Below are 72,089 nucleotides of genomic sequence, written 5' to 3' on the forward strand. Positions count from 1 at the left end.
ATTTTGCCATTTGCAGCAACATGGATGGTCTTGAAGGGCATTATGTTAAGTGAAATAAGTCAGACAGAGAAAGACAAGTACTGTATGATATCACTTATATGTGGAATCTAAAAAATACAAGAACTAGTGAATATACAAAAAAGAATCAGACTCACAGGTATAGAGAACAGACTAGTGGCTACCAGCGGGGGAGGAGGGGCAATAAAGGGTTGGGGGATTAAGAGGTACAAAGTATTATGTATAAAGTAAGCTGCAAGGATATATTGTACAACACCGGGAATATAGGCAATATTTTACAATAAATATAGAGTATAACCTTTAAATATTGCGAATCACTATGTTGTGCACCTGTAACTTATATAATATTAATATTGTACAGCAACTATACTTCAATTAAGAAAATAGAAGCAATCCCAGGAATGTATTGAAAACAGGGTGATGAGGGCTCTCGTAAAGGCGTCCACTGTCCTACCTGGTGAGGAGGGAAGGGAGCCTTTCTGCAGGGAGGGACACAACCTACAGAAGAAAGCCGGGGACTCAAGAGGGACAAGGGTGGCAAAGACGAGTTTTTCAGGTTCCAAGAATACTGTGTGAGATCAAATCTGCCAACAGACTCAGGAAAACCTCAGAGCTCCTGGGGGCGAGGGAGGTTTCTAACAGCCGATGTGGGTCAGGGAACATCTCCCTCGAACATCTCCTTTCTTTTTTAACTGCCCCAACTGCCTGCCCTCCACTCCAGGGCCCAGGAAGAATGGCCAATGGGCACACGTGTGGTGCTTTCCTTGCCCCTCAGTACCTGGATCCGCAGGTGAGAGAGAAAAACCAACGCTCCAGTAGCTGGATGTGATGTTTTTAACTGTTTTCATGAATTCTTTTGATTCTTTTTTGGAGTTGTGGATTATGATTCATACTGTGTGAAATGAAGTGGTATAGGTACCTTGAAATAGAGCGTGAACTTGGAGGGGTGGTGGCGATGGGGTACCCAGGGACGAGGGTGGAGCACAGGGCAGCCCAAGGCCTGGGAGCAGAACAATCCAGGGCTAGTGCTCTTTTTTTTTTTTAACACCTTTATTGGAGTATAATTGCTTTACAATGGTGTGTTAGTTTCTGCTTTATAACAAAGTGAATCAGTTATACATATACATATGTTCCCATATCTCTTCCCTCTTGCGTCTCCCTCCCTCCTACCCTCCCTATCCCACCCCTCTAGGTGGTCACAAAACACCGAGCTGATCTCCCTGTGCTATGTGGCTGCTTCCCACTAGCTACCTATTTTACATTTGGTAGTGTATATATGTCCATGCCAATCTCTCACTTTGTCACAGCTTACCCTTCCCCCTCCCCGTATCCTCAAGTCCATTCTCTAGTAGGTTTGTGTCTTTATTCCCGTCTTGCCACTAGGTTCTTTATGACCTTTTTTTTTTTTCTTAGATTCCACATATATGTGTTAACATACTGTATTTGTTTTTCTCTTACTGACTTACTTCACTCTGTATGACAGACTCTAACTCCATCCACCTCACTACAAATAGCTCCATTTCGTTTCTTTTTATGGCTGAGTAATATTCCATTGTATATATGTGCCACATCTTCTTTATCCATTCATCCGATGATGGACACTTAGGTTGCTTCCATGTCCTGGCTATTGTAAATAGAGCTGCAATGAACATTGTGGTACATGACTCTTTTTGAATTATGGTTTTCTCAGGATACATGCCCAGTAGTGGGATTGCTGGGTCGTATGGTAGTTCTGTTTTTAGTTTTTTAAGGAACCTCCATACTGTTCTCCATAGTGGCTGTATCAATTTATATTCCCACCAACAGTGCAAGGGCTAGTGCTCTTGACCTGCTCACCTTTGGCATCTTCCCACAAAGAAACCGGGCCAGTGTGGCCTTGGCTTGGCCTTTTCCAGGAGTTGTTCAATGAGGCTGCAAATCTGCCATTGCAGAATCGGAAACACAAACCATTTTACCCAGAAATGTGTTTAACTGAAGTAGCCATCAAACGCCCCAGGGAGTGTCTCTTGGCTAAAATTCCGTGTCTTCATTTGTTTCTCCCTATTTGAACAACCCCTCTGCTTTCCCCACCTTTGCAAAGACCTTTCAAACGTGGCATGGCGTGGATTCTCACCTAGGCACTTCCTGGCTGGCAGGATGAAACTTTGTCCCCATTTTCCAGGTGAGGAAGCCGAGGTAGGTCATGTGACTTTCAGCCCAGATTCACAATGAGACTTCCACCTCCACACCTGGGGATCTTTCACCTGTGTTGCTGAAGTCTCCTCAAGGAATCAACCTCCACTTCCCACCCTCCTTTCACCTAATCTGGCCGCCCAGCTTCGACTGATCCTCACGAACTCTGCTCTGGGTGGAGATAGCTCAGCAAGGCTTCTCTAGATTAGAGTTAGCACGTAGCCTGGGTGAATCACAGGCTCTGGAGCCAGGCGGCCTGGATGGGGCCCACTCTGCCTCTCCCTGGCTCTGTGATCACAGCCAAGTTCCCTAATCTCTCCATGTTTCTGTTTCTCCATCTATAAGGGGGACTAATACCACCCACCTCTAGGATTATTATGAGGATTACATTAGTTAATCTACATAGATTTCTTGGGGGTGATTCCTGGCACCTAGGAAGTCCCATATAATGTTTGTTAAATTTTTTTAAAGTCGCTAATGTAATGAAGAACTTTGAAGATCCAACAGTGGCAAGTCTGATGACGGCCCATAACCACTCTTCTCTGACTTAGTAGGAAGCTAGCAGGTAACTAGGTTGCCCTTTGATGAGTTTTTCATTGTGAACACTTCATGGTCTTGGGTCTAGAGGCAGGAGATCTGGATTCTAAAGCCCTTATCTCGTGGTGCTAGAGCTATTGACCTTCTCACAAGACTGTTTGCCTGGCTAGAATGTGTGCTTCCCCAGGGTAGGGCCATGTTTTATTCTTTTCTGAATTTTTAGCAACTGATCCAAGGCCTGGAAGGCAGGAGTGCCCATTCTATACTTTTTTTTTTTTTTTAATGTGTCTGTGTGTGTGTGTGTGTGTGTGGTGTGTGTGTTTTATTTGGCTGTGCCTCATGGCTTGTGGGATCTTAGTTCTGCAACCAGGGATTGAACCCGGGCCCTCAGCTGTGAAAGCTCAGAGTTCTAACCACTGGACCCCCAGGGAATTCCCTATACAAATTTTTTTTTTAAGCATTTTCTTTTATTTCTTTGATTTACAATGTTGTGTTTAATTTCTGCTGTACAGTAAAGTGATTCAGTTATACATATACATACATTCTTTTTCATATTCTTTTCCATCATGGTTTATCACAGGATATCGAATATAGTTCCCTGTGCTATACAGTAGGACCTTGTTGTTTATCCATCCTATGTATAATAGTTTGCATCTGCTAATCCCAAACTCCCAATCCCCCCCGCCCCCAGTTCTATACATTTTGGGTGGAAACTTCTGGATTCTAGTCCCTGTTCTGGGCCTCAATTCCCCAATCCGTCCTCTAAGTCATGAGCCTATAGCTAAGGTCTGTAGCTCTGTCAGCCTACACTTCTGAGAACTTGACCTCCTTACAAGGCGTTTCTGGAGTGGCTATTTGGAACCAGGCCCTAGAATATTCAGCAGAATGCTGTCAGAAACACTGTAATGTGACTCTATTGAGTCTGTCTTCTTTGGAACCACAGGCTAATGAACCCCATGGTCAGTTTCGAGAAGAAGGGGAGCCTGGGGCTGAAACCTCACAACCAGATCAGCGTGGTCCCTGGCAGAGGGTAGGGACAGGAAAGGGCTTGGTGGATGCAGTTTGTGGGCCCTGAAACTTACGCAATTGGGGGATCCTCTTTACAAAACCATAAAAACAAAATCAGATATGAAAGGAAATATTTACTCAGGATAAAAGAACTTTAAAAAATCCCATATGAAAACACTGAGCCCCGCAATCATCACAAACCCCAGAAAACCCATGACAGTTTTATTAATGAACCACCTGGGATACCTCTGGAATACTGCTTCCTACATATTTTGGGTTGTCTCTCCATCTGACAACAATTTTTTAGCAGCATTCTCTATAGAGAGAATGGAAAGATAATCCAGTCTTTTCTCTAGCATGGAATGGCTAATCATTTTTAAAAAATTATTTGTACTTTAGAAAAGCATCTATTTCATAATTGTTAATTTTGAAAAGACCTCTATCAAGTATCTTTCACAGAAGAGCTGTAAGATTTCAAGGTAGTCCTATGCAGGAATGAATCTTAAATATTCTTTGAATTGACAAGTTTCATGAACAAGTTTCTCATCAACAACCTCGTGTGATGTTGTGTGGTAAGTTTTAGGCTATATTTGTGAAGTCAGTATTTCATACCAGTTTCCCCTTAGCTGGATGGCAAAAATGCCCGTGACGACTGCACTGCCACCAGAATCAAAGATAACCCAGGGGAAGTTGGAGTGAGAGAGACAGGGTTCTAAATCACTCACCTCTAAAAGAGCTTACTTTTGCAAGTTCTATAAAACCGGGTGAGTCCATTGCTAAGGTTCTGGAAGAAGTCAGTGGGTTGAGGGTCCTGAAGCTTCAGTTTCATTAACTTTACAGAAAATCTGCTTCTGTTTGAGGAAGAGAGGGACCAACGGCCAATCAGTGACTTTCTTTCCCACCCTTGCTGTTCCACTTTGTGGGACAAAGGAGAGGACAGAAGGCTGTCTTTCTATTCTCACTCTAACTCTAACCTTGAAATCTTTCCCTCTCCCTTTCCCCTTGCTCTTTCCTTCAGGTTTCTCCCTCGTTGTTTCCACTGAGTCTTTTCAAGGTTCTCGGCCCTATTCCAGGTCCCATCCAGCTCTGCCACATCTCAGCACATCTCAGGGAACAGATGCTCTCGCCCTGCGACCTTCTCTTTAACCTTCGTTGGACCAAGTTTAATCTAAGTTCAAGGTTTCCCTCCAACGCTGATTCCTTCAGTCCAAATGATTATTTCTCCTGTTGGTGTCCTTTCAATAATAACTCACTTGTGTTCCTCTAACTACACTCATCTTCTGTGTTCCCTTCTCCACTCTGAGCTCATAGCAGGAGCGGGGATCATCCATCAGCCATCCTCCATCCCATGACTGCCATCCTCCCTACAAACATGTGTGGAACACGCATCGTGAGTGCTTCAAAGAACATCACTACATCATGACTCAGCCAAAATGATTTTTACTTCACTTCCCAGGAACCAATTAGGATTTGCCAGACAAATATTTACAAGACAATTACTTTCAAGTGCATCAGCGTGGATTATAATATTACCTGTCCCTAAATAAACACAGTGAAGGGATCGGAGTCTTTTAAAATGTCCACTTCAACTTAAAATGAGATCAGAAATAATTCTAAAAGCCCTGCAACTTTATGACAAAACACTGGACGAGCTATGAGGAATGAGGAAGGAAACGAAATAAAACCCAAGCCTGGGATGAAAGCGCACCCGAGACATCCTTCGTGACCTTTCCCTGCACAATTAGAAACTGATACAGCAGGAAAGACACGGTCACTTAGGAGCTTCCAGATTCCTTTAAGCCTGTTCCTCTGATGAGGAGAGAGGAGAGGAAACACGACCCTGTGTGCTGAGGACCCCACCGCAGAAGGGGCTGCAGGAGGGCTCAGGACCCGGCAGGGTCAAGGGGCAAGCAGGATTCCCTGTCCAGAGCCCTCCAGTTGCAGGAAAGACCAGACCTGGCTTCTGAATGGCCACCCTCTGTTCTCTGGGCAGAAGCTGCTCAGTTGCTGCCTTGGGCTGGGAGTCAGATCTGTAGGTCTTAATCCGAATTCTGGCAGATTCACCTTCTGAGGCCAAACAGATGATCAAGCCTCTTGATCTCACTGTCCTCAGCATCCCGTGGGGGGCCTGTTCCATGCCGACCCCTGCGCCAGGAGTGGGGATGCAGACATGAGTCCAGTGGGATCCTTACCCTGAAAACCTGGGTGTCTGGACCTGGAGGAAGCAGCACTTATCTTACAGATAAGAAGGAGATCCTCAGGGAAAAACAATACTGAAGGAAGACATTCCAGAAAGCAAGAAAAGAACAAACAGAGGTTTGGAGATACTAAGCAACTCAGTTTGTATGGAAACTGCAGGTTATATGAAGGCAGAGAAGGATGGGAAGCGGAACTAATTTGGGGTTGAGCTTTAAAAAAAAAAAAAAAGAAATATTAGAAGTCCCATGGATATCAATGGATTTTATGGAACACATCATAGAATGGATATGAAGATGCTTTAAAATTTCTGAAATACCATGTAGATGCAATTCATGATTGCCAACACAGACATACACACACAAACACCCACAAAACTGTGGTCTACTGGTGGTGTTAGCAGAACGTTGTTATTCTTGGAAATTCCTTTATTTGTTTATTTCCCCATACTTTTTCTGGGTTAATTTTGGGAATATACTGTTTTTCAGCGAGTGCGTAGCATCTGCCATCATAGCCCCGAGTCAGGGCTGAGGTCTCATGTTATTTTCCCAACATCAAGTCAAGGATGTCCGGGAAACGAGAGTGAAGGGTAAGTGTTTGTTTCCTGGAGGAACCCTTGTGATGCTCTGACTGAACGTAATCATGCCTTTGAAAGATCAGCTAATGCAGAGACACCAGGGGCGGTTCCCACCAGCGGTAAAGAGGGAAACACTTACCTCTGCCTCTTCCTGTGGCTGAGAGAAGAGTGTGGAGGTGGGACTTGTGTCTCTGTCTTGCCGGCGATTTGCTGAGTCACCTCCTATCGCTGAGCCTCAGTTTCCACACCTTCAAAATAACTGGTTGATATGGTCTCCAGGGTCCCCTAGAAATATAATCAAAACTTTACAGTAGCCCTTTCTTGCTGAGACTGATGAATTCGTGCCTTCCTGAGGCCCCGAGTCTCGCCTGTACCTGCCCTTACTCAGTTACTGAGTGTTCCCTGTCACAAGTGGTGGCAGAATAAGGCCGGGCGTGGCAGAGTGAAGCTGACATTTCTTCTGCTCAGTTCATAGGCGATTCATCTGCGTTCTGGTTGCTGGTCTATCTACTAACTCTCTCTACATCATCTTAGGAGAAACTAGAATTCCTCTGAGACTCAGTTTCCACATTTAGCAAGTGGCGGTAATAAGAATAGAAGATTTCTCTCCGTGGATCTGCACCCTGAATCTTCCTGCCACCTGGGTACAATCCAGATCGTGTTTCTGGGTTTGTATTCTTCTTGCTTTGCATGGCCTGAATGTTCCTCACCCTCGCACATCTGAGAAGGAAGCTCTAAGAAGCAGACAGCTCATGGAATGGAAGCCCCCTCTGGGGGCTTAGAACAGAGACTTTACGGCCACCCCCCTGAAGATTCAGTGAGGCAATACAACTTTGACCCAAGTCTCTTATTTTTTTCTACCGTTAAGTCACATCTTATAAGATGTCCTGATTTTTGACATTTTGCCTATTTTGGTCTGAATTTGGTTGTTTTGTAAACAATATAATTTCAAAGACTCCCACTTTCTCTACCCCTTCCCACTTTTTGTGTTCCTACAACCTTCTAGATGTTGGGCGGGGTACTTCACCTAAAGACCTGCAAGATTGCTATGAATTTCTCTGTTGGACAGATGAGGAAACCACATTTTTGATAAGTTCGCTTTCCTGAGGAAGATATCATGGACTTGAAGACCTGAGTTCTTTCCACTTCTTCTTGCTATTTCCATCAATCTGGAAAAAAACAGACCTAAACCTGCGTTTTAGCCCCTAAAACGAGCAATGCTTCTCAAGGGGGGCTTTGCTTCGTGCTGTCAACATGAACCTGGAAAACTTGTAAGTGCATTTTTTTAGCAAAGCAAATCCTATTTTCAGCCCCTTAAGGGAGCACATTCTATAAAGGAAGTCTCCAGTGAATCCTTTTGTGAAGCGAGGACGTCTTTCTGCAGCTTTAACAATTTCTGTCTAATTCATCTGCTTTCTAGACCAGAACTTTTAGACATAGTATTTTTTCTCAAGTGGAGTCCTGCAGGTATTTGTCCAGCTTTTGATCCTGATTCTTTATAAAATAATAGCAAGAAGGACGATTGGAGGGATTTGAAGATGTACATAATATTGCAATTGTACAAATCAAAAGAGTTCACTGTGAAATCATTCCAAATTTTTAGCCTGGTATCCGGGACCATTCATGCTCTGGCTCTCTTTCTAGTCTTATTTTTTGCCTCTCTTATCTTACCATATGCTCCAGCCACCAGCACCTTCCTCTTTTCCAAAAGCTTTTATCTTCACCTCTCTCTGAGCTCCGTGCTCACCGAGATTCCGTCCCTTTGAATACTCCTCATTATAATACTACTTCTCCAACTCGGTGTGTTCGAAAACATGTGTGAACCCACACATAGCACCTCACTCACACATACTCCCTCCCGTATCCACAGACACGCCCAAATCCGTCAGATATGCTGTGTCCAACCTAGAAGCCACCAGCTACACGTGGCTACCTCAATTTAGTCGCATAAAATATCAACAGATGAGAGGCTAAACAAAATGTGTTGTATACATCAATAGAATATTATTCAACCCTAAAAAGGAAGGGAATTCTGACACAGGTTACAACGTGGATGAATCTTGAAAACATTCTGAGTGAAAGAAGCCAGACACAAAAGGACATATATTGGAGGATTTCATTTATCTGAGGTACCTAAGATAGGCAATTCGTATAGAGACAGAAAGTAGAATAGAGGTTCCCAGGGGCTCCGGGTGGGGACGGAGAATGGGGAGTTATTGTTTCATGGGTACCAAGTTTCATTTGGAGTTGATGAATAATTTCTGGAAATGGGTGGTGGTGACGGTTACACAGCCATGTGAATATACTTAAAGTCACTGATTTGTACCCTTAAAAATGGTGAAAGTGGTCAATTTTATGTTATCTGTATTTTGCCACAATAAAAACACAAAGATATTTTTTAAATTAAAAAAAATTAGAGATAAAATGCAGTTCTTCAGTCACACTAGCCACATTTCAAATAACGGCCACATGAGCCTCGTAGCTACTGTATTTTTCAGAGCAGACAGAGGACATGTCCATCACTGCAGAAGGTTCTAGTGGGCCGTGCGGCTTCAGGTCCTTCTAGGCCCACTTATTTTTTTTAAAACATTCCTTGAAGCTCCAAGCATCTGTGATTACTCCCTCCTTGGAATTCTTGTAGTTATTTGTCTTGACCTCTTTCAAGGTTTTATCAAATTCTTCACTGTATTTCAGGCAAATACGTAGCAGTTGATTTCTTGACAAAATTGCAAGCCGGTGGAGGGCAGGGTTGAAGTTTTGGTGGAAGGATCATGGATCTGGGTGTGCTGGTCCCTCCCTACCCTCCACGGGTCTCCCTCGGAGCTTTGCAAACTAATCAGCCCTAACCAAATAGGTGTCTTTGAATGAATGGATGAGACAGGAAGACAGACGGCCTTCTGTGTTATGGTCCTCGCTGGGAATGTAATTCTATTGTATATATTTCAGGAGCCATTAGAAGATGACATATTTGTCTTCCATGAATAAATTTGTATCACAACTCTTGGGCCATAAATTAGATGTCTTCTGTGTCTTCCTCTGGGAATGAAGGCAGTGTTCTCTGGGAAGTTTTGTAAATGAGACCGAAATTTGTCCTATGGACGTGTGAGGTCACTTCTCAGCTAGCCATTGAAGGGAGCTGCCGAGTCTTTCTTCCTAAAACAAATGGCAAAGTCACTTTGTTTTCTGTAACACAAATCCTTTCACAGCAAATAGAGTCGTCTTCTGCTCATTATCTTGTCATTAAAACCTCTGGCTTGATGTATTTCTCTATAAAATAAACCTGAGACCTTATTCATAAAGGGGAAAATGCAAACACGGGCTTTAACCACGTATGAAAAGGACCCCGTGTAAAAAGAGCTTTCTTTTGCCTCTTGAGTTCAATGATGAGATCTCGTGGACAGACAACATTTTTTGACTGGTAAGAGCAGAAACGACCCTCTTGAGTTACTGTTTAGTGAATGAGGGCCTTTATTTCCCACCGAAGAATTAAAAACCTACGGGCCTCCCCCATGCAAACAGGAATACGTTTCACACAGCACACAGCGGTGTTGGGATTAAATGACTGCATCATGAAAAAAGCCAGAACAATGCCCACTCACGTTTTAATCATTTACCTGGCATTCCAGTTGAGACCGTTTCACCGAAAACTAGAAGATTAGGGAAAGACTTTCGTTTCCTCCAAGTCCCCTTTCTCTGCATCTCTGTTCCTTTCTGTGTCACTTCAAGGTGGAGAGTCAAGGAAAATTGCACATTTTCTACTAGCCAGTTCTGAATTTAGGAACATAGACTCTGGAACCTGCGAGGGGCCTCCAAAGTGTGCGGTCCAACCCCATCATTTTGCAGTGAAGAAAGCGAGGTTTGGTGGGAAGGGGCTTGCCCAGGGTCACACACGGAGTAACGAGCAAAACTGAGAATGTCCACTCATGACTCTTGGTCACCATTTTTCCCTCCTGTGACAGTTGGCTGATTTGACATCTCTGAAGCTCAAAAGATCTTCTCCTTCTTTAAAGTGATTCACAATACACATTTAAGGAAAACACAGTTCATGGCAAGAAAGGAATGTATTTGGTAATGTTGAGTGAAAGCGTGTAGAGCTGGAAACTAACTAGGTTCTGTCCTCATCGTGCCATCCATTCCTGGGTGACCTGGAAGCAGACGCTCATTTTCCTGTGCCCCGTTATCTGCATCTGTGCATAGGGAGAAAGTTGTCCGTCTCATGGGTTTATTAGGATAAAACAGGATAATAGATGGGAAAGTGCTGTGGGGAGCTGAAAGTGCTAAGCGAATGCAAAGTGTAATTATCCATGTGAAAACTGCTGTTTGGTTCAAAGTAAAACAGGGAAGAATGGTGGAAAGTGTGAAGAAGTGCCTCTGAAGGAAGAATTCCATTTATAGACAGAGCAGTTTCTTCGAGATGGAACTCATCCTGGAGATAGAAGGATTGTCCGAGAGTAGACACCCTGGAACTGAGATGCTTGGCCAAAGGGAACAGCAATGACAAGGAGGATGGGATCAGAGGTGAGCTGTGTGCATGGGGTGAGCCAGAGAGGGTGCTGGATGGGCGGGGTGCAGTGAGAAGAGTGTTGAATCCCAGTTCTACTGTGTGCTGCCTGCGCATCAGTGGCCAGGGCACTTCACCTCTGTCTGTACCTTGGTTTACTCCTTTGTGAAGTGAGTCCAGTGATACCTGCTCTGGGGCAGATCAGAATGATCTACTTAAAAGCCCATTGCAAACTGTGGAGCAGCTCACGGAGGTGACCGAGGTCAGGGAGGATGGGAACCGGGTTTCTCTGCGGCTCTGCCAGTGACTAGTTGTATATGGTGTGGGGCAAGGTACCAGGCCTCAGTTTCCTAATCTTTAAGTGAAGGTGCATGAAAAGATGATGTTGAGAGAGAGAAACGAAAACTTCCTAACTATTTTTGACCCCTTCCTTATTAAAGCGCAAGGCTACATCGCAAGGTCCAGAGCCTCTGAGTGATAGGCAGTGTTATCCCAGGAGGGTTATGGGATGCCCTGGAGGACCCCTCTGGCAGGATGTGTCAGGGAGCATCTCAGCCACTGTACTTTTACTTCTCTTTCCATGGCTTGGGGAACACTGGGAGAAGACACCTCTGCATGTGACAGAAGGAACACTGCAGAATTTCAGGGCTTAGAAGGGATCTCAGAGGTCATCTAGTCCAATCACCAGTGTGCTCGGTGGTGTCCCTGTCAATCAAAACATGGATGCACGTTCCCGAGATGGTCCATTTCATCTTTGAACAACAAGGACTACAAGGAAAGCTTGTTTTTATTTTTGAAATCTGTCCGGATGCCAAGAATTAACAGAATTTTCTTCATCTAAAACGGTTTCCTTATAACCCTACCTCAGAGTCCCTATTTATCTACTTAAACTGTTCATTCAATAATAATAACAACACTTAAGGTACTTATTACATATCCTGCACTATCTCAGGTGTTTTGTTTTACTAGTTCAAGTGAATGTCACAACAACCCTAAGAAGGGATATTGCATTGTTATAATCCCTATGTTACAGAGCGGGAACCAGAGCACAGAGAGGTGAGGTACTTGGCTAAAAGTCACACAGCAATTATGCTTTGGAGTCAGGATTCCAACAAGGCAAGCCAGGGGTTTGGGGCCCTATGGGATATAGCCTCTCTTCCTCCTGGGACTTCAAGATGCTTTTTCCCTGGCACTTTGTGTGTCATTTGCAAATGGCCCTTAGCACTTTCCATTTCGTATTATGCTTTGGTATTTGGGATTTAGCCTCCTTGGGGTCAACTAGCCAGAAACCCCACAGAAAGCCAGGCCGCGCGGACCGGAGCAGAGGTGAAGATAGTGGTCAGAACGGTGCAGAGCCCAGCCCACCGCGCGATATTTGCGTCTCAAAGAAGCTTTGTGGTTTTCTACCAGTTTCAAAACTGTCACTACAGGGAAGGGCCCCATGGTATTTGCAATTTTGAGGGCTTGCAAATGACTCGAGGCTGACCCCTGGGAATCCTGCACATCCGAGCTCCTTGCCTTTCACACACCTTTCAGTTTGAGAGATCAGTTTAGTCCAGTTCAGGTTTTTGGTTTATTTATTTATTTTGGGGGGCTTATGTGTGCAAGACTACAGATGTTTGATGACTTCGTGAGAGCAAATTTCATTTCTGAGGAAATCCAATGTTGAGTCTTGTTGGTTCCAAAGGATAGGAGGGATGTCCAGTTTCTTTTTTTTTTTGCAGCCTTACGCCCCATGAATCTTGCGGCTCTAACAGTGGACAGATCTTAGCATGTCGTTTCCTTTCCTGCCTCCACTCCTGTCTTTCTCCCTGGGAAGCGCTCTCACTCCAGTTTCTGGGAAGAAAATCCTACCTTACCAGACCCCTCAGAACAAACCACCGCCCTCACCATCCAATCCCTCCTGGTGGACCTGAGCCCCGTGGTTTTTCCTCTTCGTATCCCTCCCCGGGGCCTCGCCCAGTGCACAGCTCACAGCCGGTGTTCATTTGGGTGGAACAGAATCAAATTAAACCCAATTGAAATAAATCTAATTTAACCTTTGTTCCCCAGTTTACTCGGCTGTACAACTGCAGGATGGGAAGAGAGATCACTTCCTCCACCAAAATTCGAGGCAAATATCTTCTTCCATTCCCAAATGGCCCCTCACTTGTCCCAGAGGCAGAAAAGAGAGCCGCTCACCCACTTGGGCCAGTGGCTGGGTTTCAGAATTCCACGTTCTCCTTCCACCTGGTTCTAGGAAGCCTTTTATGAGAGTTGACACCAGAGAATCTCTGTTCCCCACAAGCCATTTCTCTTCTGTGCCTACAAAGGATAAAGATCTATTTGTCTCTGTGTGTATGTTACAAAAAATGAATGAGGATTTAATTACAGCAGCTCATTTCCTAAAAGGAAGTCCTATTTACGATGTACCATATGTTTTGCCAGCGGCCATACCCCTGAGGGCCGGAGTCTTGTCAGATCTCCTTAGATAAGCGGGGGTTAGCTTGCCCGGCCTCACTGGGTCTTGACGGGAGGACAAGCTGAGGGTCCCAGGAAGTGGGGAGGGAGATGTAGGTGGGCTCCCGGCTGGTGGGAAAACTCAGACCACCACTGACCCAGGAGCATCACTGAGTGACCAGGGGACGCTGCCCTGGTTTCAGAGGATGGAATCAGAGGCTCACACAATTTGTGATGATTAAAAATCGCCTGGCTTTTTTCATCTATTAAAGTGGCTCATGAGGGGGAGAGCGTCTCTCTCTGATCCTTCCTTTCGTGGTTTTAATTCCCCCTCCACCACTTCTGAGCCAGCGCAGATGGCTTTCTAGAGCTCCCAGAACCTTCCTGCGAGGGGAGGGGGCAGTGGGGAGCCAGGAGGGGGTCTGGCTTGGCCCTAGTACTCACTCCCTCCTTTGACTGTTTGCTGCATTTTCTCTTCGGTGGTGCCTATAGTTTTAGATGCCGGAAGCCGAGGGTGGGTCCTTCAGGATTTCTCAGCTGGGCTTTAAAGCAGTTACTGGAACCTGCTAGAACCTGACTCCACTGATGAGATTTATGACTGGGAGGCACCTCTTCCCACCCAGGCTTCCCTTTTCTTTCCAAGCTCCCTTCCCCCTTTCCAAGGTGTTCTGTTTCTCTTGCCTCCTCAATCCATATCACTTTTTAAACTGTGTCCTCAGAGGAGAGGTCACGGCCTTATCCCCCTTTCTCCTGTGCCCCTCCCCAGACTCTGTTGCTCTCCCTGCACTGCTGGCATATCTGAAGGGATGAGTGTCCCCTCCCAGCTCTAGCATTCACTTGCTGTCATCTTTAAAGTGTGTCCTTTCTGACTTGAGCTTGGTGGGGGACCCCATCCTATAAAATGTCCCTTTCAGCTCTCACACTTGATCATACCAACTAGCAAGTGGTCCTGTCATTTTTTTTTAAAATAGGGATCTAGCAGGTCCCCATCTGCTCAGAATCAGGCAAAGCCACCAGAAATCAAGTGGCCTCCTGGGAGGTCAGGACCTTGATGGAATTGCCAGTCCTTGGGCAGTGGTCCAGGAAGGCTCAGATACTCCCAGTCCTGGCTTTTCATTGTAGAAACAGGATGGGGGTTGAAGGAGGTTCTAGTGGCCGGTTGGTGAGCGGGGAGGGTGTGTACACAGGGAAGTGCGCTCTCGGTGCAAAAGATGGAGATGACTCACTGTGGACCCCTGCTGTCTTCCCCAGGGGTCCCAGGAGCTCTTGGAAGACAGGGGTTGACTGGTTCACTCCTCTTCACCTGTGTGTTCCAAAGAGGTGCCCAGGGACACCCCGTGAGCACTGCAGCCAGAGCCTTCCCTGCTCCCCTGCTGCACCGGCTCCCATGTCTTCCCGTGTCCCCCTGCATCCCCTCGCGACCCTCAGGCCTCTGGACGCAGCTTCCCTCTGCCTTCCTGAGGAACTAGACAGGAACTTTCTCGGGTTCCCCTTTCCGGACTGTGGCCAAACCTTTTGGCTTCCCCTTCACGTTATCTCAAGGAGAAATTACATGGGATTTAGGTCCACTGAAGAAAGCACACTTCTAATTTCCTGGGACTTACAGCTGCATCGGGATCTCAGCGAGCCGTCTCTAAGTCTAAGGTGATTTGGTTCCAGATGCCTTTGGCTAATTAGAAACCCCCTTTAGTTAGTTCTGTTACACAAGAATCCAGCGCACCCCATGACCCTCTGAAAAACTGGCTAGTTTTGTAAAATGTATTTTTAGCTGGAATCAAAGGGTGAGACCATTGCTCAACTTTGCAGCCATGGAGCTGTTTTCCTCTTCACCTCTGCCGTTGGCTCCTCCTCGCCTTCCTCCCTCCGTGTCCTCACTTTCGGCTGCTTCTCCAGCTGGGAGGCCTAGGCCGCGTGTATGAGTGCATAGGCGTGTGTGTGTGTGTGTGTGTGTGTGTGTGTGTGTCGGTGTCAAGGCCGGGTGGGAGCGTGGGGCTCCCGTGCAAGGCGGCCATGCTGCATTTCTGTGTGCTCGTTGTTCAGTCCCCGTCTCCATGGCGACGGGAGCAGCTGCTCCATTCTGGGCCTTGGCTTGGCTGAGCGGGGCGGCCCGCCTGCCTGTCTGCCCGCCCGTCCTCCTGCCCAGCCGTGGGAGCTGCCAGCTCTTCGCCCTCCCGCTGCCCACAGGCCCTGCCAGCCTGGGCGCAAGAAAGCGTGTTTACTAACACCATCCACACGGCTCCCTGGGTACCGCGGCTCTGCCCAGAAGATGTCAGGCCGAGGGTACTGGGAGGTGGGCCTGGAGCCAGGCTGTCTGCAGTCGAGGGAAAACTCTCCCTGGCCGGCGGCTGCCCTGGCCTGCCAGCACCCAGGCGAGGGCTCCCGGCCTCACTGCACAGCCGCAGGCAGGCACTTGAGGGGAAGAGGCCCCGGCAAGGCCCCCTCTGAAGTCTCTCATGCCTGGCCTACAGTGCCTTCCCAGAACCTCCAGAATATTCCTGGCCTTTGTGCCCCCTCAATCCCAAGTTTTCCAGAAGGCTTCCCTGACCGCTCTGCTCTTAGAGGGCTTGTCACCGCCTTGACTCTTGGAGCCATGAACGACCAAAGCAGTCAAGGACATCAAGAACTATGGAGCTGGAGGTGACCTCGGAGACGCCTTAGTGCAGTGGTCCCAATGTACAGATGGAGAAAAAGAGGGCGGGGGTGGGAGCTGGGGGCGGCGGGAAGACTTGCTAAAATCACAGAGCGAATCATGGGGGTACAAGGACGTCCTCCTGCCCAGGCCGTGCCCTGGCAGCATGCTTTTCTCTTTGGCCCTTCTCAAGATTGGCCTTGGCCTTGGCCCGAGTTCCCTGAAGCTGTGGGCCCTTTCCTCCTCCCCTCCCCTTCACCCTTCTTTTCCTCCTTACTCTCTCCCTCTCGTCATCTCTCTGTCTCCCTCTTGGCCTCTTGCTGGTTCTCTAGAGAGGCCTGGGCTCTGTGTGCCATGAGCGTGTCTGTGGGTGTGTATGTATGTGTGTGGCCTTTGGGGAGTGAAGGATGTTTCTCCTCTCATCTTCCCCTCAGCAACCAGCCCAGGGTGAGGCCGCTGATTAACAAGTTACCAAAAACTGAGTCTGAAACATCAGAGCCAAGGGCCAGAAGGCCTTGACCTTCAGCCGGCTTCTCTCCCACACCACATCCCCAGGCTCCTCTACCAGCCAGGATTCCTCACACAATTTGGAGGAGACCTCTGTCCCTAAGTGCTTCCCCGAGAGCCCACAGCCCTCCAGCTAAACACATCTCCCCTCAGTGCGCTGGCCACACTGCCTGGTCTCTCACCATTATTTCCTTAGGAATGCCTGGTGAATGCAAATCTGAGTTATGGGTCAACTCACTTCTGGTCCCCTATTCACTCAACAGGCATCTATGTCATACCTGTTCCAGGGCAGGTAACAGGAATCCGGATATAGGCTGTGAGGGCCCAGCCTGGCCAAGACTTCTTTGCCTACAGTTCAGCCTGTTTCCTGGCCGAGTTCTGCCCCCTGCCCCTGTCTGTGCTGAACTCTGGCTTTTTCCTTCAGGCTCTTAAGGTGCACATTCCACCCCCTCTTCCCCCTCAGTTAGGAAAAGATCTGAACTTGCAGGCCGCAGTGAAAGAATTAAAGGAACTGTGCCCTCTCTCTCTTGGAGGTTTGTACCCCAAATCTGATCTCGACTGTGGAATTAGAGGTTGCCTGTGTTCTGAGGAAAAGGATCTCGGGCCTCAGCAAACATACAGGCAAATTTTCTTTGGAGGATTTGCAGGTTCCTGCCTGGCTGCCCACACTCTGCTTGAGGCCGGCCTTGACGCAGACCTGGGCTCGGCTCTGTTCTGTTGGCGGGTGCAGATGGGTCCCTACTATGGGCATCACTGGCTGGGGTGTGGGAGATGGAGAAGGGGTCCAGGTGGAGAGGAACCGGCTACTTTGGGCCGGGCAGCAGTGCTTGTGTGTTCACCATTCGCTCACTGTCTACTACACACTAGGCCTGGGATTCAGTGCCTTCCACACACGCCCTTTCTTTTAATCCTCACACAGATCCTATGCAGTAGAAATGATCACCCCAGTTTTGTGTGTGTGTGTGTGTGTGTGTGTGTGTGTGTGTGTTTGGCTGTGCCACACTGCTTGCGGGATCTTAGTTCCCCGACCAGGGATCGAACCCTTGCCCCCTGCACTGGAAGCATGGCGTCCTAACCACTGGACCGCCAGAGAATTCCCCCCCCCCCACCAACCCCCGTTTTGTAGAAAGGAAAATGAAGCTCAGATAGTTTAAGTGAAACTCGCCCAGGAAACCCAGCTGTGGATCAGAGCCCAGCTTTACTCCACTGAAAAACTCAGCTCTCTTTCCTGAATCATCCTGCTTCACAAGATTGGTGGGCGTCTCTTCTAAACCAGCATCCCCAGGACAAGTTTGCCACTGTAGAACCCAATGAGGTGCCCTCAGTAGCTCTACCCTACAGCCACTCCCTTAGTCAGGGCTCCCCATCTTTCTCCTGGAACCCAATAGCAGCCTCCTGTCTCCAAGTCTCCATGTTTGCCTGCCTCTAGCTTATTTCTTATGTAACTGCCAGAAGGAAAATTCTAAAATGCAAATTCTTAAAAAAAAAAAAAAGAAAGAAGAAAACATTAAAAATAATAACAACCCAGCATGTTTACTATGACCCACACTTATGTGAAATTATCTATGTAAGTACATTAATGTCCAAAGAAAGAGAGAGAGAGAGAGAGAGATTTAGTTCTATGTGTATTGTCATGGAATGCCATGATAATTCAGTTAGGTAAACTAAGTTGCTAATATGCATAACATGATTCTTTTTCAACTGAAAAAGTCGACCATCCCCCATGTGTGTGTGTTTATGTTGTAAATGTTGATGGTAAAAAGGAAAAGCATGGAAGGCTGTATATACCAGTCCATTAACGGCAGTTATCTGAAGTTGGGGAGGAATGGAGGGAGGGTTGGAGACAAAAAATAGGCTTTTTCTTAATTTATTTTTCTACTGTTTCACTTGTTACAACACACACACTCACACATACATTACTTTAGCAAGTTAAGAAATGCTAAATAATTTTTAGAAGACCGAAATCTGATTAGGTCCTTGTTACATAAAATCCTTCAATCGCTCCCCATTGCTCCCGGGATACCGTCCAAACTTGACATGTTTGCAAGGCTTTTCATAATGTGTCTCCCTTCCTGCTGTCTTCTCCCTTCCTGCTCCCTTCCTGTCTGCTTCTCCTGCTTCCCGTCTCACCATGACTGGACACAGTCTGTGCTTCAGCCAAATGGACCTCCGTTTACTGTCTTTGCTTGGCCTTCAGGTTTATATCACTGTTTTCTGTATGAGAACCCTCCTTTCCACCTTGCTCCCCTTGTCGTGCCTTTCACAAAAAGGCATCATGGCAGTGGTTGTGTTCACAGAAGGGGGGCTTTACAAGGGTGGGGTGGAGGAGAGGTAGTTTGGGAGGGTGTCTGATAAGAAGTGACAACTAAAGTGAGTCTGTTCAGTTTCTTGCTAGAAGTACTGACCAACTTGCCTCACGGTTATGAAGGACACTTACAAATTGAAACGTGTGGTATACCAGATGTCCCTAACCAAGAGGCTGTGGTTTTTGTTCCGTTTCAAGTGCCAAGGACCATTTCTGTCCCCAAGATTGGGCAAAGCAAGGGTCAGAGCAGGAAGTCTTTGGCTTTCGACACTGGTGACTTCAATGAAACACACAACTCTTAAGGTCTGGAAACAGGAGGCAATGATAATTTGAAAAAGGCTTCAAATATTCACTTAAGGAAGAAAGGCTTTGTAAGGACTTGGGCAAATGGTCTCTTGAGAGAAGAGTCATAGGGTATTTGGTATTTTTTGATTAAAAATTTGAGAAGGCTTCTGTAGAAGAAATAGCATTCCCGTGGAAGATAGGATATCAGAGTTGTCTAGTCTACCTTTGTCACCATTTGGCTGGTGACCTCAGACAAACCACTTACCTCTCAGTTTCCTCTTCTGACTGGTCTAGGTCTTCTCTAAAAGCCCTTCTGTATGTAAAAGTGTTAGCATCTCTCTCTTGGAACTCATAATTCATCCCCACTGTGACAAATGCTAGAGGCATAACTGGTACGTTTTCAATAGAAAAAAAGATTAAATTAAAACAAATAATTTGCACTCTGATACAAACCAAAATGATCAACAGAATAATACAGCTTGACAGTAACCTATAATTTTGACAAAGATGTGTGAAATCAAGAAATGTTGACATTCATTTCAAAATACTGTAATAGTGCAGGGCTAGGCTTACCCAATTCTCTGCGTGTGGATGTGTGCATTTTAAAGCACTGGTATTATATATTTTAGCTGTTATTGTTCAAAGAGAACTGGCATCCTGTGTAGAATTGGGTGTCGTAGTCAGTGTGTAAACTGAAAGAAATCAGCCCAGGGGATGCAGCTTTTATGCTTATTTATGGGAAAATGCTGTTTAACTAAACTTGAAGTAAAATCTTTTGGAAAAAAAAACTTTCTTGTGCCTTGCAAATACTTTTCCTTGAAACACAAAAGGAAGAAAATAGGATTTTTTTTTTTAAACGAAAAAAAAGTTTATATACAACGAATCATTTTCTTCCCTTCTAATCAGGTGTATATGTGAACTTGAAATTATAAAGAGACCATGTTTAGTAAAGTAGTTGTAGGTTTCATAGGGAGATCTCTGTGGGCCTGATTCTTGTGCCCAGGAAGCATTGGGCAGGAATTCTTCGAGGAAAGTTCACCAAGGACTTTTCTGTTTTTGGAGGCTCGGGAGGGTCTGAAGGAGCCCACGATACCGGTTGAGCCACATTCTCCAAAGACTCTTGCACTAACAACCAATTCCAGCAGGTTCTCCGAGCTTCATGCTAGTGGCAACAAGAACTTGTGAACTGGAAAGAGACTTAGAAATCATCCAAGCCTTGATTTATAAATGAGGAACAGGGAGAGCCAGAGCTGGGACTGGACCCAGGGCACCGACACCTGGCATAGGGCACTGTCTTGCCTCTGCTGGACAAAGCTGATAGTGGACGGTACCTCTCATCTTCCACTGAAGACAAAGGCCCAGCTTCCCTCATCAGAGACGAGGCTTAGAGTGCAAGTTCCTTGGGGAAAGAGAGCCCAGGGCTTGGGTGTCACTGAGTCGGGATGAGACAGATGGTTTTCTGGGGATGCCACAGGCCAGAAGGACAGGCTGGGGAGACCCTGAGTGGAACGGGGCTGGCGTGGACCAGGAGCATGGGAATGGCTGTGTGAAGGGAAAACTGGGTGGGAGGCAAACGCCCCCTTCCTTATGCTTTGAGCTGCAGATATGCTCTGGTTTCAGCGTGCACCTGGGCAAAAACTGGCAAGTGACCGTCTTCCGTAGGCTTCCGTGGCTTCCTATGGTCTCACGCGGTTCCTCTTCATCTCTTCTTAGGACCGGACGTTTTGTCACTTTAGCCCCTATCAACATGAAGATGTCATTTCCCTAATATCTTTTTTTTTTAAGAATTTCTTTTTTTCATGTTAGCCTAACTTTATTTACGTATTTATTTTTGGCTGTGCCGCAACACTTGCGGGATCTTAGTTCCCTGACCAGGAATCGAACCCCGGCCCCGGCAGTGAAATTGCCGAGTCCTAACCACTGGACGGCCAGGGAATTCCCCCTAAAATCTTTTTTAAAAATCCCAATTTCCAGATGGAAAACCAGACAGGTGAAATGACTTCTCCAAGGTCCCCCAGCTGTGTGTGCAGAGCGAGGGCTGAACTCCCAGCCCCTAGACCTGCTATCTTGCCTTTAGCACCATGCCTGTGACTTGTAGAGACCTGTCGTCCCCCTGAGAATGCTGGTGGGAGAGGACCAGTTAACCTTGTCCTCTTGGTTTCCACATGATAAACAGATGCTCCACGGACTTTGTGGACAAAAGGACGAGGCTGTGATGAAATCCACACAGAAGTCAACGCCTTGTGCCAGGGCCTCCCGTGAGCCCGGCCTGAGCCAGGCCCACCGAGGATTCAAAGCCACTTAGGGCTAAGGGCATGATCTTGGGGACCTTCGGTCCAAGGGACTGATTTTTGCTTAGCACACAGCATCTTGGGAGACTTAAAGAGATGTCAGAAGGGGCCCATGGTTTGGCTCTGGGCGATCCAGGGGAGTCACTTAACCTCTATGATCCTCTATTCTTCATCTGAGAAATGAAGAGGGAAGGTCTTCCTTAGGGGGTTGCTGCTGAAAGGATGGAATTAGATAATGTTTGCAACCCAGCCTGGCACGTGGGTGTGAAACAAATGTTCGGGGCCGCCTCGCCCACCTCCACTGCCGTCACACTGGGTCTTACTGTTCTCCGCACCTCCTGCCCTCGCTGGGCCCCTGCTCCAGGTCTTGTCACTTCCCCTGACTCAGATGCCACATTTGTCTCCTGAAGCCTTGGATCGGGCTCAGACGCCCTTGCTCACCTCACCCCACCCGCCAGGCGTTCACGTGGCTCATGTGCATGTTGCCTTTCTCCTTGCCTTGTGGTGGGAGGGAAAGGGCCACAGTTTTGAAGGCTGGCTTTTTTACTTAAAAGCTCTGTGGCCATGGACCACTTACTCCAACATTTCTGTGCCTTAGTTTCCTCGTTTATAAAACGAGGCTCACAGTAACGAAGCACAAAGGTGGTTATGGAAATCGTAACAGAATCATGTCAACGCCTGATCCGTGGTATTCACATGGTGCGTGGTTAACGGTTATTGTTTTTATTAGATCGTAAGTGCTTGGAGGGTGGAGGCTGCGTCTTGCTCATTCTCTTTTAGTCCCTGTCATGCGTGGTGTGGAGTAGGTGTTCAGCACAGGTCAGAAGAGCCGAGAGCGGCCTGGAATGAAGCCAGGACCCGGAGTCCCCAACCGCCTGGGGAGAGAGACACAGGCTCAGCCTCAGCGGTGGAATTAGCCTGCTCTGTGTTTGAATCTCAGCCCTGACACTCACCCACTATGTGATCTTAAGCAGTTCCACCTGAATCTCAGGGTTTTTTTTTTAACCTAAAGTGGAAATAATCACTCCAACTTCAGATGCGAAGCCCCAGTCTCTGTGCAGGACCACTTAGTGGCAGCTGGAATGGTTAGACTGAGGCTGGTCTTATAAGAGGCTTCTCCAGGGGGATTCCTGGGGGAGGGCAGAGCCGTTCCTGAGAGGCAGGGAACAGGTGAAGCGCAGGCTCTCCCGGACCGCGCTCGGAGCCGCTCCTTCCCCAGCCATATGGCGCAAGGGACGCTAATACAGCTGTCTGTGCACAACTGTAACCAACAATCTGGCGATTGTTCGTCTGGGAAGCCACCACCCCTGCCGTGTGACAGCCGGTTCTGCACTACGGTGGAAGTGCTGTGGCAGGCAGAACCAACCCTATTTGCCCTGTGGTCCAGGCTGGAGGACAGACAGATGCAAACGGAACTGATGGCAACAGGAGATGTCTCCACCTTGCTTACGTGAAAAAAGCTGACCATGAGGAACGGGGGACACATGGCAGAGGGGTCCGAGGAGGATCATTTCCCCCGTGCCTCCGTTTCCTCATCTCTAAAATTTAGGAGTTAGGCTGGCTCAAGGCTGAAGGCCTTTCCAGATCCACCATGCTAAGATTTGAAGACAGATGACTTCCACATTCGCCAGCTGGCTTACTTTTAAAACTTTGGCCAAAAGATCTCTTGCTAATACCAGCTTCTGAAGGCCCCTCCTTGCTGTCACAGAAGCAAGAGGAACAAAGTGAGAGAAAGTGAAAGAGATTGGGGGTGGCGTGGAGAGGGTTGCTGGGAAACTACAGGAGGGAGCCTGGAAGACAGAGAACCTGAGGGCAAGGAAGGAAGAGAAGGGGAGAGGCCAGGAAAGAAAGAGACAAAGAAGCGACCAGGGAGGAACCCATCTGTCATTTTGCTTGCCTGGGCCCTACTTTCACATCTGTGAAATGGGTATAAAACCTTCCTGCCTAACAGCTCCATAGTCAGGATCCAAAAGAGAGTGATGTGAAAACATTGTACCACCTAATAATAATCTTGGGGATAATGTCAGTCATTACAAATGAAGGAAATCATCCAAGGTATGCAATGGTGGTAACGTCTTTGGCAGATTATTGAGGCAATTAGAGGTGATGTACATAACCTACCTGGCTGCCTGCCTGCCCACAGTAGGTGCTATGTAACTATATATAATATATGGAGTAGTAGTTATATCATTACATAACTAATCATAGTTCTATTATTCTAATTATTATTATTATTGGCCTATTGAAGTCAGGTCTGCCAGGAAAATCTGACTTCTAAACTTGGCCAAAGTTTCTGAATGTCTGGCCTTCCTTTCTGCAGACCTTGGGTGTCAGACCCTGTCCTGGACCCTGGGGACACCAAGGCAAAGAGAACATTTATATGCAGTGAAATCACGGAGCCAAGGAAAGGTCAGAGCATTCAGGGCCCTCAGGTCATCATCTAACCCGATTGTGTCCTCTTCTATGTAGAGACTTGGGACACAGAGAGGATTGGCTAGGACCACCTCCACTCAGGGTCACCCCTTCTCTAGTGGCAGAGCCAGCAGGGAGCTCATTTCCAAGCTCCAGGGTAGAACTCAGTCTACCAACATATAAGGAGAAACAGCAAAGATCAATGATGACTAAAGTGGACAGATGTGACTAGTGTGCCCAGAGGGAGGGAAAAGGAATAGCTTCCTCAGTTCTGTTTTAAGTCGTCTGTAAGCTGCTTTCTGGAATCAGCCATGTGTTTCAGTTTGGTCCTCATGGTGCTTCGCTTTTGCCATCAACAACGGGATGATTTGTGCCAATGAACCAAAATACACTGGATTGTAACAAGCTCTAGCGATCGCCTGGAAACCATTCCACATCCTAATGCATACTCATTACTCATAATATGCTCAAAATGCACTCCTTGGAACCCAGGCTTGAAATACCCAGAGATCCATTTTCAATAGACTGACAAATAGAAGACGTTAAACATTATTCATAGAAACAGTGTTTATTTAATCTTTAATGCTACCTAATGCATTTCGGTCAAAGTCATCAGTTCATGTTCAGGCTTTATTGCGTGGAAAATGGATGTGCTATTAATAAGTCAATACAGATACAAATATGGTTCCAATTGGAAATCATTAGGTTGCATTAAATGGCAAATGAAATCCATAGGAAAGATTTGTTTTGTTTTGTTTGTGAGGAGGAAAAGGAGCCCGGAGAGGCATTTCTTTGCTCGCTAATGAGGAGGAATGATTGGTTTCTGCGGAGCAGTGGGTTACAGTATAGACCTCGCTCTATTCTCCTCAGGATGGGGATTGGGGCGCTGCCTTTCCTCGGCACAGCTGTTTGCAGCTGTGGGCGCAGCTGAAGTGGCTGCCTGCTTTGGAGAGTCAGCTGGAGCCCCTAGGACACAGGAGGAGGAGCTGAGGTGGGGCCCTTCGCTCTTCTTCCCTCCAAGCCGGTGGTCCTGGTGGACCTCAGCGCTCTCCTGAAGTCAGCTGGCTCTGTGAGGGTGCTGACCCTGGCACAGTCACACCCAAGCTCCACAGCAGCGTGTGTGAAAGAGCACGCAGGGCTTTACATCATTGGAAGCCTATTATGGGCCCAAAACTGCTTTTGGTGGCCCCCAAACAGGCCCTTATGAAAAAGGAGATTCTTGGGTGCCTGCAGTGGAGTGGGTGAGATGAGGGCAGGATTGGAAGCTGAACAGATGTAGATGCAAGCGCTGGTCGCCCCATCTAGGGTCTGTGTGATGTAGAGAGTGTGACTCAGGCCGTCTGATCTGATTGGTCCTCATCTCTGTCCTGAGGAGACAGCGGAGGATGACGTGTGCTGACCGCCCAGCACAGAGCAGGGCTCCATTAGCATTTGTTCCCTCCTAATCTGATGCTATGCTCGAACCTTCTTCCTGAATCTTGCCCTTTGCCCCAGTCAAGTGCAAGAATACTCAGGACTGAGCAAAACTCCAGAGATGGTCAGTGCTTGCTTAGTATTTTTAGTGAACGATGTCATCTATTTTTAACTCATCGTATTCTTTCTGCCGTGACGATCTCTCTCCTAAACTGGGTGGCTGATCTACCCCTCCCACTTGGCACTAAGGAGGTGAAGCCTTGCCTGCTTTCATACCTAGAGGGGCCCCTTTTGTGGAGAAAGCCCAGTTGCCTCTTCATTTCAGTGAGTGGTTCAGTAGGGACCTGCCAGCTGCTTGTGAAAACTTATGTGACGGATGGGCAGTTGCGCGCTGAGAAGTTCCAGCATAGGCACATTTATGGGGCACTCAGTTGCTAAGGAGAGTTCCCTTTCTCTGGCTGCAGAGCAGCCTTTTGGTTCCATCTCCAGCAGAGATGGGACAAATGATGGTCAACCCTGGTGAGCAAACTGGGGAGTCAGGGGGCCCCTCTCATCACACTCTCCATGATTATTTCTGAGCAGTTTAATCCACCCAGATAAAAAAGAATTATAATCACCAACACTTGTATAGCACTTACCATCAGTCCAAGATCAGTCAGAGATCTAAATGCTTTAATTCGGTTCATTCTTACAACCATCTCCATCTCACAGATGAGGAAGCTGAGGCACAGAGAGGTCAAGTAAGTTCCCAAAGGTCACACAGCAGGGAATGGTTAGAACATAGGTCTTGCTCCAGAGTCTAACCACTTACTTAGAACACTATTCTGCCTCCCCTGGTGTAAATATTCACTTCTGCTCAGAGATGCAGGCCATTTCTCAGAATTCTGGTGGATTTGGAGCTCTTCTGCCAGTGCCGAGCCGTGTGTGGCCTTGCCAAGTCACTTGGCCTCTTTGAGCCAAGTGTGTTTATTTGAACCACGTGGCGGAATTGTGTGAGGACTGAGAAATGGCAGCAATGTTGTTAAATGTCTACCACGCTGTCCAGCCTACTGCAGACACACAGATGGCTCAGACATAGTTGCTAACATTATGATTTCAATATACACACACAGAAAAGCCCCATATACTTTCTTTTTTGATTTGCACTCGGTGGCATCTGAGTGCTAGGCTCAGAGCAGGAAGTGTCCCTCAAAGAGATGGGTTCTCACACCTATCCCTGTTGGATTCCCCTGCAGCATGGCCACAAGTTTCTTGCATACCTTTCAAGGCGGGACCACGTCAGCTGCTGAATCCCCTCCTCTAACACAGAGCTTCAGAGTCAGGTAGATCTGGCTGGATTCCCACCTTGACCTTCCTTCTTCCGGGCACAGGACCCCCTACCCCTGGGAGCCTCAGTTTCTGGAACTAGGAAATGTGCATTGTCACATTTGCCTTGCTGAGTTCTCGCGAGGATGAAGGGAAATAACATGCCTAGTGACCAGCAGGACACCCGACACATAGTAGGAATCCAGCAAGTGCTAGCTACACATGAACTTTCCATCCACTTTGGAAAGTCTGTGCTATGTGGTGCTGAAATCTTTTTCTCTCTGCTTCCACTCATGGCTTTCTTGTCCTTTCCCTGGAGACCACACAGCCTAAGACTAATCCCTCTTCCACATGAGAGCCCCCAGGCATGTGAAGGCAGTTTTCACGCCGCCCTGAATGTTCTCTTCTCCAGACAAACAGCCCAGATCTTCAACTATTTTTGCCCCCGTGCCAGATTTTGGTCATTTTGCCATACTGTGGTCTATCTCAGTGATATTACACATTCAGTACTTATGATGTTGACTTTTATTTGTCAGACTGTGGCCACACCACGGACGTTTTCAATAACCCTGGGGCCTGGGAAGAAAGCTAGGACCACATGCTTCCTTTGCAAGGACAGCCACCAGCGAGCCGAGGGAGCTGGCAGGAAACAGAAGCAATGACAGCCACTGCTCTAGCTTGACCTCTGGGGAGCCAGAGAGTAATTTAGGGCTTGAAATATGGGATGCAAATGAATATCTGCCTACTCCCTGGCTTCAGGAAAATGGCTTTCATTTTCCAAGGTGATTACAGTAAATTACACCTGGAAGAGAGAACAATGATGCCTCCAAGTGCCATGAATTAATCGAAGAGAACTCAACACCCGTACATGTGTCTTGGAAGTGGAGGAGAGAGATGGAGACAGGGAAAGATAGTATTTAATACATTAATTAGGAACAGAAAATAGCGTAGTCCCCCCTTTATTGTGACAGTTTCTGAGTGCCTATGTCTTAAAAATAGGAATAATATGGATAATCGTTAGCACTCCCTTTACCTGGGTTTTCTAGAATTGAATACATTATCCTAATATAACTTCCATAGATGCTCAACAGCAACAACAGAGCTTCTCCTGAGTCTTAGAACATATCATGAATTAAGCGTGGTGAAGCCAAATTAAGAAAATGAACTGGGCGATGGTTTCTTTTCTAAAAAGAGGGTCTGGCATATGCCTGACTTCCCAGGATGGAATGAAGAGAGAGAGATGTTATAAGACCCTAGCCGAGGGGAAGCATTTTTCACATTCTTCACCTAGAGTCCAAAAAGGAGCCAGGAAATTGATATAAGGGCAGCAATATAGGTCAGAGGAGGAAAAGTTCAATGAATGAGGATCATTTAACCAAAGAAGGCCGCCCAAGGGGGGTCTAATCACAGTGTTGGGGGACGTGAATGGGTGTCATTCAGAAGGGAGCCATGCTTTGTCTTTGTGGGCTGAGAACGGATTAGGCAGGAAGGGGATGAAATTGTAGCAGCAAGGACTAAGGTGAGCCGTCCCTGGGAGAATTCTGGGGGTGGGGCTGGTCATCTACAAAGGATTATTTAGGAGTAGTCAGAAAATGGCTTTGACTCTAATTTTTCTTACTTCACACTCATGTTTTCAGAATGGGGTAGACTGGAGTTCTTCTGGGACCTGAATCAGGTGGCTTTGGCGGGCTTCTCCATGGAATTTTTCTGCCATTCCCTGACTAGGAATGTTTCCTAGAGCTGACATCAATTGGTACCTGAAGCGTTTTCTAAGGAAGGGAACCGATTCCTCTTCTTCGGAGCTGGCAGCCCTAAGCAGACCACGCAAGAACTCTGCTGAGAATGCCTTGTCCTGGGGTCTCCCACACAGGGGATTTCAGATTCAGGAGGGCAGGCCCAGGCTTTCTTTGCTTCAGAGCTGGCTCAGTGCCACTCAACTTCAAAGGAGATTGTAAAACTCAAAAGTTAAGAGATGGGTCTTTGGATGTAGTCACCATTTTCTTTTTGATAACTCACAAAGAAAAGATAAAGTAGCTTTCTAAATGTTTGTAAGTGATTTAAAAGGATGCTTGTTATTGATAGGAAGGGAACTATATATATTCCATATGTATATACATACACACACACATATATTCATATAGATCCGAAAAAGATCTATTCATAAGTTATTTGCGATAGTTGGACTCTATAAAGTCTCTGCAAACACTGAGTCAGTGAATACTGAGCCATTGCTCCTGGGGGAAATACAGGGCTAGGTTCCTGTGAGCTTCTGGTCATGACATTTTTGTCAATTTGTCAATACATAGACTTGTTTCATCTGTGTTTCTGTTTAAAGACACCTTATTTAATATATATTGTGGATTCATTAACACTGAACTCAGGGTCAACAGCCCTGTAACTCACACCTGAGTGAAGCTTACGTAGCACACGTTATTTTCTCCGTAAGGCACATCACAGCCTCACACTTAGGAACACTAGATAGCACTTCAGCGCTACACTTGGGGGCCATTTTAAACAATAAAATCACCCCAAAAAGCACAAAAGTGTGAAAACCACAGCACTGGGTAGACTGAGAAAAGGACCCTGTTTACAGTAACGAGAACTGGAACTCCCCCTGTTCAGCCTCAGCCGGGAACAGGTGCATCAGGTGACTCCAAGTTTTCACCACTTTGCCCACATCCAGGAACGGCTGTAAAGACACCATGAGGATTGATCTGGGGGTCAGAAATAAATTTCAGTGAGTAGGCGAATTCGCAAATACAAAATCCCAAATAGTTAGGATCGACTGCAAATAGAAAATTGACGATGTATTTGCAGAACACAATCTTTCCAGGAATTGAGTAAAAGGCACCAACTGAAATCCTTTGGCTGTTTTCGTTTGGGGAGCTAGTCGGGGTGGGGATGAGAGCAGAGTGCTCAGTGATAAACACCTTCGCCTCTTCATTCACTTATGCTTTCAACAGCTAGACTGGAGTGGAACTTGCAAAGCAGACTGATTGGCACTGAGCTGGTCCCCAAGATGGGTACATGAGGCCTCCTGCCAGGAGCCAACAAGGCAGTTGGGGGTCACATCATAGGGCTTAAGTGCCAGGGGCATAAGAGTGAAAAAAAGTGCTGAAGAAGTTGCAGGGAGAGGGCACTGCCAGCAGGGGGACTGGCCAAGGCTTCTTGGAGGAGGTCAACAGATGCAGCCTTCAAGAAACGAAAGGACTGGAAGACGGAGAAGGTAGGATTGTAGGCACTCTAGATGCGCATGTGAGTGTGTGTATTTTACTTGTGAGTGTGTGTGGTGTGTGTGAGTGTGTCTGGGTGCTGTCTTTTGTGTGGATGTGCTCATGAAGTGTGAGTGAGTGTGGTGTGTCTATGAGTGTGTGTTGTGTGTGGGTATGGTGCTGAGGTGGGGAGTGCCTAGGTTTTGAGAAGCTACAGAAGGCTGTGGCCAATACACAGCCCGGGGCTGACTCTCCAATTGAACCTTCCCAGCTGGGTCACCTTGGGCAAGGGACCTAACTTCTCTGTGCCTCAGTTTCTCATCTGTAAAATGGGGATAATTACAGTATCTCTCTTTAGGCTTGTTGTGAAGTCGAAATGAGTTCATACTTGTAACATAATCAAAACAGTGCCAGACACAGCTAACTGTCATATAAAGTTTACTACTGTTGCCTAAGAGGCTAGGAAGCCCAAGATGGCAGTCTTGGGGTATGAGGATTTGGGGACGGGCTGACCTGAGGGGCCTTATCTGGGGTCCCCTGAGTGGTGCTGGGAGGGGCTTCGGAATGGCAAAGGGCAAGGTGATAGGTGTTGCATTATCCCCTCGGGGTGAGGTGATGCTGGAGTCGGAACAGTTAGTGGTATTGGAGGCCGGGGAGTCCAGAGCAGGATGAGAGATGCGGTGTGGGTCAAAACCAGTGGATCAGGGTGGAGTCCGAAGGGAGAGTGTCCGTTCCTGAGGGTGTCACCGTCGGGAGGGTGAGGACAGTGGGAGGCCGGGGAGAAGTGCATTCACGGGAGGTGATGGAGGGCAGGCAGTCCCAGACCCAGCATCCCCGGAGGCCAGCCCGGCCAGGGTGGATTGTTCTGGCCGAAGGAGAGGAACATCTCTGGGATATCACGACCCGCTGTCCACTTTGCACACCAGGGATTCCCTCTGCTCTCCCTGCCTTTTCTCCCTCGGCTCCAGGAGAAGCTGGCTGCCCTTGGATGATGCCTTGAGACTCGATAACACTGGCTGCCCTTGGATGATGCCATGAGACTCTGTAACACCAGGATGAACTCAGGGACCTCTTGACTCAAAGGCTTCTTTAGAATGTCATCAGGATGAGCTGGCATTGTCTGCTTAGGTCTCTGTCGTCCCCGCCAGACTGGGGGACACTGGAGACACGGCTCTTCTTTAGCATTTCATCCCAGCACCGATCCCCAGGCACCAGGTAACAGAGTGTTTGGTCAACAAGGGTTCCTTGAACTTGTGGGGAAACCAAGGGCAGAAAGAGTGAAAGAACTAGTGTTATAATCATCCAGTGAGTTGGTGGCATGCTGGTACCTTGGGCAGCTCTTAGCTTACCTACAGGGCTCTCAAAGAGGTGTGAAGTCAGCATGCTTTGGTCTCAGGGACCTCCTGCGTGTTTTTGTTTGTTTGTTTCCAAATTCCCGCCCTCCTCTCATGGTGCTCGTGGCCCATTCCTCCATCACCTCTGCTTCAGCTGGATTATCTAGGGAGGTGGGAAAGGGGCTTTAGTTGGGTGTTTTGAGAACTTAGTCTTTGCTTTGAAAAGAGTATTCCCTTCCCTGGGGATCGGCCCATGAATGGGAACTGTGCTCCTGTTGGCAGACTTTGAATTGTGACCCAGGTCAAAGGATGTTTCTGGCCGGAAGGGCGGGCCTTGCCCTCTGAAGGGTCCCCTTGGTGTGAGCCTCTCCTGACGGGTGCAGGAGAGGGCGCAGGCTTTGGATCCAGCAGGACCTAGGACTGAATTCTGATTTTACCGCTTCCTAGCCATGGGACCTCAGGAAAGTCATATATGAACCACAATTACTTTATCTACAAAAAGAATGAAAATAGTGACCACCTCTCTTTCTGGGTTGTTGTTCTGATTAAATGAAGTCACACGTAAAACTTCCGTGTCCAAGACTTGAAGCCTAGGGTGTACTCTGAAATGGGTTCCTTGTCTCCTCCACTCCCTCCTCCTCTGCTTTCTTTCCCTTTTGGTTGTTTGAAAATCAATCCTCAAAAAAAAAAGAAAAGAAAGAAAAAGAAAAGAAAATCAACCATCCACAGGTGACAGGTGCAGTAAACTCTCTCTGTGAGGGGATGCTGGAAAAGTTCACGGCTCCATCATGTGGGAAAGCACAGAGACTTCGGGAGGAGCAGGCGGGCCGATGAGGAAGCACGCGTGTACATCCCTGCATCGGCGAGTGTGTTAGCATCCAGCACCCGTTTGATTCTGCTCGTAGGCAATCACAGAAGCATAGAAAGCATCTGGTCCACTACCTCATATGTTCAGATGTGGCCCAGAGGGCATGACTGACTTGTGCCAGCATGGCTGGTTCCTGGCAGATCTGAATCCAGAACTTGTCTTTCGGTTCCCAGTGCCATTCTCTCCTTTTATTCACATGCACGTGCACGTGTGCGTGTGCGTGCACACACACACACACACACACACACACACAACCATGCTGTTTTCTGTTTTTCAAAAAATGACATCTGGTCAGGAATCACATTGCCCAATGCAGTCCTTTCTTTCCTTCTCTGTGTGCCCCAGGACTCTTGCCGCTGAAGTGTGTGCGCTGTCGCTTTGCCCTCTGGACTTTCTCAGAAGAAAGGAATCATGAGGAGCGATGGGTCAGGCTCCCTGGGGCCCGAGGCCTGCCCCGCTCTGGGGAGCAGACGTGCTGGGTTTCATGGCAGCCCTGGCCTGGCTGTCCCCTAGGTGTCCAGAGTCCTTCTTGTCTCCATACTCTCAACATATACGCCGTTTATAACCAAAGGTCAGTTTTCTGGTAAAACGAGGGGTTCCCTTGCTTTGCAGGCACAAGAGCGTGGACTTGATGTGCAATGGTGCCTGAGTTTCCCGGGGGGCAGCTCAGCTGTGGCCCTGGAGGGTTTTACGAGGCCCAGCACGATCTTCCTGCCTCCTGTCTGGGCCTCAGAATGTCCCCGAGGCGATGCCCATGCAGACAACTGCATCTTTCTGGGAAACAGGAGCCACCTTTTCAACTGTTTCTTTGATCACAGGTTCTGCCCACGAGGCTCCTAACCACTGCTGTGCTTTGAGCACGTATGATGAGGTCTGCGTGGGGCACACGTTGTCTCATTTGATCCTCACAACAGTCCGTACAGGGCGGTGAGTTATCCCTCTTTCGAAGTCAGGAAACTGAGGCTCAGAGAGATTAAATGATCTTCCCGCAGATGTTAAGCCCAGGTCCCTGTATCTCCATTGAAACAACCCTAGTTTCCCTCCTCATGACCAGAAGCAGGGCTTCTAGAGACGTCAGATGGGCTTCTTCACAGTGAAAGACAAACAGGGCTGCACCCTCGTGATGTCACCTCCCGTCTCTCTGGTCCCGCAGGCACCCGCCAGGACACTGCCATCCTGTGGGGTCCTTTTGTGCTTTTTGAGGGGCTCAGGACAGGTGGAGGGGGTCTTGTGTCTCTCTGTCACCATTGCAGCAGCTGGAAGCGTCCCCAGGGAAGGTAGTCTTATGGATTTTAACTTAATCACTCCATCAACAAATGTTTTGGGGCTACATAGAGCTTCTGGAAGAAAGTCATAGTGCTTTATTCATCTTTGTGTCCCTGGTGCCTGATACATAGTAGGAATTCAGTAAGCTTTCGCTCAGAGAGTGAAGAAGCACTTCCTCCTTGCCAGGCACTGGGCAAGGACAGTGGGGGATGGAGGGGAATAAGGTACAGCCCCTCCTTCTAAGAGCCCACTGTCTAGATCAGAGGAGGAGCTACACTGACACATGGAAAGTCAGTTAACAGAGTGGTCACCCTTTTTAGGGTCCAAATGAGTTTCACTGCCAGGAAATTCAGTAGAAAGATCCCCTGGGGTCAGAAGGCTCCCACTGGATGCGTGACGGGGCTTGACCAGAGGCAGAACTCTGTAATGTTCAGAACTGTCCAGCAGGGCTGCAGAGAGCTTGGGGGGCAGGGATCTCTCCGCTGCCGACAGGTTCAGGAGACGAGGTGGGAAAGGGGCGTGCGTGTGCGTGTGTGTGGCAGGGGTGTCTTCTTGCACTAGGAGAGAGATTGGACCTAACGATTTCTTCTGTGTCTAAGTTTCTAGTTCCAACATTGAGTCGGTGGAACGTTCCAGGAAAAGATGTGGTTTAGAACCCAAACCCAAACCCAAACCAAAAAACAGTATCCACACAATGAACCCAAGGACTCCTCTAGAATGTTGGACAGTATTCCCTCATGCTTATTTCCAACCTCTGTCGCATGAGTCAGTGGCCACTGAGAAGGTCAAGGTCTGTCCTCCGTAGCAGCTTAAGAGGGGAAGAAATAGTTTTGTTATTCGGGGAGTAGTAAGAAGGGTCACATGGGGGGTGGGGATTAGGATAGGTGGAGGTCCTGGGAGGCTTCTTGGAGGAGGCAGCATTTAAACAGGATCTGGAAGAACAGACTCAGCAACTGGCATTTGTACCCCCCTCCTCCCTCCCTCCATGCATCTACCATCCGTTCGCCTGTCCATCCATCCTTCCATTCTTTCTTTCACTCATTGATCCACTCACTTATCAAATAGCTATTGAGTCCCTACCATGTGTCCGGCATATTCCCACACATTCCTTGTTTAATTACAGCAATTTTGTTAGGTAGGTAATCGTATCCTAAATATACAGATAAGGTAAATTTGACTCCAGGCGACAAAATTCTTCTCCTCTTACCCCATTCCAGTGTGCCTCATCTTATATCAAGGAAGAAACATCTCCTTATCTTTAAAATGCTGTCTCCCTTTGCTTCGCCCGTCTCCCTGCCCTACTCACTTCTCTGACTAGTCCAGTCCTAGCAAGCTAAGACACAGACCTGAGACTTTGTTCTCACTACATTTTATTTTAGTTAAATTAGGGTACCCCTTATTCCCCGAGTACCCCTGCATTCTTCCCATTTCTGGGTCTTTTTTCACCCCATTGAAAATGACTCCTCCCACTGAAGTTGGCTTCTCTTCACAGTACAAATGTGTTAAATTGAATTCGGCTCCCAGTGTGCCCGAAACGTCCCTTCCTCCAGGAAGTATGCAGAAGGCAGTTTTCCAGACATCCCGGCACCTCCAGGAACCCTGGGCAGTACAGGCAGCCCCAACCCTGGCATGCGGGGCCGGGAGCTATTTCTGGATGTCATTGTTGGACAGGCAAGGACCCTGTCCTTGGGGTTAGTTCCCAGGGGTCTGCAACTCCTATGTGGTAGAAGCCAGTCCTAGCACCAAACACCACACTGGACATTTTGACTATGTTCCATTTAACTGCATAAACCATGTGAGTTCTGCCCCATGCAGGCATCCTGTCCCTGCCCCAGTCCTTTCCTCCCTCAGTTGCTGGTCCAAACCCCAGCCTCGCCTTGCCCATCCCTGGCTCTCATTTCATCCCAGCTTTGACTTCATCCCTTACCTGTGTTGACATAGTATTTGGATTTGCCTGGTAGTTCTGTTTTCATTAACCAGCAGGGAATGTTACTCATTGTTCTTACGGATGGGAAATGTAAGAACTGTAGCAGCTTTCCTAGTGGGCTTTCATCTATGCTTTCACACAATTCGTTCCCTAAATTAGAGCAGGAGATTTGCAGGCATGGCTCCAAAGCCCTGGGCTCCCACAGGAAGTAGCTCACAGCAAATACACCTAAGCAAGGAACAAGGAGCTCGGAACCAATGAAGGAACGGCACATGCAGTGACAGTGGGGGTAAGAGATGGGTGGAGGGTCAGGGACGAAGTGAGGCTTAGGTGTGGAGTGCCGTGCCAGGTATATACATTATTTGGAAATAAAAAAGGATGTTTTGGCTCTGACCAAATGTTTTCTTTAAATAGCCCGGCATTGGAATTGTTCTGGGAAGCAGAGGTCAACTCACTCTGAAGGAGACATCCGCCCTGCCATCCCCAAAGCTCAACACTGGGGGCCAGGAGACGAAGGCTTGAGTCCGGTTTCCCCTCCCAGGTCACCCTAAGATCTCTGTCTTCACTAACCGTCTCTGAATCAGCTTCCTTCTCCATCAAGTGGAGATAACACCAACTAGCAGAACGGCTGAGGGACCTCCTGAGCTACTGCGGATAGTAAGCACTCGAGATTGTGCAAAGGCCCCAGGACTCAGCAGAACGGGGACCTGACACAGGCGCCTTGGGGAGCCGGCTGGTCCTGCCCGCAGCAGGGGGGTGGCCACAGCCTGTCTCCACAGTGGACCCTCACTCTGAGGGCAGGTCGGCGGACAAAGAAACAGCCCTTTTCTGTCTTCAGAGCTGGGGTTCAGGACAACACAATCCTGTGGGTAGGAAGCACTCCGTGGCTTTTCAGCCCCGTGCGCCACCGTGGGCACGTGGGGCGGCAGGGGGGAGGGCTCTGGGGGTGGGGCTCTGGGAGGGAGGAGCCCTGGGGGCCAACCACGTCCACAGGCCCCAGGAATGAAAAAGAGGCTTTGCCCAACCAATTGCATGTGGAGCAATTTTGAATGTCAGTAGCCGCTTCCCTGTTTTTCTCTTTCCTCCCAGTAAAACGCCCACACCGTGTCCCCCTCTGTGGGGCTCCCCCTCACACCGACGGGTGAGGGGCACATAGTAGGCCCTCAATAAATATCTGCCCAGTGTGTGAGTGGATGGCAATCCAGCCCTAATCCCCTCTCTTCAGCTTCCCCCCCCCCACCCCAGGAGGAAATAAAAGATGTCCATTTGCGGCTCGGCCACATTCAGGCGAACTTCCATATTGCTGCCAAGTCCCGCCATCTGCCACCTCCGCGGGGCAGGTGCTGGCAGCCTCGGCACCCACAAAGCCCGCGCGGGCACAAAGGCCCGACGTGCACGGGTAATTGCTGAGCGCACGGCCCGCCGGCCGGCCGGGCTGCGGCGAGTTTGCCGCGGCTGCGGAGGGAGATTTGCATACAGATGGCCAGTCGGGCCGCAGGGGCGCCCGCCGCCATCGCCACCGCCACCGCCCAGGGTGGACCGGGGGCAGCCGCTTCAGAAGTGCGCGCGGCTTTGACGGCAGCCCAGCCCGAGAGAGGCCTTATTCTGCCCGCCCTGAATAGTCAGCCTTTCAGGGGGATGCTTTGAAATTTGAAAAGAGAGAGAGAGAAATCAAGAAAGAGAGGCAGACAGAGGTTGGGAGAGACAGAGACAGGGAGACTGAGAGAGACTGAGACAGACTGATAGAGACAGATTGAGAGAGGAGCAGAGAGACAGAGACAGGGAGATTGAGAGAGACAGAGACAGGGAGATTGAGAGAGACAGAGACAGGGAGACTGAGAGAGACAGAGACAGGGAAACTGAGAGAGACAGAGACAGGGAGATTGAGAGAGACAGAGACAGGGAGATTGAGAGAGACAGAGACAGGGAGATTGAGAGAGACAGACAGGGAGATTGAGAGAGACAGAGACAGGGAGACTGAGAGAGCCAGAGACCTTGGAGGAAGGAAAAAAGCCATTTCTCTTCGAGGGACAGAGTTTAGTGGGAAGGGAGCCTGGGCTTCAAGAACTGAGGCGCCCCCAAGAATGCGGGGAGATCTCTGTGGAGACGCACCAGGGGACGTGGCGTTAGTTGGCTCCTGCTCCTGGTCATCCAGAATCTCAGACGTGCAGGAAGCAAGGAGGCAGGGGCCCCGGGGGGAGAAGCGGCACTTTGAAATTGTGCAGGCAGGTTGCAGCTGTTTTGAAACAAACAACAACAAATCCCCCATGCCCAAAAACAAAATTTAAAAATCCCTGTAATAAAAAATAAACTCTAAAGGTTAAGCTGGCAGAACCGTCTCTAAAGCAAGTCCCCGAGTCCCTAAAGGTGCCACTGGGGCCCAGGCTTTGCTGTCTTTCTTCGTTTGGAAACGGCCTGCGGGGTGAGCGGCCGCCCCCGGGGACCCAGGGACACAGCGGCGCTGGGCGTCCCAATCGCGGCAGGTGCTGGCCGGCCACTGGGCGCGCTCTGTTTAGCAACCCATCGGCGGCTTTCGCTCCGTGTTTGCTAATACCCCCTCGCCCTCGCCCTCCTCACGGCTCCCCTCCCCACCTCCTCAGTGAATGACCCATAGGGCTGAAGAAAGAAAGGCGTCATTGAACTCCTGTTGCCTCTCTTGTCCAAACTAAATGAAAGGGAAACAGAAAAGCAACAGAGAACGGCTATTTCTCATGTTCTTCACTGGACATTTTAAACCGGCTTCTCCCCTGTGTCACCTCTGCCTGAGAAATCTGGGAGTCAGCCATGATACCCCCCAGGACCCAAGCAGACACCTAGACCTTCCCTTCTGCACCTCTTAAAGCTACTCATCCCCCCACCAACCCATCTTCCCCAACTGCAGCCACAATGCTGTTTCTAAAACGCAATTCCAGTTTTCTCTCTCTTTTCCTTAAAACCGCTCATTGGCCCAGGATCGTCCTCTCGAGAATAAAGACCAGCTCTTTCACTTGGTGTGGAAACCCGAGGTTCCTGCTCTTGCTGCAGCCCTTACCCCTCCCGGGCCCTGCCCTGGGCATGGAGATTCCATTCTAGTCGAGGCCGTTTCCCACCCCTGCCTCTTTGCTCAAGTGGCTTCACTTCTTGGTAAGCCCTCTTCTATCCTGATGAGCAGGATGGAGGCTCCTTCCTTCCTCCCACCCACTTCCCTTCCTTCTTCCACCCCACCAACAAACAAGTTATTGCTGCCAACACTACACCTAACATCAGGTGCTGAGGATAAAGTGTTGGAGAGAAACGCTTCTGTCTTCCTTCCATCCTTTCCCTGGGTACCATAAGGCATCTAGAGGAGGTCACAGAAGTACCAAATCTCCCCATCCCAAGCTGAGACTGTGGTTTCTAGCCACGTGTTTCCAGACGATGCCTGTTTTTTCTTTTTTTTTAAATTAATTAATTAATTAATTAATTTGGCTGCGTGGGTCTTCGCTGATGCGCGTGGGCTTTTCTCTAGTTGCGGCGAGCGGGAGCTACTCTTCCTTGCGGTGCGTGGGCTGCTTATTGCGGCGGCTTCTCTTGTTGTGGAGCACGGGCTCTAAGCGTGTGAGCTTCAATACTTGTGGCACGGGAGCTCAGCAGTTGCCGCTCGCGGGCTTAGTTGCTCCGCAGCAGGTGGGATCTTCCCGGACCAGGGCTCGAACCCGTGTCCCCTGCATTGGCAGGCGGATTCTTAACCACTGCGCCACCAGGGAAGTCCCACGATGCCTGTTTTTATATCAGAGACAGATACCGATGAACTCAAGACTATCACATCGCTGAACTGAAGGCTCCTCTTCAATGTTTTTATCATGTTTTTATGTCTGAAACTATGCCAGGAACTCAGGGGAAGTCGTTCACAGAGGATCAATTCTATAAAAGGGAAATTACTGGCAATTTGAGCCAGACATGAACATAGCTTTTATGATCTCTCTTTTCCTTTCACCACTTGAAAAGTCAGAGCAAAATGTACTTTAGATGCTGTATTTTATTCTTTCAACAAGTATTTAGGTTGAATGAATGAGATTGTAAGTGAGGTATTTGAGTGATTGTTTTTTTAATGAAATTAGCTCTGAAATGTTAATATTTTCATGCTTGGAAACATATCTCTTCTTGATGACTCTGAATGATGCTGTGCCTATTCTTTTCACTCTCTGCAAGTTTTTTTTTCTTTTTATTGAAGTATAGTTGACTTACAACATCATGTTAGTTTCAGGTGTACAGCACAGTGATTCAGTTATGCATATAAATATATATATATTCCTATTCAGATTCTTTTCCCTTATAGATTATTACAAAACATTGAGTATAGTTCCCTGTGCTATACTCAGTAAGTCCTGTTGGTTATCTACTTTATACAGATAGTGTGTATATCCCAACCTCCTAATTTATCCCTCCCTGTAAGTCTTGCATGGACTTTGGCCAAAAGGAATATAGGCCGGTCTCACCAGAAATGGAAAGATGTGCTGTAGCTAAATAAGCATCACGGGGAACAGACCACAAAGTGAAATGGTTTCTCTTAGAGTTGAATCTGGGTGCCTTTTGGCACCCTTCTGTGATCACCCTTCTGTGGGCTTCAGCTTATTCCTCCGTAACCTAGCAATTGGCACATCTATTTCAAGGGTGGGGAGAGTGGAGTGGAGAATGAAAAATCATAAATATGAGAAAACAACCTAAATGGTGTAGTGACTTCAAAGCGTTCACAGGAGACTACTTGGTCTCATTTTCAAACTAACTTTGCATCACTACCGGAAAGATAACTGTGGTAAAAATGAAGAGGAGAGGCAAAGTTGGAGGAACTCTGGAAACCCTGTTACTAGGGCTGTGGTTTAGGGCCAGGCACTTAAGCTTGCTAAGCATCATTTTCCATAGTTCCAAAGATACTAACATCTACTTTCTAGGCTTTTTGTAAGGATTAAGGGACATAATGTATATCTGATGCAGTATCTGGCAAATAACAGCTGCTAAAAAAAAAGAGAGCCATTATTATTATTAATTTATTATTGCTAAGAGTAAAATTTTAAAAGGTAAACTAAATCTATGCACGGATTGGCTCTTTTATCCACAAGAAATTAGAAAACAGAAACAAATCATCATATTGCCTTAGCTGCCCTGTTTATAACTGTACTTCCATGTGTAACATTTTCTCTGTAGCAATTTCAGAGGCATAAAGTTGTACCTACTTTATTCAGAGTGTGAAACACTGTGTTCCTATTTCCCAGTCACTTCAGGAGGCAATAAGCTATTGAAATATAATGTATTAGAAAGCATCGTTCAGTTCAATTCAATTTCATTCTGTTCTGCAGATGTTTCTAGAACACAACAGACATTTCTAGAATAGCAAGGTACTACGATGTGGGGAACTTAGAGATGAAGAGCATAAGTGATACATTTAAGAGATGTAAGCAGATTACTACTATGGGAACAGAGTTGGGTATCCAATGCGCCTGACTCTGAATCCTGCTCTGTAACTTCCTGTGACCTTGAACATCTATGTAGCTTCTTCAGGCTTTTCTTTCCTCAGCTGTAAAAGGGAGAAGAAGAACACATCTTATCTCATAGGGTTGTTGTAAAGAGGAGAGGAAAGGTGCATGTGCAGCATGGCTAGCACTGAGGGCACAAGATCATTGCAGCCTGCTTTAAAGTGTGGAGCGATGGCTGAGACTCTTAAGAAGACTGGATGATGGACAGTGAAGCCCTGGTGGTGACAGCGTCCATCACCAATGGGCGTGGCAAGGTGTCCTCTCTCTAGGACGTGCTCCATCACCTCCATCACCTCTTCCTCCTGCTCCAGGCTGGAGGACACCAGAGCAGTGGTGATGACAAGCCTGGGAGAGGTGAGTTCAGTAACCAGAACTTCTGATCCAGTGCTGGTTAATTTCCTTGCTCTCAACTTTTTCTCTTTAACACCAAGGCTTGTAGACCAAGGTGCCTGGAGAATGAAGACCTCCCTGAGCCTCACTTTCTTCCTTTGACAAATGGGGAGAAAATGCTTCCTTGAACTACTTCCCATGATGGGTGGAAGAGAACTGACAGGACAGACAGGAAATGGCTCTGTAAACAGTAAGTTGCTGTACCAGTGCTTAGAGATTGCTATCAGCTCCCCGAAAAGGAAGGCACGGAGGAAATCCCATCAATTACTGAGCTTACTGAGTTTTGTGTTCCTCCTGCAAGGAGATTTCACGATAATGAGCTGGGGAGCAATTGCCATCCAGTCTGTAGCCTCTCAAAGCGTGGACCACGGATGGGCCGGCAGCATCAGCTATACCGGGGAGCTTGTTAGACGTGCAAGACACCCCATCCCACATCTGCCCCATCAGAACCTGCACTGTAACAAAATACCCGTGAGTCGTGGAGACATCAGAGTTGGCAAAGCCTTGGTCTACAAGCCTTGGTGTTAAAGAGAAAAAGTTGAGAGCAAGGAGATTAACCAGCACTGGATCAGAAGTTCTGTGATCCTGGAGGAGAAGGGATGTGTGACCTGCACACACCTTCGGTGCTTTGGGGTTGCTTGGGACAATGTCAGAATTACGGACGGTAAGAGAAGGGGAGAAAAAGGAAATGTCGTTACTCAAGAAAGGCTGGAATATGTCAGGCCTCCACAAAAGATGGGAGTGGTGGGCAGCCCCATTCAGTCACTCCTGGAACCAGCTGTTCAGGTGTTCCTTGGGGAAAATCCAGGCGGAACAGCTGTCTCACCTGAGCCCAAAGCCTTTCAAAGATCCTAATGAGCTCAATCAACATCACAAAGGCTTCTAATGAGGAGACAGCACTTAGGAACTCTTTGTTATCAATTAGTTAATCATTAGGTCAACCCGCACTTATTGATGGCTGGACTAACTACACTTAGAGGCACCCTGACATTTTTACTGTTACAGATAAATCAGAGGTGGAGCCCATTGTCTGCCCAGGCATTTTCAGGCTTTCTTACCTTTCATCGAGGGGTTCCTATTGCTTGGAAACCATTCTCTTCTCAATTTAATGATCAATGGGCTCCTTATCCTTTAAGACTTAGCTCAGCGGCCACCTTCTCAGTGTAACCCTGATCTCAGTGGGACCCTCAATCAGTTTGGGGTAAGAGTACACATGGATGCTGAGGGCTGGAATGGGAATCTTTCCCCTTAAAATGCTCAGGGACTCACATTCCCCATGGGACCCCATGGAAAGTCTTGGTGCAGCGGGGAAAGGTGTTTAGCATACCCGGAGGGTGACTCCTCTGTGGCTGGCACTTTCTAGGTGTTTTATAGTGATTGATTTATGTCATTTTCACAAGGACCTTCCTAGGTATATATTATCATTTCCATTTTACCCACAAAGAAAACCGAGGCTCAGTGGAGCTAGGATTTATACACAACATTCTCCAACTCCCCAACTCTGCTCCTTTGAACCTCTGCAGGTTAGGGGAGGGGGAGGAAGGGGGAGAAGAGGGAGGGAGACCTTGCCTATGATGGGAGTCCCCTGGGTAGTGTCTCCGGGCTCCCAGATCGACCTGGAAGTTCAGCTGGAGGGAGTGTGTATGGCGATTTCTAATATGGGCCACTCAGACCATTGTCCATCTCTCACTGTTTGGTGGATTGCAGTTGGGTGGAAATCAAGACCCTATAGCTTCAAACATCTGGATGGACTGACATGGGAGGTCCCTTCCAGCTGCAACGCTTCATAGTACCATGAGACTAAAGGGAAAACATAGCTCCTTTTTTTTTTCTTTCTTGACTAGATATTCTCTCGTTCTCTCTTTCCTTCTTTTTTTTCTTTCTTCCCCCTCCCATCTCTCTTTCTTTTTTAAGTGGGTGTATTTAGCCATTATAACTGGTTAGAAGCCAGAGATAGTTAGACATCTTCTGGTTGGAACAGAAATAGCCCTGTTAGCCATGGCCTGCATCCAAGCTCCTGAACAGCCCCCACCCTGGCCCACACCGCCCCCCAGAAGATCTCCATATAAATGGTTCCTTCAGGACTCCCCTTTGAATGCTTTCTTGGTCCTGGGGGTCTGAAATGGAGCCAATTTGAGAGAGTTCCAGGCATTTCCCACAGGGCCTCCTTCCCAAAAGGCTTTCAAAGCAATCCTCTCTAACTAGGGACTCCAGCCACTGTAAAGAGTTTGGAAAACTTGCCTTCAGGCTCCTGACACCTTTGCCCCTGACCCTTGGAAGTGTTCAGAACCGGCTGGCTTATCCTCCTGCGCAGAGACAGTGCCCAGGACGGTAACTGGCACACAGCAGTTTTGCAATAAATGTTTGTTAGTTTTAACTGTGAAATACATTGGAACTGTGCTGGTATCTTCTGGAGCTGAGGCCTGTGCAGGATTCCCAAGTACCCTGACTGTAGAAGGATCTCTTGGTGTCTCTCCAGTTACTAATAATGAATTGATGAAATAAACGAGTGACTTATACATGCTCCTAAATGTCTAAGAGAACATTTCAGTCAACTCGCTCATATTCCCAGTATTCATAGCAAGGATGTGAAATGTGGGGATATTGTGTGTCTGTTAAAATAACAATAACAGAACCAAAGTCACTTCTGCAAAGCACAGTAGGGAGAGGGATGGACTTGGCAGAAGTGAGTTTGAATTTGTGCTTTCTTTCCATCAGGATGTCTTCAGATATGTCGTTTGGTCTCTTTGGACCTCAGTTTCCTCACCACTATTAGTTTTCTTCAAAGACCTTTGCTCAAATGAGATAATAAATATGAAAATACTTTGCAGAGTATAAGGTTAATCATATTTTCATTTACTTAGGCTAATTTTTAGAGGCTGACAAACTGGGCATTTTAAAAAAACAAATTCTAAATGACCCCAACCTGAATTAGTAATATTTTACGAATGCCTATGTAACAGGTGGGGTAGGCAGCTGAGGCCCAGGGAGGGTTAGTAACCATCCAAGTCCTTACAGCCATGGTAGCTGGCCCAAAGAATAGTTCTCCAGAATCGCAAATTCTGTGTTCCTGTTTTCTTCTTCCCATGGGCCGGAAGAGCAGTCAGTGTACACCAGCTTGCTTTCTTCCCAATGAGGTCACCATAGTGCTGTGTGGCCTTGGGCAACTCTCCTGCCTCCTCTGGGTCTCTCCTTCCCCATCTATAAACCTGAAGATCTCGAGGTCTCTGCCTATTCCAATCATTCAAAATTCTAGTTTATATTCACCAGAAGACCTTTTTAGAATGAGCATGCTCATTTTCAAAATCCAAATCTCCCCTTGGATTGAATTGATTTCTTCTTCCCCTGGGCTAGTAAGGACATTTAAGTTCAGTTATAGCAGGTATCCTACTGTGCTGTGGTTTTCTCCAGGGTGAAGGTAGGAAATATACCTGACAAGTATTTCTTTGTATCTTCTGAAGACCCTAACACAGAACTGACACAGAGCAAGTGTTCAGGAAATGTTTGTTGCATTGAAAACCCATCACCCAGTGGGTCACCACCTTGATAACCTATTCTATCACTGTGAAAATGGTAATTAAGAAAACTCTAGAGAAAAAAAAAAAACGTGGAAAAATGATTTAAGATATAAGACTGATGAAAACAGCAGGCACTGAGATGGTCTCCACAGTCTGATTAAACCATAAAATGCACACAAGGGTAAGAGTGGAATAATAATAATATCACTAGCAGCTAATATCTATTGAGTTTATATATGTCTACTGATTTTCTATGCTTTTCAAATATATCATTTCACTTTATTGTCATAAAATCCTCATGAGGAATATAACATTATTATTCCCATTTTACAGATGAGGACATTGAGGCCCAGGGAGGTTAAATTACTTGCTGTGGGTCATATAGCTAGTAGATGGCAGAGCTGGGTTGCACATCTCAGCGCCTCCTATGTGGCAGGCATGTTAGGTACCCTATGGTGATTAATTCACTAGTCTTCACTACAACCTTCTTGGGAGTTATTTTTATCCCTATTTTATACTTAAGAAACCTGAGACTTGGAGACGGATTTGGTAGAGCTGGGATTTGCTCTCTATCACACTGATGGTAACAGAATAACAATGATAGAGGCTGGGTGATGCCCAGGCAAGGGTTTGGCCTTGCAAGGTCATTCTCCCTGGATTCCAAACCCAGCTCTGCTATCAGAAGCCCTGTGAACTTCGGTAAGTTGCTTAATCCTTCTGTACCTCAGTTTCTTCATCTGTAAAATGAGGATAATTTCAGGCAGTGACTATACCTTCTAGAAAGTTCAACAGAATAATGGGCTAGAATAATAAAACCATGGGAGGCATGTGGAGAACGGCATCCCAGCTGGGGCTCAGGTGTTCAAGGGGTTGGAAAGCTGGGTGTACGGAAGATGGAGAGAGGGGAAAGGTGAGGAAAGCGTTCTCTGAATAGAGAGCCTGGCTCTAACTGCTACACAACATAGCCCCGGAGACTGAAGTAACGCGGATTGTACGTAAGGTTTGGTTTCTAAAGTCGTCCTTATGTTATTCGATCGGTAAACATTTTAGATGGAATTTAAATATGGAATGAAAGAAAAAAGGAAGTCAAATTCTGAAACTGGCTCATTCACTGTGGAATCTGAACGTCATGGTTTTCTCACTGGTCAGGGAACAGCTCTATCGTATTTTTCTTCTTTTCCTTTTGATGATGATCATATTAATGAAATTATTAAAATCATTATTACCATTGATTATCGATTTGCAAAAATACTTTACCAACTGCAGGGCTCTCATTTATATATAAAGGAGGAAAGTCCATTAAGTCGCAGAGAGCCGGGTACTGTCAGCTGGTGCTTGGCCGTGTTAATTGCAGCTCATTCTAATCTTATTATTAAAGAACGACCTCTGCTCTGCACACAGTGAGCCTCTATGTGAAAGTCACGCGTCCTTGAAGTTGATCTGACTCCATTTCTTAGAACACTCCTACAATTTCCACTTCAGAAAACTGTTTATTAAGCATCTACTCTACCTTCAGCACAACGGCCGGCTTTTTGGGAGAATAAGAAACAGTAAACTATGGGGTCCCTGATCTCAAAGCTCTTAGAGTCTAAATGAGGGTAGCAGATGCACTGCATGAAAAATATAGGGATTTGAAATTGGATGATATGACATACACCTTTCTTTTCTTTTTTGAAAGAGGCTATTTTTTTTTACAGCAGTTTTGGGTTCACAGCAAAACTGAGAGGAAGGTACGGAGATTTCCCACCAACCCTCCTATTCCCTAACATGCATAGTCTCTCCTGTGATCAACAGTATATTTGTTACAATCGATGAATGCACTGATACATCATTATTGCCCGAAGCCCACAGTTTACATTAGGGTTTACTCCTGGTGTTGGACATTCCACGGGTTTGGACAAATAGATAATGACATGTGACCATGATTACAGCATCATACAGAGTATTTCCACTGCCCTATAATACTTTGTGCTCCACTTATTCATCCCTCCCTCCCCCGGCCCCTGCCCACCACTCATCTTTTAATGCCTCCGTAGTTTGCCTTTTCCAGAATGTCATATAGTTGGAACCGTACAGTTTGCAGCCTTTTTAGATTGGTTCCTTTCACTTAGTAATACACATTTAAGCTTCCTCCATGTCTTTCCATGGCTTGATAGTTCAGCACAGGGTAATATTCCATTGTCTGGATGTACCACATTTTATTTATCCGGTCACCTACTGGAAGATGTCTTAGTTGCTTCCAAGTTTTGGCAGTTATGAATGAAGCTGCTATAAATATCTGCTGTGTGACTTCGAGAAAGTTCTTTTATGTCTTTGAGCTGCAAGTTGTTTATCAAATACAGATAGTAATAGAGGTGGGATAACATAAAGTTTATGCACTTGGGCTGGAAACAGACTGGGTTTTGATGGTGGCGCTGACACTTACTAGACCTTGGCCACATCACTGGACTTCTAATGAGGGTGAATAGTTCCTGCTTCACGAGTTTGCTCTGAAGATTAAATTAGTTAATAGTGTAAAGCGATTAGAACAGTGTCTGAAAAATGGTAAATACTAAGGGTTTGTTAAATAAATGAAATAAATAATGCCCATCTCACAGTATTGCTTTCAATGTTAAATGAAAGAGCATATACATTACCCAGTATAGGACCTTTCATATGAAAGACATTCAATTAATGTTCTTTCTTTGCTCCTGTCCTTCCTTTCAAAGTACAGCACCAAGAGCATTTTCTGCCTGCTGCTGCATAAGTGGTGTAGACCATGGCTCCCAAACTTGACAGAACATCGGAATCATTGGGGAACCTTAAATATTCCCAATCCAAGCACACCCTAGATGAATTAAATCAGATGGGCTGCGGATGAAATCCAGGCATTAGTGTTTTTCCAAACTCTCCTTGTGATTCCAACGTGCTGTCAAGTTGGAGAACCAGTAGTACACAGATCATCAGGGTTCTGGCAGGGTCCTGGAAGTGGCGAGGGAAGGTTTCTTGAAGTTGATGTTCTTTTTGTTGGCTCCTAGAGGCTGTCCCCTCGGCTCAACCCACCTCAGAAGCTGAATTCATACCTTCAACAAATTGTTATTGGCACCTGTGGTGTGCAAGGCACAGAACATGCATCCCTGAGCAAGCTGAGCCAAGTCCTGCCCTCTTGGGACTTACCCTAGAAAGTGGAGATGGACATACATGTAAAAGGATGAGTATTGGGACATCCCTGGTGGTCCAGTGGTTAAGAATCCACCTTCCAACGCAGGGGACACGGGTTCGATCCCTGGTCGAGGAGCTAAGATCCCACATGCCGCGAGGCAACTAAGCCTGCGCACCGCAACAAAAGATCCTGTGTGCCGCAATGAAAGATCCTGCATGCTGCAACTAAGACCCGATGCAGCGAAATAAATTAAAAAAAAAAAAAAGGAATTAGTATTATGTTGAGAAGAATAGAGATAATTGCCACAAACAAAAGAACAACAGTATAGAGTGACTGGGGTGGGGTGGGTTCAGAGGGCTTTCTGCTACGTTGATATTGAGTTGAGCCCAAAGAGATGACACGGTAGGGTGGGTACTATGAAGAGCATTCCAGGTGGAGAACACAGCTTTGTGTGTCAAGGGGTGAAAAGGCCGTGAAGCTGGTGTACAGTAGCTAGAGCAGCAGCCCGGACAGGAGCCTGGAGAGGCAGGGGCCTGGGCTAACAGGGCCTTTTGGAGATGCAGAGGATTTTCTTTGGGTTTTATTTGAAGTGCCATAGGAAGCGTCTGGAGGCTTCCATGCAGGGCAGTGATGTGATCTGATGTCCGTATTTCAAAGATGATCCCTGCTGGGTGGAGTGTGGAGGGTTAAGTGTGAAGAGTGAATGTAGGGAGAACAGTTAGGAGGCTACAGGTGCAGCCCGAGCGGGAGATGCCTGTGGTTTGGGTGAGGGGATAGCCGTGAAGAAAGATGTCAGTCATCAGATTCTGGATGTGCTTTTTTTTTTTTTTTTTTAATTATTTAAAAAATTTTTAATTTTTATACAATTTTTAAAGGTTACTTTCCATTTACAGTTATTACAAAATACTGGCTCTATTCCCCGTGTTGTACAGTACATCCTTGAGCCTGTCCTACACCCAACAGTTTATACCTCCCACTCCCCCCCCTCCTATATTGCCCTTCCCCGGATGTACTTTTGTGAAAGAGACAATGGGACTTGCTGATGGATGGGACATAGAGGATACAGCAAAAAACACGATCAAAATGACTCCCAGATGGTGGACCTGAGGATCTGAGTGGGTGGTGCCCGTCCTAGATGGGGAAGACTGTGGGAAGAATATTTAGGGAGAGTGTGGTCTGGATGTCTTGGGGTTGGTACTCGTGGCTGGGCTGGGGGGAGGGGTAGGGTTATTAGCTCCTGTGCTGATATATGGGGATACCAGGCCCACTCAGAGTCTGTCCTGTGGTCCTTTGGTCCAGGAACATTTGGGAGAAACTGTGATCCCACCTCCAAACATCCATGAAATGTCCACAAATGACATTCCAAATGCTGTGCAGAAAAGTAGGTGGGAACACGTATCGTCCAGAGTGGTTTAAACCATTCCTTTTTTTTTTCTCCCTCCTTTTCTTCAGAAGCAGAGCTGAGCTCGGTTGCCTCAGCAAATCCATCTCAGGAATCTTAAAGCTGAGCTTTGAATTTCTTTTCCAGAGACTTCCTTGAAGCAGCACAGTGAAAAGAGCCCTGGGCTGGAGCCTGGCTGCCTGGCTTTGTGATCTTGGGCGAGTCACTTAACCTCCGCGAGCCCCAGTTCCTTCATCTGAAGATGAGGGCGTTGGATGGGGTGTTCTCAAGGGTCTCTTTGAGCTCTAATGATCTGGTTTCTTAAAGCAGATTCCTTCCTCGGCTCCTATTAAAGCGAGGCAGAGAGAGGAGGGGAGGGTCTCTGCCTGCATCAAAGTGTGCCCTCCTGGAGCCCCCTCGCCTTCTGCAGGGGGACTTTCTCATCCTGCCTTTTACAGAGTCAAAGGCAGAGGAATGTGATAATGAAAGACTTTTGTGGATTCTGACATGGGAATTGATCAGTCCTCCTTGTACACCTACTAAGAGCCTGAGCCTAAGCTGGTAATGGAGAACTAGAGATAATTAATCAAAATAAGGAAGGAAGGAATTTAAAAAGAAAAAGAAGATGATTCATTTTCTCCTCTCAAGAAACATATTCTCATCATCCAGTAAAACATCACATTACTGAGCCCTTACTGTGCGCTAATAAATTCGTATGAGATGAACGTGTTATATCATGTAATTCTCTTTTAAGATGCTAGATTCCTCCTTTTTATCAGTTTTCGGAATGACTTTGTGCCCAAACAATGTCTAAGGTGAACAAAGACATTTTTTTTTTTCTTGTAGTTTTTAGTTGTGTGCTCTAAATGTTTCCCATATATTTTTTTAAACATCTTTATTGAAGTATAATTGCTTTACAATGGTGTGTTAGTTTCTGCTTTATAACAAAGTGAATCAGTTATACATATACATATGTTCCCATATCTCTTCCCTCCTGCATCTCCCTCCCTCCCACCCTCCCCATCCCACCCCTCTAGGTGGTCACAAAGCACCGAGCTGATCTCCCTGTGCTATGCGGCTGCTTCCCACTAGCTATCTATTTTACATTTGGTAGTGTATATATGTCCATGACACTCTCTCACCCTGTCACATCTCACCCCTCCCCCTCCCCATATCCTCAAGTCCATTCTCTAGTAGGTCTGTGTCTTTATTCCCGTCTTGCCACTAGGTTCTTCATGGCCTTTTTTCTTTTTCTCCTTAGATTCCATATATATGTGTTAGCATACTGAATTTGTTTTTCTCTTTCTGACTTACTTCACTCTGTATGACAGACTCTAACTCCATCCACCTCATTACAAATAGCTCCATTTCATTTCTTTTTATGGCGGAGTAATATTCCATTGTATATATGTGCCACATCTTCTTTATCCATTCATCCGATGATGGACACTTAGGTTGCGTCCATGTCCTGGCTATTGTAAATAGAGCTGCAATGAACATTTTGGTACATGACTCTTTTTGAACTATGGTTTTCTCAGGGTATATGCCCAGTAGTGGGATTGCTGGGTCGTATGGTAGTTCTATTTTTAGTTTTTTAAGGACCCTCCATACTGTTGTCCATAGTGGCTGTATCAATTTACATTCCCACCAACAGTGCAAGAGGGTTCCCTTTCCTCCACACCCTCTCCAGCATTTATTGTTTCTAGATTTTAACAAAGACATTTTAAAAGTGTTTATGAACTCATAGATTTTTGTATATGTATTGATTTCAAATTTCATTCCTTTTGGTTATTTTTGGTTTTCATCCTCAAATTGTGTCTTTTTTAGTTAGGGCCAATCCTTCACATTGGCTCCTGTAATCCTTTGGACACAACCCCAGCAATCATTGAGAGCTTCCTTGTTATCTGGTACAGCATTATTTCATCCTTACAAAAATCCCGAAGAGATAGATACTGTTATTATTGGCATTTTACAGATGATAAAACTGAGAATTGCTCAAGGCCATAAGGCAGAGTTGGGATTTGATCTTCACTTGGATTCCAAACTCTTAACCATTACACCGCATAATCAATTTGAAGAGATAAGATGAACACAAAGGAAATAATTAGTAAATAGCAAAGAGTGTGTTAAATTAATTTAACAAGGATGCCATTCGAATGAGTTGGTTCTAATGTCTTAAGTAGCCTAGGAGGCAAAGCAAACCTAATCCTATATTGCCTCAAGGTTAAGAAATACAAACCCAAAGACAACTAAGCATAAATAGCCAACTAGGCTCTCCTGAATAAGGCAACTGGGTAAGTTATAGACAATCAAATAATTTTCTTGCTTTGCTTCCTTGTCTTCTTTATAAAAGTCTTGCCCCTGGCTCCCGTCAGTGGACCGCTCCTGTCCACTCCTTGTTTGTTGCTGCCTGATGGGAATCAGTTTTTGCTCAAATAAACACTAAAAAATTGTCATATGCCTCAGTTTATTGTTTAACAAGTGGCATATGTCTTTTGATTGATTCATTAAACATCTATTAAGTTCCAATGATATGCCAAGTGCCATGAGATGAATAAGACAGGGTTCCTGGCCTCAAGGAGCTCATGTTTCATTAAAGACTGACCTTTGTGGTCATGACAGTGGGTAGGAAAGGAATTCAGTGTGGACTGGGGAGGCCCAGGAGACTTCTGGGATGAGATTAAATCTGGCCTTAATCTGGCTGATTAAGGACTTTTCGGGGAAGAGGCATTCCAGGCAAGGGATGACATGAGCAAAGGCCCAGAGGCAGGACCCAGCCTGGCAGAGGGGTTGGCAGTGCCCATGTTGTCTCAAGTCACTCATCTTCCATAGGCTTGACTCCAAGAAGAGTGGGGATCATAGATCAAGCATGCTATGAAAATGAGTCTTTCTTTTTTTCTTTTGGCCGTGCCGCGTGGCTTGCGGGCTCTTAGTTCCCCAACCAGGGATTGAACCCTGGCCCCTGGCAGTCAGAGCACCGAGTCCTATCCATTGGACTGCCAGGGAATTCCCGAAAATGACTCTTAAATGGCAAAAGAACTTTCAAGTTCTGCGTTATAGGGAAGGCCAAGGATTATGGGAAGATTCTGCCCCACCACCCCAAGCTCTTCAATGTTGTTTGTTTGTTTGTTTGTTTTTGTATTTTTTATTAAACTGTTCCCACGCACAATGAGAATGGCAGCCCATTTTGCATGGGAACCGGAGTGGTGCATGTTCTCGTGTTATGTGAGCTCTCAGAGGGTGGAGACTACATCTCACTGGTCTCTGTGTCTTCAGTGATCACCATATGGGTTGGCTTTTAATCATTTTAAAAAACTGAAATAAATTTTCTTTCAAAACATTTATACCATTTGATTGGATAATTCCATTATGTGTCCCTGAGAATCTACTGCAAAGAAATCATCAGGGATATGGATGCAGCTTTCTGCCAAAGATGTTCATCAGAGAAGTATTCGTATCAATAAAGCATAAGAACCAACCTAGACGTAAATGTTTAATCACACCGTGGTCCATTCTGTGCTATTCTAGGAATGACTGTCTTTAAACCTATTGTAGGAATTCCCTGGTGGCACAGCGGTTAAGAATCTGCCTGCCAATGCAGGGGACATGGGTTCGAGCCCTGGTCTGGGAAGATCCCACATGCCGCGGAGCAACTAAGCCTGTGTGCCACAACTACTGAAGCCCGTGAGCCACAACTACTGAAGCCCGCGCGCCTAGAGCCCGTGCTCCGCAACAAGAGAAGCCACCGCAATGAGAAGCCCGCGCACCGCAACGAAGAGTCGCCCCTGCTCGCCACAACTAGAGAAAGTCCGCGTGCAGCAACGAAGATCCAATGCAGCCAAAAATAGATAAATAAATAAATTTATAAACCTATTGTAGATGTTAAACATCATGGTTGTGGGGAGTTCTTAATCACATGAGAATATTGTTAGGCTATACTGTTGAAACATTCAAGGTATGAAATTGTGAACACAAAATGACCTTAACTGTGTAAAAACAAAGGCATAGGAAGAAGCCTGGCAAGAAATACACCAAGAATGTCAGCCAGAACTCCTCTCTGGGACAGTTGTTATCTTCCCCTTTTTGCTTTTCTCCATTTTGTAAAATGGGTGAGCCTTTCTTTTATAATACACAAAACAAAAGCCATATAAAGGACGATCACTGTTCTTCTTTACCTACTGACTCAATGTTTTGACAAGCTAAAAGCTGAGTGTTATTTTTGTTACCTAAAAGAGAACAGGGAAGTCAGGAGGGGTGATGGATGCCTTTGGGAAGGGTGGGTGGGTTGGAGGTGGGATGGTCCAGCAGAACAATTCAGGAAAAGGGGTGAGGTCACCAAGTGGGTGAGGTGATGGCCGGGGGTCCCCACCTCGGTGGCTCCTAACCCCTGCTCTACGGCTACCTGAAGAGGTAGCTAGGCCAGTGCTGGTGGAAACTCCAATTTTACAGTCATTAGGGGCACAGTGGGCTGGGCCATCGGCGGAGGCTTTGATCTGGTTAACCTCGCTGGGGGTCAGGCGGCTCTGACCCCGGCAGTGTTCTCACTCTAAAGCCGCAGCCGGGTCACCGCTCCCATTGTTCCCCCGGCCGACATTAACTCCCGGGCCAGGGAACAGGGCTCCTCACCACCAGCCTCCCACCCAAGTGGGCCAGCTTTGTTCCCTCCCTATAGGCTCCCATTGTGCGTCCTCAGGGGGAAAAAGCCCGCGTTCATTTCCGCACTCTAATGGCTCCATCCTCTTCCAGCCCATAAGCATTTTGTCACTGTGACCCCAGAGGTTATTCAGGCCTTTTGATCTTGCCTACCTAGAGCCCGGCTCCTCAGCTGCCATCAGGGGCCTGACCCCCGACCCCGAGGGTGTGCCCATCGGGTGACTGGGCCCCGGGCACGGAGGCACTTAGCTAACGGGAAGAGGGGGCGGGAGTTGGGCACCAGCGTGGAATGGATTCCCGTGGGAGGTACTTCAGTCTTTCTCTTCACCAAAGCCCTCTCTTCTCAGAACGCAAAAGCCTGAGGGCCCGGGGGCTTCTTCCTTCTGGGAAGGGGCGAGAGGAGCTTTATCTAAAGCCTCTAGCCCTCCACAGTCCCACCCCTGTTGCTTGGCTGTCTTATCTCCCACCCTTGGTCCCAGCACACTCCCCAGAATTCTCTATTTGCTTCCTATCCCCTGGAATATTCTGGCCTCCTGGACCCTCCACAAGTCCTCTGCAGCCTCCGCACTAATGTAGCCCTTCCCACCCCTGGAGCGCAGACAGTGGCAGCTCCTTCCCCTCCCACTGGGCCCCCCATGACTGAGCTCTTTGAAGGCGGATGCACGTTTTCTTCCTTGTTAGATCCCTCTTCCCGAAGCATGCCTCCAGCAGGGGTCTGGGACGGTGACCCAGTAACGTTTAGGCACTTCAAGCCAGGTGTGGAGTGACTTCTGATCATTTCAGAAGGAGCTTTATAGAAGAGACAGGAATAAATATGGCTTAGGGACCGAAGTCTTCTGAATCAGGTTCTAGGGGGTTGAGAGGTGGTAAATGTATTTCAGAAGGGTTTTGGTGAGTTTTTTAAAACATCACAAGGATCAAATCATATGCTCACTTATTCCTACAAGCAGGAATTGAACACCTTCTCTGGATAATTATTAAATTGCTGTTAGCACTGGGAACGCAGAAAGGAAAACAATCGCGGTCCCCGTCCTTGATGGGCTCCCAGTCTGGCGGTGGCAGCAGGTACGAGGCGGTGCCTGGTAGGCAGGACAGCATGAACCATCATAGGTGTGATGACAGGTGGGCTCACACGCATGTTGCATTCTGCATGGAGACAGGATGAGCTGACCTTTAAAGGGAGGGTAAAACCTATTGAGACAGATGTAAAATGTTCACAATAAATTTATCAGGCAATATTGTACAGCCTGAGAAAATTAATCTGTTTCCTCCAAAGTGAAGAATCTCAATTCAAATTCCAATTAATGGCTTTGAGGAAACTACACTGAAGCATCAAAGAGCAAGTTAAATACAGCCTTTTCTGTCTGCCTCCGGACAGCCGGATGCCCTTCATTGACATTTGTCTCTGTGCCTCTTCAGGAAATCTGGGCTTGCCCATAGGCAGCCGGCCACAACTGCCCTTCCTCCGTGTAGGAATCTACCTATAGTTTCCTCCACGGCGGGGTGAAGTCTGTTGTTATTCTATCAGCTACTCCTTTTCAGCCCAGATTTAAAACTGTCCGGAAGGTAAACTTAGGTTCTTTCATTAATACACCCATTCATTCATTCCTATCCAATCAATAATCTCTTCTTTGTCAGTCAAGTCATTTTCATTTATTCATTCCACAAGTACTTCACTATGTGTTTGGACCTGTATTAGGTTCAGGAGATATAAAATGAATACACAGTGATGTCTGCTCTCAAGAACATTCTTTTAGTGAGGGTCTCTTACAATGCCACCCAGGAAGTGCTGTGATGAGGGAAACACGGTGTATTAGGGGAACCTTATCTGGGAGTATTCAAGGCAAGCAAAGCTTTGCTAGACGAGATTATACTTGAACAACTCTTGAAGGCCAAGGAAATATCCAGGTGTGGAAAAGGGGTGGGATGGAGGATTGTGTTTGAGGCCAGAAGGACGTTGGGTTAATGAGGAAGACCCTGGAAACAGTGAGGAGCTTGGCGCAGGAACCCAGGGCAGCCCGGAGTGGGCTCTGGCCCTTGTTCCTGAAAGGCCCCGAGGGCAGGAGGTATGCACTCCAATCAGTGTGGTCCCTCTGCTGGAATCTCCCGCTGTGTCCTGGGGATGGATCCCGCTCTGGCCACGACCTCCTGACAGAGGTTGCCTGCCGCGCTCTGGGTACCACCTCTGTGTATGCCGCTTTCACATAGAACTTAACCTCTGTCACTGGTAAAACACCCGAGCAACATGCAAAAGCCTCACCGTCTTCCAAAATGTTGCATTGTTTGTACAGGTAATTTCTGAGAACATTTACTGGCTTCAGACTGTTCTGTATTCTGTTGGGTGGCATCCTCCACGGCTCCCCTACCGCCCACCGGATATGCGATAGATGCCTCTGCACGTGCTGTCTGGATCTGAGGAAGAAAGATAATTATTTGCCTTTCTCATAAGGAAAAGCTAATTACTAGAAGGAATCCCAGCATAATTACACAGTTAGGCTTCGTGTCTTTGTACACATCACTTCCTGACAAAGACATCCCAGTTAGCCTGTAGCCATTTGAAGGAGGGGGGGTGGTGATCATTTCTGGTCCTCTCTATCTTTCCCACCCTGTCGCCTGCCCCTGACAGATGGCCCTTTAAGGCAAGTAAACCGAGTTAGGTGCCTGGGTGATAGGAAGTGGAGAGCGGAGCCTTACAGATGTTTGGTCCTCACAGTAACCCTCTAAGGGAGTTATAGATGGTTCCACAGGCGAGAGTACAGCACTCAGGGAGGCATGTCACTTGCTCGGGGTCTCTGCCTATGAATCAGAGTTGAGATTTGAAGCCGGGTCTCTGGTTGGAAAGCTTGCCCTTTTCCCCAGGATGGCCTCACTGTTGGACATTGACTTGGCTGTTGGGAGGGCCCCCGTGCAGAGTGGCAGTGTGGCCAGGAAGGGGAGGAGGAACTTGCTTTCAGTGTGGCCTGGCCCAGCTGGTTATGAGTTGGAGTTGAGGGCTGGGCTGGGGCTAGGCCACGAAAGGAGGGACATTGGGAATTCCCTGGCAGTCCGGTGGTTAAGACTCCACACTTCCACTGCAGGGGGCATGGGTTCGATCCCTGGTCAGGGAACTAAGATCCTGCAAGCCGTGTGGTACAGCCAAAAAAAAAAAAAAAAGGGAAAGGAGGAAAATGTTCTGTGTGATTGAACACTTATTGTGTGTACATGGGTAAGTGTAGGGGGAGAGGTAGTCACACCTCTGGCAGAGAGGACAGGACCAGGGGTGTGGTCCTCAGTGTAAGGGGGTCTCACCAGTGGACCTTCCTTTCCGCGTTGGCCCATCCTGCTCCCAGTACAATGATGACCAACTGACAGAGAGGGAAACCTCCACAGAGGAGGGCCCACAGGCCTTGAAGTCTGCATGGTTTTCTCCACAAGGAGAAACAGGCCAGGAGGCAAAGTGAGGATATTCCAAGGAAAGAGCAAAGAATTGAGCAAAGGCCAGTGCGCAATGCTGCTGGAAGTGAGCAAAATAAAGGGTAGGCGCCATTTTGTTGAGTGAGGGGTGACTGCCGACCACGATCTCAGAGACCCACTGCCATCTCTCACCTGGGAGGGGAAGGGATTGAATCAGGTGATTTTGAAGTTTCTTTCCTACTTTGACACTTTGTGAGTCAATGTTTAAATATATTTAAATATTTTAAATGCTGTTTGGACACATCTGTTGAGGATCTTAACTTCTTCATACCCTTTGGTCTAGTGATATCACTTCATGACGTCTTTCTAAAGGCAGCATACAAACAAGCATGTTCATTACAGCGTTGTTTATAACGGAGAAAAATTGGGAATAACCTAGAGACCCAACAATAGGGGATTCACTACGTAAACAATTCTTCTATATTTAAAAAAAATTTTATATTGTTTTTATACTAAAAACAATAGGTTTTTCTACAGTTACTGAAGGGATATTTATGAAGACTATAAAAACAGAGGGAAATGGTTATGTCATAACATTGAGGACAATACCATTGTGCATTTAGCCATGATTATGAGAAAACACAATCTCATAGAGCTGCAGACACACAATTACTCATAGAAAAAAATTAGAAAGAAGCATTCATGGTGGCCTTCTTTGACTGATGGAACTCTAGGGGCTTAAAAAATTAATTTCACTCTTCTAATAGGAAAGATAAACATTATAAATATGTTTTTAAAATGAAAACACAAATAATGGCAATAAAAATAACAACAAAAACTCTAGTGCCAGGGCCGGACTAGTTGCATCCGTGACTTGGAAGAAGGCAGCTTCAGGCATCAGAAGAGTGGTGGGCCAGGTGGTAGTGGGGAAGCGCTTGAGACAGTGGTGGTTGGTGGGTGTTGGATCCCAGCCCCAAAAGCAGGTTTCTCAGTGAAATCAACTCCTCAGAGGCTCTGAAGGAGGCACCCGGGGGTAACAGCGAGTCCTGAAAAAAGTCGTGAAAGTCTGTCTCCCCAGGGTTTGTGAACTGTTAACACGGCCTACCTTCTGTCTTTAAATTTCTTGGGAAACAGCGGAGGCTGACAGTTTTCACAGCAGAGCCTAGACTTTGGGTCAGAGATTCAGGCTCAAAACCTGCTTCTACTTTTTTTGTTTTTTTCTTTTTTGGCCACGCTGTGTGGCATATGGGATCTTAGTTCCCCAACCAGGGATTGAACCTGTGCGCCCTGCAGTGGGAATGCGGAGTCTTAACCACTGGACCACCCGGGAAGTCCCCTGCTTTTACTTACTTCTAATTCCTTCTGGGATCTTGGCTTTCATCCATCAAAGAGGGAATTACAACAGAGACCCCAAGGAGGTAGGCAGAGAGATTTCAGTGAGGTACTATCAGCAAAGTGCCCTACTCAGGGAAGGGACTCAGCCCAAAGTGGCTCGTGTTTGTAAGTTCCTTCTTAGCGGACTTGCACTGCTTCCTCCTTTGTTGGTGAGAAATGTGTGTCTGGCGGTGAGCTCTTGCTGTGATGATCCCGGTTTTAAATTGGCCAGTTTGGTTAATGACATCGCCTAGCAGGCAGGCCTCATTGTGTGAGCAAGCACTAAATTAGTCCCACAAAGGAAATTGCTTTACTGATGTCCAGCGCTGACACCAATGAGAAGGTGCCCCTCCCCCCAAGACAGAGCTGACGGCCAATCACTTCACTCAACTGGCCAAGTGTTTCAGGAGATCTGAAGACTGGAAGCAAAACCAGCTTTTACGGAGGCTGGCAAGGCTCCTGGGAAGGCGAACTTCTGTGCCCTTTCTGCTCTGGTCTTCTACCTGCCTGGTACCAGTTCAGTGAATGGTTTTCTATTCCTTGGATATAAGCAAAATCTCCCCATTATTGCCGAATGGGGATTTCAGAAAGGTCGATGATACATGTTTTCTGACCAGATGGCTCTGAGAAGCTCTGGCAGCCCCAAGATGACCCAATAATCTGAAGGCTTAGAAGGTGAGGATTTGTGAGGTTATGAGGGAGGCTGCTGCGTCTAGAAAGAACAACCTAATTAATACCTGCCATTCCATCACCATAGCTCCAACCACTCAGAGCCTAGAAGGATGCTCAGTTTTCATGCTTCCCTTTTTCAAAGGTAGACTGTCTTGGGAAGGTCAGATCCTATGCCATTATTAGTTACTGCTGATAGGTCAGGTTAATAGGGACACATCAGGATAGGATTCTGGCTAGGTTCTGAGAAGTAGGGCTGGGCAAAAGTGGGACCAGATAGCAGAATAGTAGTGGAGGCACTGTAGACCAGCCTTCTTTGATCCCCTGGGCTTTAGGTTTCACCCACTTTTAAATTTAGTGTAAGTTAAGGCCTAAAGCAAGATTATGGTTAAGGTGAGAGAGAAATGAGGAAGACATCTCGAATGAGAGATGGGGGGTATGGGGTGGGGTCAGGGAGATAGAAGGCATGAAGGCATGAAGCATGGAGGGCAGGGCACCAGCTGTTCATCCAGGAAGTGGTGTGTGTTTGTGTGTGTGCGTGTCTGTGTGTGTGTGTGTGTGTGTGTGTGGCTGAGATGACATCCAGAGCCACTTTCAGCCCCAAATAGTTTGCCTTCTTAGGGTCCAACTCCTGGGAAGGAATCCAGGGATGACTCTTCTTGAGAGTGACAGCTGTGGTCCGGGTCCGGAGCCTTCTGTCCTGCCCACCAGCAAAGGCAGGCTTCGCCCTCTGCCATGGAGAGGCTGCTTCTGAGAGGCTGATCTCTTGTGGATGCCAAAGCCTCGGTTGTCACAGAGTCAGGAGGGACAGAGGAAAGAGAATTGGGAACTGCTGCAAAGTCGAATTCATTACCCCACGAATATTCAGACATTCACGTGCGATGCTGTGATATGAAGGCGCCTCATCTCTCTGTCTCCCCAATCACCCTCTCACGAGTCTGAGCCATAATTCTAAGATGGGGAAACTGACGGGGGAAGTGACTTGTCCACTGCTAGCCACAGAAAGAATTAGACTGAGTCCCTAAGTCTTTGTTTCCTTGACCTCCAGACCTGTGCTCCCCTCACTGTGTCACCCAGCCTCTGATCGCCCCCCCAGCAGGCAGAGCTCCTTGGCGTTTCCTGCCTCATGTGGACAATTGTGAGGATTTATTGTAGCTGGGATTTTGTTTCAAGCCTTTAATATGATTAACAAACATCAAATATCAAAAGCTTATCTAGTAAACACCTCCCGTCCGTGCTGTCGATGTTATGGTCAGCTTCGGATTGAAGTCGAGTCACATTTCAAAACAGATGCAGTTTCAAGAGGCCAGAGCCAGGCCGCCCACATCTGCTGGCTGTGATCTTTCGTGTGCAGTAAATGGCATTGTTGGAGAGCTTGGCTGTAAAACATCAGCCTGGTCAGCAGGACCTGCTTACAATGCCTGGAGCTTTCCGGGGGATTTTAAAAATGCAGTTGAGCACTCCGAGTCTGGTGTGCAGTCTGCTGGGGTGAGGATCAGTCGACTGGGGTGCTCAAATCAAATATTTATTATCTTTGACCCAAATTCAAGTGATACTATTAGGAGCAGCAGGGTTTCCAGGAACGATGCTGGTGAGAGTGGAGGGAGACGGTGAGCATTTGTGAAATAAGACGATGCTGCCCTCCGTATCTTTCCATTGAAGCCAAAGGAAGCACACTTCCGTCCTTACCTTAGACGTGAAATTAAAAAAAAAAAAAATTCTTTTTCCCATTTATGAGTAAGTGAGGCATGAACCTACAGCAGGCTCAGTGTGTGTTTTCCCTCGGGTCCACGGGTATCGTGGCTAAATGCACTGCCTTTTCTTGGACGTATCAGGACGAGAGGTTGGGCTCTACCTGGGGCCCACTGAGCCCTCCAGATCGTCTTCGGGGATGCAGGCTGTGCGTATTTGTGTGGGAGCGCATGTGTACGTGAGAATGTGAGTGCGTGTTAATGCCTAGTGATTCCAATCACTGCAACACAACCACCGACATCACCTAAGCGGCTTTCTCTGTCTACTGTTCACATGGGAAGAAGGAGATCTCTATCTGGGGGACGAATGTTTCTCGGGGCGCCACAGTCCGTGGATTTGAGTGACCCATTCCAGCTGTTCCGGCGGCAGCTCCAAAGTTGGCTGTAGCCCGGCGGGTGGCAGGGTTGTTTGCACCGTGGAAAATGTGTTCCTAATGGGGCAGCAGCTGCCACCCGCCAGAGCTCGAGGAGTTGGTGTCATGAGAGAAATTGTTCTCTGCTATTGGGTCTGGCCAATTTCACCCATAAATGAAGATTCACTGCTTCCAACAGTGGGGGCATTTATTGTTTGGATTCCTGGAAGCTGATGAGGAGGTGGGGCTGATCTACTGAGAAAGTTAGCAAGTACTCCATGGAGAAACATTGCAAGAACGCGCTCAGGGTTTGAGTGGGGTCTGAACTGGGCTGATCCGGGTCCCACCTGTGGTCTGCAATGTTGCTGAAGATGCAATTTACCTGGGTCTCTCAGGATGAACCCCACTGTAGGTGCTGCGGAATCCTGGAGGGGCGTGCGAGCAGAGGGGGAGGGGTGGGCTCACTGGAATGGGACGATGGAGGTGTGGGGCAGGAAGGGATTGTCAAAACTGCAGTTTCATCCTCAGATACCGCCATGGCCAATGGTTCAGATTATTGGCATCAGTATATGGGCTGTTACTCGAGTTCAGTGAGGATTTCATTTTCTTTAATTCAGTTTTCAATTTTTTATCAAAGTTATACCTGCGTGTAATTTGAGAAATTCCACAAGGTTTCTTAGGAAAAACAAGTTTCCCCCAACCTCTCTCTCCCTGTTTCCTTTCCCCAGAGGTGACGACTTTTAACTCTCTTGGTTGACTCACGTTGTTTTCCTCCTCGTCTTTCAGTGACATATTGTTTCTTGCTGTGACAGTTTTAGGAATCCTCTATTGGCTTCCCACGAGAGAAGATGGACATTTAACTTCTTTTGTGATCGTCCCCCTACCCAACGTCTGTTGACAGAAACGTTGCATTCCTCCCTTACATCACAACTTTGGATACGGATGAGGAAAAGGGTGCAAGAGACAGAATATGGAGCCCAGACACCCCAAGCCAAAGGAAGATAAAATCATTTCTCAGTTTATTGTGGCAAATGTGGAGTTTGGGGCTGAAAGGATCCAGGTAAAGGATGCTTGGGGCTTGCAGACCCCAAAACTATATGATGTCTTCCACCAGGCTGGGAATCTCTAGAAAAGCTGAGTGTTGGGAAAGTGTGACGTTCTCCAGCTTTCTATTCCTAGTGATGCTGTGTGAAAGGGAACCTAGCTGAGATTAGAAACACACTTTCCTCAGAGCTCAGGAGACCCGGGAGAGGTATGCGGGGGGTACATAAATAATGGACGAGCTGTGGCAAATGCATTCGAAGTGAGCCATCTGTTCCTGCTGCAGAACAGACCCACGAAAATGTGATTCTGACCACAAGGTCCTAGAGAAGGAAAGGAATTATTTACATTTATGACAGGCACCACACGGAGCATTGAGCTTGGCATCAAAATAGGTGCTCAAACCATATTCGTCTTCAATAAATGAAAGAGCTCCTTTGGCAGATAGGTAAACCGAGACTCAAAGAATTAGAATGACCCGCTCCAGGTCTTATAGTAGATTAATGGCAGGGCAGGTGGAGGCACCCATGGGCCCTCCCTGCCTCCCTCCTTCCCTCATATTGATGTACTGAGGACCACTCAGGCCAAGTGCTGTGTTAGGCACTAAGGAATAAAAAGACAGAAAACCAGACCCTGAGCCAGAGGAGCTAAGAGTCTTTTCAGGAGGCAAGTAAACAAACAATTCAGGAGAGTATGGAGCGTGCTGTGACAGAGGCAAACTTATGCAAGGTACTTTGGGAAGAGAGAGGAGGGAGGGTAGATTTGGTTTGGAGGATGTGAAGCCCCCAGGTACTGGCGTCAGGCTTCGTGGAGGGGTGTATGTTACTTTTCTTATTCAACTGCTTCATTTCACATAGGGGGGACACTGAGGCTAAAGAGGTGAGTACCTTTGCTCAGTTCTTCCTCAGAGGAACTGAGGAAGGCTTCCTAGAAGAAGGGATGATTGAGCTTGATCATAAAGGAAGAATACATTTCAGCTAAGAAGACTATGGTCAGCCTTCCATTATGTGATCACTTGACAGAATGTGCAAGGATCATAGGGCAGAGATGGGCAGGAGGCCAGGAGGAGACTTATGCATCTATTCACATGAGAGGTGACATGGGCTTCAACAAGCGGGACAGTAGCCAGGGAATGAGAGAGGGAAGATGTAAGAAACACTTTGGTACAAGAACTGACATGACTCGGTGATTGGCTGGAGGCGAGTGGAAAAGGGAGGATGTAGACTGACTCCAAGATTCCTGACTCAGCCCTCCTGGACGGTGACACCATTCACAAGCAGAGGGAACAAAAGAGACGAGGGAGGTTGGTGGGTAAAGAGGACGAGTTCAGGTTTGAACTTGTGGATTTGACAGGTAAGCCATCTAAGCAGAAACGTTCAGTTGGCAGCTGGGGTTGAAGGGCTGCAAATACAGAGAGAGGGCTGAAGAGGGGTCAGAGGTTAGGTTGATTGTGGATGCTGCAGAAAGAAATATCAGCCAGGGGCATGCGCAGTGAGAGAAGAGGGTTGAGGACAGACCCCGAGGAGCATCCACACGTAAGGGATGGTGAGAAGGGAAACGCGTGAAGGTGTCTGCAAAGGAGAATCCAGAGATAAGAGGAATTTCTCTCAATGAGAGAAAATCGTTTTCAGGAAGGAGATGACAGTCAGTGTGTCTAATGTAGCAGGAAGGTCTGGAAAGGAAATGCCTGAGAAAGCCCATTGGGTTAGGCAATATGGTGGTAGGTGAGCTGGATGAGGGTGGTGTCAATGGGATGGTGGATGGTAGAGGCCAGAATTCAGTAGAGTGATGAGCCCTTGGGCAGCAAACTTCCATGCCACTTAGGAACTCTGGCTGGCCTTGGGATGAGCAAGATCTGTGTGCTTGAGGATAGCAGTCTGCAGTCCTAGCTCCTTGAGACCCACTGAAGAGCTGCCCTAGAAGACCAGAGGATGGTAAATCCTTTCCACACGATTCCAGCCCAGACTAAAGCCAAGCCAGTTTGGTGAAAGAATAGGGCCCATTTCTGCTTTCTGGTGACACTATGCCCTGGTCAGTGTTTTTTCTTTTTACTCTGACCCGTATATACATTTATGAACATCCAGTGGATAATGTTTGCTGCTGCTTCTAGGTGGAATTCATCCAGCATGAGACATTGCAGAACCAGAATCCAAGGATCATATACAACAGAATTTATTTTAACACAGGAGGTCTCCTTCTTGCTGATGTGAAGACAGGTAACCAGTTTTATTTCTATTCTTTAGTAAATCAATGAGCAAATCCTCTTGTATGTATGGTCTCTAAATCTTGGAAGAGGAGCTTGCATTTATTCTTGGTTGAGAAAAAGAAATGACAAAGACCTAAGTGGGGGGTGGCTATGTTATGAGGATTTCTGCTTGTTTATCTCATAAGACATTTAGGTACCAAGTAAAAGAAAGATTCCTGTTTTCCACAGATTATTTCCAGATTTTTGCCCATTTAATAGCTTCCATGATGGGATGGTTGGAGCGTCAGTTCTGAATTGGGCCCAAATGACACTTAAACCTTTTCATGAAAACTCTGCATCTTCCAGAGATATTGGAGAGTGCTTATAGTATTCATGTCAATGAGCCAAAACCATTAACAAATAAAATAGCAAAGGAAAGAGGTGAATCTCTTAGACGGGGGAGAAAGAAAAACATAACAGGTAATTGGGATAACGTAGTAACTGCTGGCGAGCAACACCTTTGGCCTTGAGCATCTTGATTCCAAGGCAAGAAACCTTGGCCGAATTGCATGATTGTCCATGTCAAAATCACATAAAAACATGATCAGTAGTGACTTTAGGGATCATGTAACTATATATTTAGATGAAAGGGTAGAGTTGGTTTGGAGGATGTGAAGCCCCCAGGTACTGTTGTCAGGCTTCGTGGAGGGGTGTATGCTACTTTTCTTATTCAACTGCTTCATTTCACATATGGGGACACTGAGGCCAAAGAGGTGAATACATTTGCTCAGCTGTCCAGCTGATTGGTTGGTGAACCAGGACTAAATTCCATATCTTTTACCTGCTTTTTTGTCTACAGTAATTTCATAATTCTTTTCTATTTAAATGGCACTTGATTTTCATAAAATTCACTAAAAATTGGTCAGTTTCACCATCCAGAGATAGGTACTGTTAACATACAAAACGCACACACATATATGTATATAATTTGTAGATTACATATCAGTTTCTTTCTGCTTTTTTAACATTATATTATAAATATTTTACCATGACACTAGGAATATTTCTGTAAATGTGATTGTTAATATTTGTATAAATTATCATATGGATATATCACATGATGAACTTACCTGAAAGATTGGCTTTTTTTTTTTTCCAGGTAAAATCTGTTTAAAGACATGCTTATCAGCCCAACCTTTTGAGGGCAGGCAAAACAACCTCAGAGAAATTTCTAGCTCAGAGAGTTTGGCTATACTTCCCACACGGTGATATGTGGGCACGATGGACCCTTCATTTCCAGACTCCCAGAGTGGCTTCCGTTAATTTGATTCTCTCTGCCTCTGAGGACACGAGGATGTCTCCTCTCAGCTTGATTTCCGCGTCTTGGTTTGCACAACTTGGCTCTCTGACTGCACCAGAAGCCCTCAGCACTTCCGTCTGCTGAGGAGCAAAGGGAAAGCCATGGACATTTCCAGCATCATGAGTAGAGCCCCCCAAGGGGGGTTGCATTTACCAAAGAGAAAGATTCTTTGAGATTTTAAAATGGACAACATGAAATCAATTTCTACAAGACTAACAAATTAGGAAAGAATGAGGAAGGATGTTCAGAGAAATGACCTCAGGTCATTGCCAGGTCCTTAAAGTGCTTTCTGAATCATCAAAGAAAGATTGCATTACCACCAGGATGGTTGTAATGTCAGGTTCAATTTATTATGTCTGGATGCCTTGAAAATTAATCATTTAAATATAGGAATTCTGTTATTTATTTATGATCTATACCCTCCTTACTTCAAACATGAATCAGAACTAGCATGCCATATATATATATATTTATATTTTATTTGTATTTTTGTTAAAGTAAAACGTACATTGTTTTGGTAACAACAACAAAAATCCCCTGCTCTACCCTATTCACCTTCTGATTTTTGCTCTTTAAAGGCAACCAGTTTCAGCACTTTAAGTTGGTTTTTATATGATTTATTTCCACTTTCTGTGGCTTGTACTGGTACTTTTAAATTTATTAATGCTGGGCATTATACATATTGACTGCTGGTGAACCGCTGGTTGATCACCATGTGCAACTGTCTAGATGGAGCACAAGATATTACAGAATCAGAATCCAGGAAAGAATATCTCTAACCTTCGGGTTACTTTAGTCGTCTTAAGGATTTAAATCTCTTATAACTACATCCTTCGCGTTCTCTCTTCCTATCCTCCCGATTTAATTATTGATACTTCACAATTTGTACTTAAATCAATAGTCAGTACTTACATTTTTACTATGAAAATATTGTTCACTTACAAGTGCTGTATTAAGAATACTTTCCTTTTTTAATATAATATTTTGGTTTCTTCTGGAGTTCATAATTCTTTACATAGGACTCTGTACATATTCTTAATTTTTTTTTTTTTATCTTTAAGTTGTATCAAGAGTTTTTTTGCAAGTGCTTTCATCCATCAGTTGCATTTTCCCACCTGTAGAACCCCTTCCCATGGCTCTGTGTCTTCTGCTTCAATCTGGACTGCTTTTTAAGCCTGATACATAGCTGCCATCCTGGGATGTAGTCAACTTCATGTTAAAACATATTCCCTGTCGCTTCCTGGATGAGGATTATATTTCTGAGTCCCATTGATATCAGGCTTAGTCTTGTAACTTGCTTTGGCCAATGAAATGTGAGTAGAAGTGGCATGTGTCTGTATCACTTCTGAGAAGAAATTTTAGAGCCAGAGTATGGTTTGCCATGATTTCTTTTATCCTCTGCCATGATGGCTGTCAACATTTCAGATAAAAGATGCTCCATCAAGTTAGATCTGGAGTAAAGACAACATGAGACAGAGCCATAGCCAACCCACAATGGTCGTGTAGCAAGAAGTAAACCTTTGTAATTGTAAGCCCCAGCATGTAACCTAGCCTATTTTGTCTGGGACATGTGACTTATCATTGCTGCTTTTCTATGTTGGTTGTTCTGTTCTTAGTTTGCTTGTTCGTTTGCTCTATCTATCTACCCACCCACTCTATCTACCTATCTATTTTTAATTGTTTAACCTCTCATTTTGTTGGAGCATAACCCATGCTAGCTTCCTAAGAAACGGTGTATAAGATGTAAAATTTTTGAGTTCTTGCATAAAAAATTTTTTTCTTTATTATATTCCCACATTATTTAGCTAGTTTGGCCGGGTATAGAGATTTAAGTTGAAAATCACTTTCTTCCTGAAACTGAAAGCACTGTCTCTTTGTCTTCTGATATTCTGTGTTGCTATTGAAAAGTCTGATGCCATTCCTTTAGATAAAATTTAAATTTTCTTCCTTGGAAGCTTTTAAATCTTTCCTTATCTCAATGTTTTGGAACTTTACACGATGTAACTTACTTTGGATCATTTTTCATTTTTTTTTTTTCTTTTTTGAATCCTGGAGCTTATGTCTTTTCCTCCTAGGAATTTTTTTTTTTTTTAAAGGAAATAATTTTTAAGTTCCCTTAATAATTTTCTCCCCTCTCTTTTTTCTTTTTGTAAATAGTGTTAGTCAGATGTTAAATATCCTGGATTGAGCCTGACATTTCTCCTTTTCTGTTCTATTTTCCAACTCTTTCCTATTAAAGAAAATTTTGAAGATTCCTTATTTTTATTTTCTCATCTTTCTATTGAATTTTCTATTTTTGCTGAGCTAAAATTATTCAAAGGACTATTTTATGGGAGAATATAGAGAAGATGACTTTGGGGGATCTAAATCCACAATATTATTTTTCCTTCTATTTACAATGTTGCGTTTGTTAGTTTCTGGTGTACAGCAAAGTGATTTATATATATACATACATATATTCATTTTCAGATTCTTTTCCATTATAATTTTTCCCCATTATAGTTTATTACAAGATATTGAATATAGTTTTCTGTGTTACACAGTAGGACCCTGTTGTTTATCTACTTTATTTATAGTAGTGTGTATCTGTTAATCCCTAGCTCCTAATTTATCCCTCCCTCCAAATCCACAATACTTAGCTTTCAAATTGTATGAACCCTGAAGTCACGGAGTTTAGTGTCTCCCATCATCAGTCCCATCCCCAATTCGACAGAGGAAGATGATGGTTCCCAGAAAGGAAAAGCGCGTGTCCAAGAAAATGTAGCAGCACCTCCTCTTACTTCCGGTCAGCTGCCTTTCCACCGCCATGTGGAAAGGCAGCTGACCGCTTCCTCAGATCATGGCTAAAACGTTGTTTCAGTTCTACCAGAGGGAACGTTTTAAATCAGTTTCTGAATGGAAGTGAACAATGAAGATTGGCTGGAGCACCATTAAACACTGGGCACTTAATGTAATGGTCAGCAAGCATCACTCAGGGATGTGAAAGTTTAGTTCCTCTTCTGTCTCTGACTTACACTCTGATTTTGGCAAGTCATTTTATCTTTCTAGACTTTGGTGCCCTCATCTACAAACTGAAGACCTTGGAGTCACTCATTGCTTTTCAGATTATATTCTTCTGAGTCCTAGGAGTTCCATGGGGTCTTGGGTCTTGGAGGCTTGGGGAGGGGGCTGAAACAGGGAAGGCGAGGCAGGGCTCTGGGCCCTCACTCTACTTCAATGTGAGCAGTTCCCCTGGATTTGTTTTCTATATTTGTTTTCATGTAAGCTTTTACTGCAAAAACAAGATTCTGTGGCTAAATGTTTGAGAACCACTAGGCCAAACCTCTGTAGGTTTTCTTGTGGCTTTTCTGCCTCTCTGATTAGAGATGTTCTCTCAGGGACTCCCTTAGACAGGCTCAAATTTATATGCTGTCGAGCTCGCTGGAGTTCCTATAAATTAGGATGCACATTGAGATAATTACCATTCTGGAATTCTAAGCACTTAAATACAAGTCAATCCTTATAACCCCCTTTTAAACCAATTGCCTCACTGCAGACATGGTCACTCAATATATATTATCGAATGCCAATAAAACAGGAAACTCGATCCTGCCATTTCCCCAATTAGATAGTACAGACGGGTTAAAGCCAGAACCGCAGCCGTCATTCTGCTGGCAGGATCTGGCTTCTCTTCACAGAGTTGAACTCTGGTTGTCAGGCCGGGCACAGAGGCACCCAACGCCTTCCATCCCCTCAGCTCTGGAGGGTCACGGTCCCTCACCTTTGGGAAGGAAATATTTTCTGCTCTTTTCAATAATGTTTACTAACCATGAAAGGAAACAGTAGGTCTAGGCCAAACACTACTGTCAAATGGCAGGGCTGGGAGTGAGCAGACCTGTGTCATAGCCTGGCCTTAAGGGAGCCAAGGTCAGTGGTGGATCCCAGAGGACCAGAGGGGTGGCTTCTCCAGGGCACACCTGCTCTGCAAAAGAGCCTGGGGTACCTGGGGAACTGAGCCAGAGAATGGTTTTAGGACTCTGGGACATCAGAATGTCCTTCCTAGAAAGCCCTTCAAGATTACGTGATAGAACCTTCGCATTGGATACATGGGAAAACTAAAGCCCAGAGAAGGGACACCCCTTGCCCAGGGTCACACACAAATCAATACTTCATCTCTCCCAGTCTACATCTGCAAGTCCTCAGGCATCTCTGAACAGCAACAAGGCACTTAACTGAGGTAACTGACAAGGAACGTGTTCTTGAGGGGTGACCTTGAGGAGTGACCTTGAGGAGGGATGGTGAAGGGACCGGACTTTCCCACTGTGGGCCATTGCCAGTAAGCAGAAGCCAGTGCCCCATTAGCCAAACCCAGACCAAGTTCATCACCATGTGAGACTCTGGACCTCACACAGGACCAGGGACTCCAGAGGGGATCCAACGTATGTGGGAATTTCTTCCTGTCTCCCCTGGTTCTCAGGCCACCGCAGTCTGTGCCTATCGTTGTTCATCTTAGTTAAAAATACCACCACACCCCAAACACGCGGTTCTTGGGCCACCTTTGGTATGTTTATTCCTGATAAAGCATTCTACCCTTTCTGAGGTTGACAGTCTGCAGCACTTCTAATAAGGACGGGGAACTCACACGTATCATTTTCTTCAGTAAATAGTCATTCAATTAATGAATATCCACTGAAAGAAGAAGGCTCATTTCCAGCCTCAGGCCGCGGGCTTTTGGTTTCAGGAAAATGCAGATGAAATAGAGCCATCACCAGCCCCTAGGACAGTCTCAAGAGGGGTAACTGTCCTCTACAATTGCTGCCGGGGAGCAATTTGCCCTGGAATCCAGCATACCATCCCTAAACTGACAATTTCATTTCCCTCCCAGCCCGCCCCCTGCCCCAAAGATCTGCTGAAACCACGAGTTCCATTCGAGAAGGCGGCAGGATAATAGGTGAGTTCCATCCATCAGTCAGCGATAATAGTCACAGACCCTCACGACGCCTTTTGTCTGCTGGTTTCCCTGAGGAGGCAGGCTGGGGACCTGGGGTATTTACACGGCCTTTGTGTTTGTGTGCTTTTAAAATCAGTCCTCCTGTTTACTTTCCTGCCTTCACCCAGGCTGTTTACTACCTTTGGAAGGGCCCAGCGACTAAGTCAACACGTATGAAGACCCAACGTCAAAATGTCATAATACGAATGAACAGGATTCAGAAAGGCCAGGGACATTGGCTGCTCTGTTGGGTCCTGTTTAGTCTGAGGGTAATGAAGAGCTCACAGATGACCTGATTTCATTAAACTAGGTCAGATTCCGCTGAAAAGCGGCTATGATTCTCACCCAGTTATCCAGCGAGCCCTCCCTTCCTCCCCCCACCCCCCCCCCCACCCCACCTCGGGGCTCAAATGCTTTCTGGGAATTAACGCTGAGTTTTGTCAATACAGTAGCTAAATCTCCATGGAGTCATTGGACCTTTCCCTCTGGCTTCTGTTTGTGCAGTGGTGAGGCCAGCCCTGGGGGGGAGGGGTGTGGCAGGCTGGGGAGCTTTAATGTTGCCTTTTGGAGGACGTTCCCTGCCGGACATATGATTCAGCTGTAGCAGATTGCTCTCGAGCCAAACATTCTGAGTTCCAGCATCTTATCTGAGGGCTGTATTGACGGAAGCAGCTGAACCGACTCAAAGAGGAGCTACCGTGCACACAAGGCTTTCAATGTGTGCAGTCTCCCCAGGAACAGCCTCAGAAATCTCGCAGTGGGGAGCAGGAAGGGGACTTGTCTGAGGGTGGAGGCGGGAAGCGGTGGGGTCTGCAGGGAGGGAAGCAGTGGGGTCCGAGAGCCTGTCCTCCTTCTCTGGGCTCTGGAGGGAAAGACTGGGTCAGTGGTAGGCACTCTGGGCAGGCAGAATTCAGCTCATCCACACAGAAGGAGGCGTTTCTAACTATTAGAACCGAACAGAGAGGGACGGGCTGTCAGATGAGATCATTTGTTAGACTTTATTAAGCGTCCAATCTGTTTCAGGCCTATGCCGGGCACTTCGCCTACTATTTCTCTGAGCTCCACAGCATCTCAATGGAAGGTGAGAGACAAGAAAACGGAGGGTTAGAAATCTTAAGTGACTGATTTGGGGACCAAAGCGAATACGTGGCAGAATCAGGATTTGAACCCAGATCATTTTTTATGCTTGCTCTTTCCACTGCCCCCACTGCCCTCC

Source organism: Eubalaena glacialis, chromosome 14 (genome assembly GCF_028564815.1).
Source record: "Eubalaena glacialis isolate mEubGla1 chromosome 14, mEubGla1.1.hap2.+ XY, whole genome shotgun sequence".
Taxonomy (NCBI): Eukaryota; Metazoa; Chordata; class Mammalia; order Artiodactyla; family Balaenidae; genus Eubalaena; species Eubalaena glacialis.